The sequence below is a fragment of the Sesamum indicum genome, linkage group LG2 (genome assembly GCF_026168435.1).
Source record: "Sesamum indicum cultivar Baizhima isolate 11 linkage group LG2, ASM2616843v1, whole genome shotgun sequence".
Taxonomy (NCBI): domain Eukaryota; kingdom Viridiplantae; phylum Streptophyta; class Magnoliopsida; order Lamiales; family Pedaliaceae; genus Sesamum; species Sesamum indicum.
In genome coordinates this window covers 12496024-12568112 of record NC_142658.1, presented here as the reverse complement: position 1 = coordinate 12568112, position 72089 = coordinate 12496024, and the positions used below count along the sequence as shown (strand labels likewise).

At 34.5% G+C, this 72089-nt stretch overlaps 3 protein-coding genes and 1 long non-coding RNA gene across 8 annotated transcripts; 1 reads left to right on the top strand and 3 right to left on the bottom strand.

The window, feature by feature from the left end:
* Positions 1–12557: 12557 nt before the first annotated feature.
* LOC105155597 (uncharacterized) lies at positions 12558–14388 on the bottom strand. 2 transcript variants are annotated; one of them, XM_088877358.1, is made up of 3 exons: positions 14232–14388; positions 13937–14130; positions 12558–12866 (listed from the first exon to the last, which is right to left on the bottom strand). In XM_088877358.1, exons 1-3 carry the CDS (start codon positions 14259–14261, stop codon positions 12815–12817), a joined length of 276 nt encoding a protein of 91 aa, XP_088733484.1. In that variant the 5' UTR covers positions 14262–14388; the 3' UTR covers positions 12558–12814. The 2 variants fall into 2 exon arrangements, with proteins under 2 accessions (XP_088733484.1, XP_011069793.1); XM_011071491.3 differs by having other exon boundaries at positions 13937–14141; positions 14232–14387.
* A 1827-nt stretch (positions 14389–16215) lies between these two features.
* Positions 16216–18034, bottom strand: LOC148789186 (uncharacterized). Its single transcript, XR_016064111.1, has 3 exons — positions 17955–18034; positions 17375–17438; positions 16216–16501 (listed from the first exon to the last, which is right to left on the bottom strand). It is a non-coding gene; the product is annotated as an uncharacterized LOC148789186 (long non-coding RNA).
* A 14534-nt stretch (positions 18035–32568) lies between these two features.
* LOC105155860 (transcription factor MYB64-like) lies at positions 32569–34930 on the top strand. Its single transcript, XM_011071844.2, has 3 exons — positions 32569–33043; positions 33158–33284; positions 33999–34930. The coding sequence occupies exons 1-3, from the start codon at positions 32604–32606 to the stop codon at positions 34689–34691; spliced, it is 1260 nt and encodes a 419-aa protein (XP_011070146.2). The 5' UTR covers positions 32569–32603; the 3' UTR covers positions 34692–34930.
* Positions 34931–55313: 20383 nt separating this feature from the next.
* On the bottom strand, positions 55314–69648 carry LOC105155596 (nucleic acid binding protein). Of its 4 annotated transcripts, XM_088877444.1 has the most exons (9): positions 69274–69415; positions 68940–69040; positions 66182–66915; positions 64981–65152; positions 63459–64902; positions 62316–63194; positions 62150–62231; positions 60827–60874; positions 55314–55991 (listed from the first exon to the last, which is right to left on the bottom strand). In XM_088877444.1, the coding sequence occupies exons 2-9, from the start codon at positions 69022–69024 to the stop codon at positions 55788–55790; spliced, it is 3648 nt and encodes a 1215-aa protein (XP_088733570.1). In that variant the 5' UTR covers positions 69025–69040; positions 69274–69415; the 3' UTR covers positions 55314–55787. The 4 variants fall into 4 exon arrangements, with proteins under 4 accessions (XP_088733570.1, XP_011069792.2, XP_088733571.1 ...); XM_011071490.3 differs by lacking the exon at positions 68940–69040 and having other exon boundaries at positions 69274–69647; XM_088877445.1 differs by lacking the exons at positions 68940–69040; positions 69274–69415 and adding an exon at positions 68755–68933.
* Positions 69649–72089: the final 2441 nt, after the last annotated feature.

The following is a 72089-nucleotide window of genomic DNA, read 5'->3' as shown; positions in this document are numbered from 1 at the left end:
TTACTATATCCAATATCATAAGATGATAGAAACCCCAAACAAAAGTTGGATGAAGTACATAAATAGGTACAAAATAACACCTTAAATAACAAGGTTAAAAACGAGAGAGATAAGAAAATTAAGAGGCACACAACCCCTAACCCATAGAAAATAAAACCAAGCAAACGGTTTAAAGGCTTTATGATCATCCTATGTTAATCCAGTTAACAACACATAGCATAAAAATATATCCCACATAATTATGCTCATAACCTACGATATCCAATATCATCAGATGTTGGAAGACATTGAAACACGAGTGTTGTCCATGCAATTTTCCATAAAAGGAATTGGATTCCTACATTAAAGGTTAGCCTGTCAGAACTCCATAATTATACACAGATGAGAAATTTTACATAATTGGCATCCCCTACGTCTTTGCCATAGGAAGAATGGATATGTTGTTTGGCTCATTGAACCTGATGTTGTGTATGCTTTGTACATAACAATAAAAATCGATTCTGTACCATGTTAAGAACAGTCATTAATACTTGAATAATGGTTAAAGAAGTGCTCTTGATGGACAATTTGTGGAGAGTTGATTTTGGAAGGTTAAAGCGTACTAGCTTTAAAATTCATGTGAATAATATTTAGTCTCAATATGTATGTACGTTCGAACATAGTGGTGAATATGGTGGCTTGGAAAGTTTTCAGCTTGATACCATGATGTTTCATCATAAAAGTAGAATGTGGTGACTTTGAAAGATATTTTTGAAAACTGGTTTAGATAAAAAACTGCATCCATTGGATGGATGTGGTGCCTAGTAGGGTCGAGCCAGTAGTTGCCTTGGAAGCCAACAACTAGGCTATGGCCAAAGCTTTTAGGCTCGAGTTGTCATCACAAATCAATGGAAAATTCTTAAACAACCACAATCTATAGGTACCGATGGTAAGAAGAGGTGACAAACAAGTGAACTGTGTTGCTTCAATAGAAAAATATCGTAGACGAGAAGACCGAGCTAGTATCACAAATTGCTCATATTCAAAAAGGTTCTAGTGATATGGGATTGACTTTAAGGTTAGGTGGGAGATTGTTATAATATGTGACCAGAAAGCCAATTAGATTGGCTGCTATACACTGATCTTTATAAATGTAATATTGTCCAAACGAATAGAGTAAGTATACATCACTAGCTCATGTATGTGTTGTGCTTACTACTTACATTGACCAGAGTTTCAATATCACAACAAATGCCCAAAGATCGAAAGGTTAAACCCATTGAGTTGGTCTGCGCATAGGTTGGCAGCTATCAGACAAACTTTTAAAGGTCGATCTGAAATGTTTCAAGTTGCGGATTTTGAGACAAGGCGTCGAGAGTCTTATAGAGACTTGCAATAAGTATTGCAGTGTCGTGTTTCATCGATGGGCTATGTACGTTATCAATGTAATTTTAGTAGGTTAGTTGACAAGGTAGTCTACTAACTGAATTGATATGCGAGAATCGTCATATGAAAATTCTAGAGACTTGAACTCGAGGAATTCTTAGTTTTGATTGTACAATACTAGTACTTGAACTCGAGGAATCATGGTGATCACGTGCATACGAAGACTGTAACTTGGGTCTGGAAAGCGGTGACAATATCATGAGATATGGTCATTATAAGTCTTTTCTATGGCTATGGAATTGTTGTGACAGTGATGTCTCCTATATGCTTTGAGATGGTTTAGGCGCTGAAAGTCCATAGCCATAGAATTTGGTTCAGTGTGGGAAAGAATTTTCTATGTCAATCAATAGAATAACCAAATCTTGAGCATGAAGCAAAAATGCATGTCAAGGATGGAAACCGACACCCAATTCCATATGTCTATAAGTTATTGTGACTTTTCTTATGATTTGAGAGCTTAACCACATATTGAGTTATTTTAATTATGTTGATGAATTGAGATAACAATTCTACATAATGGATAAGGTAATTCATTGAGTGAATTGAATAACATGTAGAGATACAACATAATTCATCTGACTCAATATGAACTTCATAGATTTTAATGCACTATTATCTCTTGAATTAGGAAAGAGAGATCCGCTAATTCCATTTGGAATAACCTGATATGGTATATCAGATTAACTTGAAATAAAATCTCACCTTATTAAAATAATATTTTGATAGAATAATTTGTTAATATTACATTCATTGAATGAATTAGGGGACCTATACCCTTAACATCTCATTTATTATAGAAGTTTCTCGAACTCGATTTTTTGTAATTTTTATTAACTTCTCCTAGTAGTCGTAATTCATCTCAAATCTCAATGATCAAAATAACTAGGAATTAGTTATAATTTTGGTATTCATTTCAATAAATTCTTGTACGAGAGCTAGTGCACTTGCTAGTAGTCCTGTTGGAAAATAGAAGCTGTGCCATGGAAAATCACTACCTTAAAAGCGAAATTTCGTTACTACCTTGGTGGAAATAGTATAAACTGATGGCTCCCAAAGGTTAACACCGCTATAAATCTCTTACACGTGCACTCGTGGAAGAAAGTTTAGAACAACGAACTAAACAATACTCAGAGGAAAAGGAGAAAAAGAAGGGAGAAGAGAGGCTCTCGAATTTATTGGTGTCTCCAAATGAAAAGAGCTTGAGCCTATTTATAGATGTATAGGTTGGTGGCTGAAAAAACAGGATTCTATACCAGCCACACATTTATCAATATATATATATATATTAAAATTAGGAGCCAAAATAGGCTATTTAGGAGAGTGATTTAGGAGTCCAAAATTAGTCATTCTCAACAATACCCTACAAATGACTAATGTAGATGAAGAATATGATCTATGAGTGAAGGAAGAAATATACTTAAGCATTAATATCTTTTGATTAAATTAATGAGTAGTGAAGTGAGGCAATCAAATTGGCTAACGAGAGTGATATGACTCTTGAACTTTCGATAGCTCAAATTGAGACCCCCACAATCACGTATGAATTCCTTCGTGTTCGTTGTTCCGTGATAAAGTTCCGGACCGCTATTAATGGCCATCCGCTTATACCTTGAGTTCTAATGAGTGCTCTAGAAAGAACTTTTATTTTTCTTTCATAAAAGGCGGTCCATCTCCACACTCATCCAGATAGCTTCATCAAGTCTTATAGAACACTCAACAACTGAGCTATGAGGCTATCTTTCTGAACAAAGTCAGGGTTATCGATCAAGTCCTTATTAGGACCACCCAAATACAGGGCTATGGGTTTATATGGTCATTGCCATATTCCATCAATCAAGGGGTTTTAGTCCCATTGATCTCGAAGACTCAAAAATAATTCTCCTGGTAAGTCCTTTCATGAGAGGATCTGCCAAGTTCCTCTCGGACCTCACATAATCCAAGGAGATTATCCCATTCTTTAGAAGTTCTTTTATTGCTTCATGTCTTAAACGAAAATGTCTCTTTTTGCCATTGTAAGCATAGTTCTTAGCAATTCCAATAGTAGCTTGGAAGTCATAGTGCAGAGACACTAGCACAGTTGACCTCCACAAGGGCACATCTTCCAATAAGTTTCTCAGCCACTCTGCTTCTTGACCTGCTAATTCAAGAGTTATAAATTCAGACCATAATAGACCAAGCTATACAAGTTTGTTTTGCAGATTTTCAGGAAATAGCTCCCTTACCCAAAGTAAAAACGAATCCACTAGTTGAGCTTACTTCATCATTATCGCTAACCCAATATGCATCACAAAATCTTTCTAACACTGCGGAAAATTTATTAAAGTGCAAACTGAAGTTTATAATTCCCTTTAGATATCTCAACAAGCGACGTAATGCATTCCAATGTTCATTATTGGGATTATGGGTATACCGACTTAGTCTACTCACAACGTAAGCTATGTCAGGTTTAGTGTAATTCTTGAGAAACATGACACTCCCTATGATTTTTGCATATTCAGCTTGTGACACACTATCACCTTTATTCTTTTTTAGACATACACTCGGGTCATAGGGTGTTTTGACTGGTATCTCATCTTGACCACCGAACTTGTCCAAGTTTTTCTTTATGTAGTGTGACTAACAAAGAGAGAACCTATTTTCAGTTTTTCTGATTTTATTGCCTAGGATTACATCAGCTTCCATTAATAGTTGCCATAGATAAGACACTTATATACCGGTTTTGAGCTATAATTTTGGTAATGTTCAAAACAAATCATTAGAGATATCTCATTTTAGAGGAACTGCGAAAGATTCTTTAATTGCTACTTCCTGGTGATTAGCTACAAGAATTGCTACAGAGCAGCCAGTATCAACAAGTCATGTTACTCCATAACCACTGATTATAACTAGCGGCAAATGTGCTACTATGATCTTAATTATTTTATCCTTTGTCTCCTCGATATAATTTCAATCCCTCTTCGGAGTGTATTGTGATAATGCCCCTTCCCACATTTTAGATGAAACAAATGTACATATTCTTTGTTGTTGTTTCGCCGCTGATCCAGATGAGGAACTCTTCAAATTACTTCTTTTATCCTAGCATAGCATCTCAGGAGGAAATCCAATTTCATGGTCCATTTGATAATTCGCATTCAGTACACTCAAAGAAAAATTGCCTAAAAATAAGTCTAAATGTGATGCTTAGGTTTATTTCAATAATATGCATAGAAGTATTTAGGAGAAATTGGTGAAATAAATGCAGCAACACCCTATAATGGAAGTAAAGCACTAAGCTTACCAAATAGCCTTTTCACTCTCGGGCTAGTAATCATATGTATATGATTGCAACAATTATGAGCACTTTCTACTATTTCAACCTTCACAGAGCATGTACCTCACATTACTAATGAAATACTAATGATTTAACTAATTAAAATTGGATAAAAAAGAAAAACCATTATTTCAGACAAACTTTACGAAGGATATAATTATGATGAGCTATCGGAATTTAAGATAGTCTTTTATCAGTCCTTGTCTATGGTACTGAAAAAACCTTGGGACAGGCAAAATATATCCGTCCGAAATAAGCAGAGATTCAGAGACGGGTATATCAGGTCCTTGCAAAGTTGTCTAATGGACAAATATTACTTGAAATTACATTTGCAACGAGTTTGTAAACGATCTTTGGAAAGGTGTATGCTTATAAAACAAAACAAGCTTGCAACGGCTTTGATACGGACACCCGTCTCAAAATCATCCCAAATTTTGAGACAGTTATCCACCCCAAACATCCATAAGATGGGAAAAAATTAAGATGCATTTTGCATTGGACCCGTATGAAATTTTGGGACGTGACTATTTGAGATGGATTTTCCGACATCATTTGTGTTGCATTTTGGGGCGGGTTGTGCATCAATTTTTTAATTTTTCAGGAAATTTTTATTTTTTTTGTAAATATTTGCAGCGACATCGATTGAAAAATTCACTGTAAAATTCAAATTTGTTTAAAAATTATCATAATTTATTTAATTTTTTATTATTTTAAGTTTGAAGTAACATATTTTAATTTGATAAGTTAATTTTTTGAACTATTTTATTTTCAAATTAATTTCAATTATTTAAATTAATTTGTTTTAATTTTAATATATAAATTCAATTATTTTAATTTCTATAAAATGAATTATTAAATAAATTGAACTACAATTAAATTAAAAACATATTTAATACCATAAAATATAAAATTAATAATTTTTCAAAAATTAAAAATTAAAAATAAAAAAATTCCATAATCTAAAGCGACCTCTTCGTCATCACCATGCTCGTTAGCTGTAGCCAGGTCTGTAGAATGGCAAACTCAAGATCCTAATCAACTATTACAATAATTTAGAGTACAAAACTCCTTAAAATACAAATCGAATATAAATGCAGAAAATATAAACAGATTATATTTAAGAAATGAAGCACTAGGCTCAGATCAAACCAGATCCAAAGTGGCCAATAAATGCCTGTAGATCGTCACAGAGACTTTAAACCACACAAGATCGAGCCCACGGTTACCCCACTATCAGCCGACTCAACATATCACAACGACCTCGTTTCCTTCGGTCATAGAGACCCAGTAGTAATGTCACAAAGATTTCGGTTTTCTTTGGTCACAGAGACCCAGTAATAGTGTTTATTCAAAAGCTTTTGGAAGTGAATAGATGTTGTGTTCTTAAACTGAAAAGAGACGAAGGTATATATAGGGGTCAAGAAGAGACAGTGTATGGAAGGTGACGAAGCTTTCCTAAAAGCCATTGGATTGGCTTTGGAAAGCTTCCTTCCAAAAGACGGTAGAAGAAGAAAGTAGAGACAAGGAAATCCATGGAGGATTTTAGTTACAAAGAGAGAGAGGAGAGAAAGTCATTTCAGCGGCGCACGAGATATGAGGGAGAAGCAACTAAATGATTAGGGTTAGGGACATACAATATATATATATATAGGAAGTTGGGTCAGGTTACCAGGTCATGCCTAGTAGGCCGACATTGTGGGCTTTTGCTTAGTGGATCAATGGGGCATAAAAAACCCAACATGCTCCACCTTAGACCAATGATCCATACGGAAACATTGTCCGGAGCTTGCTTTTAGGATCCAGAACTTTCGTCATAGCCCGGGGGCCTTCCTACTTGTACCTGCAAAAGATGTTAGTAACAGGATATCTAAAGCACAGAGCAAATAGCTCGATTAGCACTAAGCACTTTTAACAATTTGCATACAACAATTAACACTAAGTTAATTCTCAAACAAAACGCTATAGCATATCGCCACCCAGACTCATTCACAAAGAATCATCTAGCAACAAAAGGCTCAACAAACTCTTAGGTTCAACTGGTCATATTTCACGAAGACTCAATTAACCACTTAGGCAAATTCACGCCATCAAGGCATAAAAAGAACTCAACGGGCCACTAAAGCACAATCACATAGCCACATAGGCAAAATTGAACATTCACATAGGCTCAATTAAAACACTTAACCACTTAGGCTCAAGATAAAAGTCTTACGGTATTCACAAGGGAACATAGCACTTAGCACAAAGCAATCACAAGAATTATGAATTGATACAAAATCAATAAACTGTTAATCCTTCTTCTTCAGTCACTAAGTTTGTTTCTTTCTTTTTATTAAACCGTTTTAGTCTTTTACAATCTTTTATAAAATGACCCTTTTTGCCACAATTGTAGCATCTCCTATCTTTATCCTTAGCTACTTCTCCGTTATCACTGGACTCGGAACTATTGTGTTTTTTATTCCTCTCTTTGCTATGCCTTTTATGAAAGAAATTTCTATATCTTGATTTTCCTCTAACAGAATTAACCTCATATTGGTTGCTGCTAGGTCTATTCATTTTTAGGTCAATCTCTTTGCTTTTTAATCAATTCACAACAGTATCAAGGTTCACGCTATCTCTACCGTATTTAATAGCAGCTTTCACATCAGAATGAGTATCAGGTATAGCATTCAAAAGTAGAATAGGAGAGTAGTCATCAATATTTTTATCACCAGTCAACTTAATATCTTGAACCAATTTAGTGAAGTCATCCAAATTCTTATCAATGTCTTTAGATAAATCAAGCTTGTATCTAAAAAGTTTCTCAAGCAAAAACAGTTACTCGGGAGGGAAGTCTCATTGTAAAGTTCTTCTAATTTTTTTCATAAATTTCTTGCAGAATTTTGTTTACCAACTTTTCTAAGCACAGAATCAGACAGATTCAATATAATCGAAGAATACGCATACTCATCATTTTCCAATATTTTTTCTTCAGAAATGTTATCAGAATATTTTCCATCTATGGCCTTGAAAACTTTTTGTTGGATCAAAATCCCTTTCATTTTCTGTTGCCAAATTGAAAAATCACTTTTTCCATCGAAAAGTTGGAGATTATAACCAGCCATTGAAGAAGGATTTTAGAAAATGATTTTTAACAGAAAATGTGAATTTTCAAAAAAGGAAATTTAACACACTGAACTTTTTGGCACAATTCTTTAGAAACAAAATTCACGACTATGAAGAAACAAAAGATAGGAAATGTCTTTAGAAAAGTTTTCAAGAATTATCACAAAGAATGGCCCAAATTCGCAGAATGATTCACAGTAATAATAATGCTTGGGTTTATATCTCAATAATTACAATTATCTCAATAAACACAATAATCACAATTATGGCAATAATAATCTCAACAATCACAAATTTCAACAAATGACAGAGACATAGATTTGAGGCGAACAAATAGCAGAAAATTTTGCAGCGGATTAATAAAATATAACTTGAATTCCGAAGGGGAACAAATTGCAGAGATAGATATCACAAAGATATAATGATCGAACAAATCGCAGAAATATATATCACAAAGATATAGTAGCAAGAAGTATCAATACAACTGAGGCTTCCAGCCAAAGTCCCGACTAGATACCCGACGTCCTTAGGGGACCGGCCAAGTGGGAATTGATTTACCGCGGCTAATAATAACAGTAATATCGACTGAGAGAAAATTGCGAAAATAAAATAGAAGGGATTTGAGAAGCGTCACCACCACCAAGAGCCGGAGTTTAGAGACGAGGCTCTGATACCACTGTAGAGTGGCAACCTCAAGATGCTAATCAACTATTACAATAATATGGAGTACAAATCTCTTTAAAATACAAAGGGGATATAAATGTAGAAAATATAAACAGATTATATTTAAGAAATGAAGCAGTAGGCTCAGATAGAACCAGATCCAAAGCGGCCAACAAATGCCAGTAGATCGTCATAGAGACTTTAAACCACACAAGATCGAGCCTACGATCACCCCACTATCAACCGACTCAACAGATCACAACGACCTCCTTTCCTTCGGTCACAGAGACCCAGTAGTAATGTCAAGAAGATTTCGATTTCCTTTGGTCATAGAGACCCAGTAATAGTGTTTATTCAAAAGCTTTTGGAAGTGAATATAGCTGTTGTGTTCTTAAACCGAAAAGAGACGAAGGTATATATAGGGGTCAAGAAGAGACAGTGTATGGAAGGTGAGGAAGCTTTCCTAAAACCCATTGCATTGGCTTAGGAAAGCTTCCTTCCAAAAAACGGTTGAAGAAGGAAGTAGAGACAAGGAAATCCATGGAGGATTTTAGTTACAGAGAGAGAGGAGAGAAAGTCATTTTAGCGGCGCAAGAGATATGAGGGAGAAGCAACTAAATGATTAGGGTTAGGGACATACAATATATATATATATATAGGAAGTTGGGTCGGGTTACTGGGTTAGGATCAGATTGTGGGTCATGCCTAGTGGGCCGACATTGTGGGCTTTTGCTTAGTGGATCAATGGGCCATAAAAAACCCAACAAGGTCTTTGAAATGAGGTTGGGAAGGCTCGGGCATCTGAGGGATGTCTAAGTGTGTCATTATCTGCATTCTCATTCCCTCCATCCTCTTCATACGTTGCTTTAGACCAACAGTCTCTGAATCTGGGGTCAATGCGGCCGTTGTGATGTTTTGGCTAAAAACATGTGGACCTTTGAGCCTAAACAAAATATGAGGCCCTTGCTCGAGCGTTCGACTGTCGTGATCCACAGCTGCTGCTCCATCTAAGCAACAAAGCTTGTTGAAGAACCAGCATCCTAGTCATTGGTCTAGAAGATCTCGTGAAATAAGAAATTTTTAATTTGTAAAAACACAAAGAATTAATTGAATTATTTTTATTTTGATGCACTTACTGTCACCTGCTCCGTCCTCTGTTCAGTCTAGCTATCGTCGGCCTTCTTCTTGTGGCATTTGGAGAAGAACCTTAATTTCGTGCTGCAGATAGAATGTCGTATGTCATCCATACAAACAGGGCACCCCATAATACCCTTGGCACTCCATCCTGCGTAGATCGTTCACGGTCCACATCAGAGTCGCACGCATCATAAATGTCTGGTTTGTGGCGTTGTCGTGCGTCCGTACACCCCACATGACATACTTGCAGCAACTCCTCGAGCAACGGCTTTAGGCGAACATCAATTAGACGCTTTGAAATAGACGGGCCATGGATCACCATTGTAAGAAACATATACTCAAACTCCATGCACATCCCCAGTAGAAGATTGTATGGTGTAAGTATAGCCGACCAACATGTGTGGTATGGCCTTAGTGCCCGTGCAGCGTAAAATCATTTGTCCACAACCCCAGTCTAATATTACGAGGCTCCAATACAAAATCGGGATGTTTCGATCGTGCCTCGACATTAAAAGGATGGCCAATGGAACCCCACCTACGTCTGATGGCTGCATGCCACATCATGTGCTCGGACATTGTTGGTAAAGCATACAACCCCTGCAATTGGAGAGTAAGTAGCAAGTGCCTGAGAACGGCATATGTAGACTTCTTACGAAATGGGTTTCGGTCCTTGGTCAGTTTGCACCTGAGCAAAGGAGGGCATACGACCCCTCGATGCAAGAGTGCACAACAAGCGCTCTTTTTAGTATATTTTTATTTTTAATTTCAAAAGTATATATCTACCCCAACTTAAGAGCCGTTAGATCTAAATATTATATAATTAATGGCTCAAATTTTATCAACAAATCTTCAGTTCATATTTGTGAGACATAAAAAATATTTTAATATAATATAAAATATATAAATTTTTGAAGAAGACATAACTTCATATACATTTGTATTTAGATATAAGATATATATCTTTAAATAATATATTTTATATCTCTATATAAAGAGAGAGAAAGAGAAAGGGGTGAGGGAGACGGGAGGGAATGCAATAATAGAGGGGAGGAGGCAATCAGGGCAGATATGGGAGAAGGAGGGAAAGCGACAGCTTGAAGGGTGAGAGACGATACAACCGGTGGGTGGAGGAAGAAGGTTAGTGTGCAACCAGAGGGCGAGTGTGGTTCCAGTGGAAAAAGGGAGGAAAGGGAAGGGATCGGACGGTAGGAGGTGGTGTCGCAACGGGCGGGCTGGGGCAGGGGCTGGACCTATTATATGACGTTTAAAGTAACTTATTTATTTTGGAACACAAATAAATATTTAAATAAAAATAATTAATATTATTGATATATGTTTATAATAAGAAATAACTTTTATATATGTATAGTTATTGGTATTGTACTAATGTTATTGTGATCCTACATTGTTATACTGCAACGTCCAATTGGACTATCGATTTTGTATTGAACCGTTAGATATGATTCATTTTGCACAATCTTACATACATTAAAATTTTGGATCTACCCATTTAATGGTTGTGAAGATATCGCATCTGACATGTTTCTTTGACTAGAGCATCATTCAATCATATAAGTTGATTTTTAAATTGAACCATTGAATATATTGAAACACACAAAATTTTGTATACATCGAATTTTTATATAAATTCAATCCTCGGATGTTAAGAGATCGTCCCCAAACCATAAAATTGATAAGTCTTTCAAATTCCATAACAGGCTTTCTAATTGTCCAAGCTAAATTTCGCATAGGTACTAATTCTGAATGATTTTCAGATCATCATCTTTAAAAAAAAAAAACTATGGAGAAAGTTTTGCCCGGCATGAAACTGCTATACTATTAAAAAGTGCTCTTACGTCATTTAGACACATCCTTTCTAAAATTGTTACAAAAACCGTTCCTATTTAGAACAAAAAATGCTCGTTCCCAAAAAATCATTGCAATTTAATACAAAAAATGCTCGTCTCAAAAGTCGTTCCAAATCCAAAAATTATTTGTACCATTTAAAAAAAATTAATATATTAATATTTATTATGACATAATTATAATGACGCTTATCCGACCACAATTCATCCAACGATCCGACCAGCGACCCTTGATAATTTTTTGATTCAACCAACTATCCGAAGTTTAAAGCATTGAACACTGTCCGAGTTTTAAAACATTGCAAACGTGACTTAAGGAAGCTCCGCAGATTGGGTGAGAAACTATAAATTGGGACAATCAATATATTCAAGTACCATCTACTACCTTCTTTTATTATGCTTTTTCTAACTTTTTAACCTTTCGTAATTTTATTGTATCACTCCAACATCTTCAATGTGTTCTTGGCGAATTAAAACTTATTTCCTATAATTGATCGAGGACCAACGACCAGATTTCAATCGGACAAAATGCAATTTACTCTTAAAATATGTGAAATAAGTAATAAAAAAAGAAAAAAATTAGCAAATTACGTTATGTATTTCAAAAAATGAGCAAAATACCTCCTACCAATGGTTTAAATCAGGAATGTATTATTTCTTTTTTCAGAACACAAGAATAATTTGCTATTTTTAGTTTCATATATTTTTTTTGAAAAAAGTATTATTTTAGTCTGCTAAGTATGTCTAATTTTAATTTTACTCTGATAACTATGCTCATTTCTGTTTAGGTCCAGTAACTTACGAAATTGCTTACTTTTAATTCTCTGGCAGATTTTCGGACAATTTTACCCATATGAGTGCATATGGACTAAAACTGTCTTTCAAAAGTTGTATAAAGGTAAAATTGACCGAAAATCTGCCAAATGACTAAAAGTAAACAATTTCGAACTAAAATAATACATTTCCCATTTTTTTTCCTCATTTCTCATATTTCCGAATTTCAGTATAATATCTATAATACTTCCCTCCTACAGTAATTCTTTCATGCCAAATAGCTCTAATATTCCAGTCATACATTAATTCAAATATCACCAAACCCCAACGTAGTGCAGAAGGCTTTAATTCCTCCTACAGACAAAGAAAGAGTTGGGCACAAAGCTAAGCTCGCATACTGTAAAAGGTCGATAGACAGTAGGCCTAATTAAGCATGAAAATTTTCTGAACAAAGTAGCACTTTGTTTGGTATCGTTTTTGGCCCATCTCCGAGACAGGAGAAACACGGAGAAGCTCCATAGCCATAGCCGTTCGGCTAAAAGCAGCAGCACTCTTCCAACATGCAACAGCAACAAAGTGCAGCAAAACTGCGCCATACAAACGTATATACATGATAGAATTAGTAAACTCACCAAAATGCTCTAATCTGTTTAATCTTTATAAAAAAAAATGCAATTTTTTGATCCCATAATTATAGAGAACCAAAATTTTAGTCCTGCTGTAATTTAATTTGATAATTACACATTCAATTCAATAAAATAGTAAATAGCATAGATTAAAACCGGGAGAAACCTTTAGGAAAAATAATAAAATTTCAAAAAAAATTTAGAAACAAATCTACGTTTAAATGCAATTTATTTTCTTACAATATTACAAATGAGCAAATTATCCCCTGTAAAAAAATAATAGCGATTTTACTCCTATGCTCCTTAAAACAAAGCAATTTATCTCTGTGTGTAAGGAGGTAATTGTTTTATTTTAAAAAATATAGGGAATAAATTATCGCTATTTTAAAAATATAAAAAGTTGAATTATTATTTTTTTAAAATAAAATTATAATTTATTCATTTACTATATCGCAAGAAATTGTTTGCACTTTTCCTACATTTAAAAAGGATTCGTACCTCATTTTCTTCATATATCTTTATAGCTCCAAATATTGCAATTCCGTAGACAACTCGAAATCATGATTTAGATATTGACCCAACTCATTTAGAAACCAAACCATTAGATTCCGTGAAAATCGAATCTATCAATATTCACAAAAATATAGGTAAAATAATAGTCAAATGAAAATTCTTTATGAATATAATTAACAAAATCAAAATATTAACATAAGATTCAATGCATGCTCAATAATATTATCTGCATATATATGAACTACTATTTTCTTTTTTTTTCTAAATAAAAAGCTATTTTATTCTACAAACTAATAAAGTAACAAATACAAAAAAATCAAAATCGGATTGAAAGAATCAGCGTGACACAAAATATACATTTATCGTATGATTAACTTAGAATTTAAAAACAATAACCAACTAGGCCATGTGTTCCAGATTTGGTTCCACCCTACCTGATTTTAATGAAAAAAATTCAAAGAGCACTTGAAAAAAAATACATGTATAGAGCTAAAAGAGAGAGACATGGCATTCCATACCAGCCTTTCAAGAGTGAAGTACAGTTAGAATCCTCATACTGCTGGTGGTAGATGTGTTGTGGCGGCGGCGGCGGAGGGAATTCCTCATTAAAGTAGCCCTGATAACCAAATGGAGGTTGCGGCGGAGGATGGCCCTCCCAGGTATATCCCGGCGGCGGCGGTGGCTCCACCGTAGGGTATCCTCCCGGCAGTTGCTGCGCAGAACCTATCAAATTAAGTGTCATGTAATTATATTCATATATATATATATATGAAAATTGAGGGTGCCTGGAGTATTAATTAATTAACTGCTTGCCTGGTGGAGGGTAGGGACCCTGATGAACATGCTGGTAATTATAACTCATCGGCGTTTAGGTTGTTGGTGGTTTTGAAGTAGTATATGCTTATTTCATTTTACACATATATGTATAGTGTTTTATCATGGGTTTTGATGCAGGAATTCTGGACGTTTCCTGACATAGCCCAAAATCTTATCTGAGCAAGTAGTTGATGAGTCACTTTCTTTGCTGGCAATCGTTAAGCAACGTGGTTTTAAACCAGAGAACCCTCTTGTTTACGCAGGTTTTTAATTTATTGCAGTCTCGGTGCCGTGTTTGGCGTCTTGATCCGAAAAGTGAAGGTGTGAAACCGGTTTCGGACGGTCTCAAGGTGCACGGTGGGTGGGATTAATTTAGGACCAGCATAGATCAGCTTAAAAAATTCTGACATTCGTTATTGTTTTATTTCGAATTTTGGGTTGATTATGCGTCTTTAAATAGATTTTAACTGTTTTTATTTTTAAATTTGGTCACAGTCTATGGTTTGGTTCAGTTGAGGCTTGATCAGGTCGGAACGTGTCTGTTTTAATTTTTGTTATAAAATTTAAATAATTATTTAAATTTATAATTTTATTTAAAAGTAAATAAAACAATAAATTAACTCACACAAAAATTTATAATGTAAAGAGTAATAATTAAGACTATATATAATGAGATTAAATAATAATTTGATTAACAAATTTACAACACTAAACTTAGAGCATGCTTAATTGTTTACAGACATTCTTTGAGGGCCGCCCGGTACTAGGTTGTATTAGGACTCGATTAGAATGTTGGGCCAGGTGCTCTTGGGATTGACTTTTCCTTCTTCTTTTGTTTCCATTATTCCGTAAAGCCCTTGTTTATCTCATAAATTTCAATGATACCTGATACTGCAATTACCTCAAAAATATCTTTCTAAAATGTTTATAAAATTTTATACATAATTCAAACTAGTTAGTAATTACTAAAAAATTAAATTTTATTGCAATTAAATTGTTTGAATATACTAAAATTTGAACAATTGGTTGCCAACCCAATTGCGTCCCCTATTAATTATACATGCACAGAAACAGAATTATGCAAACTTATACAAACATTCACACACTTGGAGGTGCAGATAAATAGGTATGGAAGTTTCTGGTTTAATTATTATTAATTCATATAATTATATTTTTTTATTAGTGCATTTATTAAAATAATATAATATTATTCGATATAATATTTAATCAGAGAATTTTATGACTTTAACTATTTATTTATTAGTGACCAATTAAACATTCCATTTGCTTTAAAAATATTATAGTGGAACAATTAAATTACTTAATTTGTTAGATTTAATCATTACAATAATTAATTTACTTTATTTCATCGGGTCTATTAAATAAATACTTAATTATATGTACTGGTGTTTAATTAAATTCTATAGTACGAAGCGAGAAATTTATAAAAATATTAGAAAATTTTATTTAAGAAATATTATGTGTAAAATTAAAGGATGCATTTTGGAATGGTACGCATGTGCCATTGACGGGACGTCCCAATGGTTATACTACCGTTCCAAAATGTATTACAATATTTTATCTTTTCGATTTTGGTACGGCTATAGGAACACAACTTGTAACACAAAAATTGAAACGGTTTGAGTAATGATCTCTCCATTCCAAAAATAAACGATAGAATATAAGAGAATTATGACATCAACGGCCTAATTCTATTTCCTAATAGTTCTAGCGATCTTTCCAATTAGGAATAGTCGTTTTATCCGCACCAAATTCTCCATTTTTTTGTAGTGTCAGGGGTTGGCAATTTTGGTACTATATATTCAAATTAAATTCGCATTTTGGTCCTGTAATTTTAAAACTTATAGTAATTTTAATCCTTTACGAATGATTTGGCTGGAGAATTGTAGCGCCCCCTACTCGCTACATCTAATTATTACTATTTCATCCTTTCTTTAATCAGAACTCATTCTATAAGTAATTCTCTTTGAACTCGTAAAATAAATTCTAATTTATCAGCATAATATATATACCACAAAAGGTATTAGATCTCACCAAAAGTTCAAATTTACCCCCACTAGATGTCCTCATGTACATAACCTCAAGAAAAATCATACCACAACTTTAAACACAAATCCCGACAAAAGACCAGAATATTTACAACCCAACAATCAAAAACTTTGGCTTCAGAAGTCACGGCTGACCCACCTAGTAAAGACGATGGCACCGCTCAAAGTCCAATGTGGCTAATCAGTGTGACCTATCTCCTGAAAAGTATGTGGCAAGGAATGAGCTGCCTACTCAATAAATATAGCTGATCTCTCTATATATATACACAGACAAAGATTCACGTACATACAGTCATACCGACAACAGTCATTCGTCATACAGCAACATCAAGTATAAGCAACAATACATACTCACAACTGTAAATCAATCCATGACATAATATTCATCCGTTATCATTTATTAGTTAAGGGCCCCACTTACTCTAACTGGAGTACATCAGTCAATGGTCTCGCCGGCCATCATCATATCATATACAGCACAGGATACCCGTTGTGTGATATCCCCACACTCTTTTACTTCAGCTGTGTAGCAATATAGCACAGGACATCACAACAAACATGGTACCCCCACACCACCCCAGTGTGTAGCTAACAAGCACAGGATATTCCCTGCTGCCCCGGAATACCCCGGTACCCTACGCGCCATGGTACCTAGCTTAATTCACATTTTTCATATCTCAATATCAATCACATTTTCATAAACCATTGACTGTGTTTCCAACTAGGTAAGCATCATCTTTTATTTTCATTCACAATCGTCATTCTATTCCTTATAATAATCACTTTCTCAATAACAACTCCCAATTAGATTTCATCAACAATCAATTATATGATTATCACATAATCATATTCCGCATATCTCTACATTACCATCACATACCACATAGTAACAATTTCACCAATATTCAAATAATCCACAACTAATTATGTAAACAATCAATATACGAAAGCCACGTATAATAATATAAAGCAAGTCCATGATCGCATCCAAGAAACCAATATATATAATATATACAATACTACACATATAGATATATATATATATATATAAATCCAATTAGCTATACTTACCTTATATCCCAAAATACTTCTATTTTACGAGGGACTGCTCAACCATCTACCTTGTCGTCACGTCCTATAATAAATTATAATACGTATAATCAATATATTTAATTTACCAAATAATTCATAAGAATTCACTTAATCAAACCCCTTACATATTTATAACTATCATTTTTAATAACATTCGTAAATTATATTACCATTGAAACCTCATTTTCCTCTTTAATAACATAATATTCCTAAAATATAACTTCCGAAGTATTTCTATGAATTTCCTGTCAATTTACCGTTGCTATACAATTTAATTAAGCAACAATACATAGAATTACATATTTGGTTAATCATTCCGATGGAATTGTATAAATTAACTATAAGGATAATTAAATCTAACAAATCAAATAATTTAATTGCCCAACTATATCATTTTTATAGCAATTGTGATATTTAATACGACACTAATTTAAATAGTCAAAATCATAAAATACTTCGATTAAATAGTTCACCGCTCAATATAATCAACATTTAGTAAATGAACTAATTGAATAATATAATTATATGAATTAATAAAAATTAAAATGCAATTTCTTACCTCTGTTTTTCTTCCTGTTGTCCGAGAGAAAATTGCAATTTCTATAAAGGTGTGTGTGTGTGCATTGTGTGTGTGTTTTGTGAGTGTGTGTGTGTTTTAAAATGAGATGGAGTAAAGAAGAGGACCCACCGCCTCACTTCAAACTCTCTCTCTCCTCATTCATTATATATATATATATATATATATTAATTATTTATGTACATAAAACATTATTATTATTTTATATTTAATTAAACTTTTCTTAAAATACTAATTATATCCTTTTCATTTTCTTGATTACTATAATTTGCCCCAAATATTATAACGAACTCCAATTTAATCCGTTCAAGTGTTATTATATTCCAAATTCAATCTATAATTTATTTAATAATTAAATTTAAGTTTCTAATAATTACCAATTAGTCTCCCAATTACGTGAAAAATTCTACGGACGTTACAAGGAGTCAATGTCATGAGCCATGTTAGCAACTAAGTTGAGGCTCTCGGTGAATTTGATGATGTGGTAGTCCAAGTTGTAATTTTTAATCTTAATTTTGGTCCTGTATCTTTAAGGAGTTGGCAATTTTGATCCTCTAACTTTCGGTATAGCAATTTTAGTCATCTATCTTTCAATATAATAGCGATTTTGGTTCTTAATTCCAACTTAGTGTCCATTTTGCCGTTTTATGATAAAACCTCAATCGTCATAGCACATGTTTTTAGTCAGACTCAATATGATTTCAAAATAATATTAAATCTCGATAAACTTCATACATTGGTTTAACTACCTGACCACTAAGTATTTCAAGCCATTGAGTTTATGAACTTTTTCCAACACCTCACCGCAATATATGGTTTACAAATACTTGGCTCATTGAGTAACAAACAAAAACAAATGCTATAAGACGTCTATAATCCATCGAGATTTGAGTAGAACACCAGCAAGGAGAATCTCGTCTATCTTTTGGTTCAAGAGTTCTATTTTCTTAAGTATATGGATTAACCTGTGTCCATAATTTTGAAATGTCTTTTGGATCTTTTTTAGATCTTGAGAGAACAATGACATAGCCAAATCGAGTTCTTTCCAATCAATTCATTTTATCAGATATTAAGGAATGTAGCATTTCAGAAATTTACCCTATCAATCTCTTCTCACTGGTATTCTATATTGGATCTTGTTTTGTCTAACTGCATTTGTTGCTTAAGGGGCCCAGAACCCGCTAACCATCTATTGTAGCAGTGTGACTGAAAGAAGTCCATAAACTCGAGGGCTTGGAACCGGTGTCAAGACGATCAAACCAAAGTATGATATTTATGGACGCTTATTTTATTTCAAAAGCATGTTAGGCCTAATAAAGAGTATGCGATAAGACTATTGATCTTTTATCAGAAAATGTCAAATGGTCACATATTGGGTTTAAGGGCCAAATCACTACTATTTTGAATCATAAGGGACTAGAAACACTTACATCCAAAATTAGAGAACCAAAATTATCATGCGACTAAAAAGAAATACGGGATTTGGGGCGGACTAGACGACTGTTCCAAATCCCATTCCATATAAGAACAATCCTTGGCACTCTTAAGGAACAGAAATTGCTTGCTAATGTCATGATTAGGAGTGGGCGTCGGGTCGGGTTGTTCGGGTTTGAGTAATTTGGGTCGGGTACCCGACATGTCGGGTTGGGAAAAAATGAACCCGAACCCGACTAATCGGGTAGCCGTCGATTTCAGGTTTTGTCAACTTCAAAAAATGTAGAGGGGTCAATTTTTCAAAATGAAAGTCATTCACTAAAGTAAATCCATATAATTCTAAAATGTAACTTATGGACACAAATACTTAAAGCTTTACATAAATATCCAAAAGAAAAGAGTTCAATCACATCCATAAATTATCAGAGGTTTTTGTAAATCATTTCAGTAACAACAATAAATCTAAAGCCTCCTAAATCCTAATGCCTACAAACTGAAAAAACAATCAGCTCATATTACATTTTCATCCTCGAGTCCTCGACCTGTCAAGCATTAAACCTACAAAGTGGAAGAACTATTAGAGAAAGTCAAACAACTTAAAAATGTAACATTACACAATGAGGTTCTACCATTCTATTACCTTGTCAAAAATTTACAAGAAGCAGTTACACCATTAAATGTCAATAATTGTTGAATCAACCTCCAACTTAGTCAACTCTACAATAAAATAGAAAATAGTTAGAGAAGTAAAACATATAAGTAGAATACATAGAATTGAACAATAATCAAAATATAAGAAAAAAATAAATAAGTACCTTTCTCAACTACTTCAAGTTCACTCAAATCATCCTCAATGCTAATTGGTTTGGAGTCTTTCCGTATCCAATCTTGAGTACAAATAAGTGCTTGCACTATTTAGGAGACAAACAGCTCTTACAAGTGTCAAGAACACGACCACCAGTACTAAATGCAGATTTTGAGGCAACAGTTGAGATTGAAACTGCCAATACATCCCGAGCCATTTTGGAAAGAATTGGAAACCTTTGGGTGTTTACTATCCACCAATTTAGTATGTCAAATTTGTCTCTATGCATTTCAACATCCTCACCAAAATATTTCTCTAATTCTGATTTCACGCCATCCCCTTTTCAACCTGATTTATACATATTGAACTCTTGTTCTATGGTGAATGTACGAATCGCCTCATAATCAGTATATTGCATAGATGTCCCTACTGAAGAGGAAGATGATGAAGAAACACGACTAAATGATGATCCCTGGCTTCCTGGCGTTCCTTGAAGAGTATGATCGTATCTCAACTTATAATCGTTAAACAACTCATAAAGTCCATCTCTCACTTGTTTTTTCATCACATTGCTTTTTTCGATACCACCATGCATTTTATCAAAGCTAAATTCTGAACTCCAACTTATGACGCGGACCAAGGATCACGGCATAATATAAAATCATATTCATCTTTTCAATTGATCCCCAATATTTGTCATGCTTTTCTTTCATCTTTCTTGCCATCTCATTTATTCAACGTCATTACTACTTAACCAATATCTGAGAAGCAAGTCAACTTACATATTTCACAAAAAATTAGATTAGATGTGATATACAAGGCACCAGAAATGTGCAAAGTAAGACTGTAAAAATGCCTTAAAAATTTCACAAGTACCTTTGCCCTGTCCCAATCATAATCAGTCAGTATCCCATCAAATAGTTGCCTCGAAAGATCAGTCTTATAGACAAGATCTACATCTTCATAAGCATCAAATGCGATCTTAAGGCTTATAGCCGTCTCCAACATCAAATAGGTGGAGTTCCATCTAGTATATACATCAAGAGATAACAATTTTTTCGATTCCAATTTTTCAATTTTCTAATATAGTTGATGGCCCCTCTAATACAAGAGATAGTTTCATGGGCAAAATTGCAAAATTGATCCCGTAAGTATAGGGGGGTGGCAAAATTGGGACCATAACTACAGGACTGGCAATTTTAGTCCTGTAAGTATTGATTTTTTAGCAATTTTGGTCCTTCCGACCAAAATTGCCAAAAAACGTGGCGGAGAGATTTGGGGCTTAGGGTTTCGACGTACACGTGCGCAACTTAAACACCTGGGAGCTTGCGTGGCTAATGACATGGCTAATGATGTGGCTTAGGCGGGAAAGAGACTGGCTATGGAAGTGTCGGCTTTCACATTTTCATCTGGGCTTGGGCAAGAAATGGAGGGCCCGGCTGAGTCTCCGATGTCGGATTTCATTCACATGAAGTCTATGTCTTCCAGCTCAAGCGAACTGCACCGGGAGCTATGTGCACTGCGGATCCTCAAGAAATCTCCTTGGGCGACGAATTTGAGTTCCGCCATTCTGAATGGGGCAAAAGGGGGAGGTGGGGGCAGTGGGATCAGCGGCGATGGAGGGGCAATGATCACGTTCTCGTGGCACTGTGGCCTCGATTTTGTGGGTTTTGGTGGCTTGCCGGTGTGGAGATGGCGGAGCCGGGGAGGAGTTGTTGGGGGAGGAGGTGGTGCAGGGGGTGGGTGGTGGTAACGTTTTTGAAGCGCTGGCTTTTGCTTCCATTTTTGAATAAAGAATTGAGTATTGATGAAGGCGGCGGTGGAGGTGGCGAGGGCGGTGGAGGTGGCAGGGGCGGCGGAGCTGTGGTGGACTGTTGGAATCGCTTGCTTTCGCTGCTTGTTTTTTAATAGATTATTGAAGGTGGAGAAGAATTCTGAGTGGCACGGTTGTAAATATCTCTACTTTACACTCTCTTCTTTCTCTACCTTTAACCTTTGTACAACGAAGCTATCCCTATCGCGATTTCTTTTGTTGTACCACTCTTCTTCCAGTGAATCGTTGAACATATTTCCACCAAAAACTGAAACTTTGCTGCTGGAGGCGGTGGCAGTGGCTTCAACGGCGGGGGTGGAAGAGGAGGTGCCAGAGGAGGCACTGATTGTTGGTTTTCTCTAATTTCAATTTCATCCACATCATTAGCCATGTCATTAGCCACGTAAACTCCTATGTGTTTAAATTGCGCACGTGGACGTCGGAACCCTAAGCCCCAAATATCTCCGCCGCGTTTTTTGGCAATTTTGGCCGGAAGGACCAAAATTGCCAAAAAATCAATACTTACAGGACTAAAATTGCCAGTCTTGTAGTTACTGTCCCAATTTTGCCACCCCTCTATACTTACGGGACCAATGTTGCAATTTTGCCTAGTTTCATGCTCACCCTTTAAACCATCCTGCACAACAAGATTAACTATATTAGCCATACACCTTATGTGCACATATCTCCACCTAAGATGTTTTGCCTCAAATTTTCAAACTTCTTTTTCAAGTAAACTATAGCCCTATAATTGGAAGACGCATTATCAACAGTCATACAGAAAACTCTGTCAACACCCCAATCAAGCAAGCATTTTCTACATACCTATTTCTTCACTTTTATGCTCGATAATTGAACAAAAGTTCAAAATTCTTTTGTGCAAGTTTCAATCATCATCGATAAAGTGAGCAGTGAAACACATATAATTGACTTTTTGAATAGATGTCCAAGTGTTTGTAGTGATACAAACCCGTTCAGCATAATCTTTAATAAACGACTTCAATCTAGCTCTTTCATGCACATATATATTGAAAATATCTTTCGTTATTGTTCTTTTTAATGGAATAGCAAATAGCGGGCATGCAACAGTTAAGAAATGCCTAAATGTAGGATGTTCGACTAACTTAAATGGAAGTTCATCCACAACCAACATGTGACACAAAGCTTCTCTAGTTTTGTCTTGCTCAAATCTTCAATTAACAAGAGGGGCGTCTCTATCACCCATGCGAGTTGGTTGGAAAGACAATCTATTTTGATTTCTGGTGATTTGTTGGGGTTTCTTTTGCAAGATTCATAATGATTTTTCAAAGGTCTAGTTCCATGTGCTTTTAGATCGGCCTTGATCTCTCAAGTACAATATTTGTACCTAGCCTTTTGGACATTATCCTTTTTCACAATGAAATTTAATGAAATGATCCCACCACGGTGATCTAGAAGTCACTACCCTCTTTTTTTTTTTTTTAGAATCATCTAAAAAATCTTCCTCCTCATCCTCTCCCTCCAACTGCTTATCAATATTATCATCAACATAATGCTCAACATTCTCAAGATGATCAATACTAACCTGATTTTCCAATCCATCCATATTTGTAGTTTGGGCAATCTGACGAGTTAGACTGATACTGAAAGTGACTTCTAATTCTGTCATAGTTTGACATTTGAAACTGAAATGAAAGATATATTCTAATTAAAGAACAAAAAAAACCCAGAATATTACTAATCTTGTTTAAATATTTAATCATTACAATAAGAAAATAATTGGGTTAGTATTTGAACTAGTAATATTGATCACATAATATTTTTAATAATTACAACTAATCTTATTTAAATAGTTACTAATTACATTAATCACATAATTAGGGTAATTTTCCAAGCAATGTTCCGACCACTCCCACCACTTGACATAGCTGGACCTTCAGCCGCCGCGCAGACTCCAAATGATACTGGACCATCTGCTGCGGCACCGACAACTAAGGAGGCCGGACAACCGTCTACCACACTAGTGGTTGATCCTGTCAGTCTGTGGACTATTCCACCACTAGTAGTTCCCCCACCATTAGCAAGCTAGTATATCAGCCTCGATGACGTGAGGTAAATTTATTTATGGATATATTTTAGTATTATTTTATTACGAAAATTCATCCGAAAAGAGTTCGCCGTCGCCCGAGAGGAGCTAATCAAGCCACTTTGGCTAGCCAACGAGGTATGATTCCAACTCCAGTCATACTAGGCTAGTGCGAACTTCTACGACGAGTTTACCAAGATTAAGGCGAACTGGACTGCGAACCCCGCGGCATCCTCTATTGTGTATCGTGGAGGATCTTCCTCTATCAGCATGCGGAAGAGGAAAATGGTAAGTAATTTATATAAATCTTTTAAGGCTTATCATTATTTTATAAATATTATGCTAACTATTTTATTCTTTCACAAGAGGCAAAGCTCGATCAACCACCCAAGCAGATGGAATTATTTGCCAGATGATAATCATTTTATTTTTAATAAATAATTTTTAGGGTAAAATTTTAATAATTTTGTTTGTTTTGCAGGAGACGTTCCAAAAGTTGATGGAGGATCATTAGCCTCAACCCACGGGGGAGGACCATGATATCCTGGCCAAATTGGAGGCTGGCTACAGTCAGGGGCAAGAACAAGGACCGTGTATTCGGCTTTGGTTTTGAGGTCCACATCTCCAGCTGAACCTACATGTCACCATCGCCACTGCTACCGCTACAACCAAACCCGAACATGGAGGATCGCATGGTCCGATGGAGATAATGATGGTTGACATGATGGCCATTATGAGGTCCATGCAGGCCAACTCCTCGACTGGGGGATCGTACAGTGGACCGCCTCCACTAGCGTCCCAACACAGCCTCGGATAGATCCCCCTACTCCAAACAAGGACGATATGGACGTTGGTAACGAGGCGGTTTAGATTTGATTTGATTTTTTAAAATTTTATAATTGGATAATATTTTATATTAATATAATATTTTTTACCTAGTTATTCATTTTTCATAATGTTTATATATTTTATTATTTAATATTTATTCAATTAATTAAACTCAACATATAATTAAATTTAATAATTAATTATATAAATTAAGTTATTATTAAAATTTTTATAAATAATAAAATTAGGAATGATTTTAGTAATTGTAAATAAAATGTTACAAATTTCGAAAACAACATCATTCGAAACACTATTGCTAAAACAGTTTTAAAAATGTATTTGTATAAAGGATTGACCATTCTGACATGCATCTGAACTCAAACAAATGTATACACCACAATGTGTTTTTAAAAAATAATCCTAAAACAGTTACAAAAGACTGTTTCAAATAAAAAGTATATTGTTCCAATACTATTTAAAAAATTGAGCACAATACAATTCCAACGACCGTTCCTAAATATATCACCATCATAAATAACTACAGTTCCAAAATTCAGCCAAGAGTATTACAACAACCGTTCCAAAATTATCTCGAGTTAATTTACATAATCGTTCCAAAACTTATCCAATGTATTCCAATCAAACAAATCAAATTTTCATATACAAATACACTATATGAAAAGATCAATAATAATGTGGTACAATAACTGTTAACATTGATAATGATCTTCCATCAACTGTTCTTAATTTTTAGGAACGTCGTCTATAACGACAAAATGTAAACTGTTCCAAACACCGATTCAAATTAATTTCTTCAAATCATTCCAAAAGGCAAAAAATTTCAAAAACTTATGCAAATCCCACTTCTTTTTTTTGCAGTGTGCTCTTGAACTACCACATCATCAAATTCACATAAAGTCTCAATTTAAGTGCTAACGTGACTGGTGATGTAGATTTTTTGGGCCAAATTAGTCGAAAAAGACTAAAATACTATAATTTTTAAATATACAAAATCAAATTATAAATTTTAATTTGAATAGGACCAAAATTATCACCCTCGATTAACTTACCTTACTAAAATTACATTTTCCCCTCAAACGAATGCCTAAATGAAAAGGAAAATCATGTCAATCATTCCTAGTCTAATAGAAAATTCTGCACTTCAATTCATTAAATTATCACTTTGAAACATTTGGACGAACACAAAGAAAATTAATTGAAATTCTGCTTGCTAAGCAAAATATTTACAAGATTTACAAATCCAATTGTGGTTTTAATAGCACAAATTGTAATTTACATTCCAAACTTGATTCATATGTAATTTTGGTCCCATTATTTTAAAATTCAACAGATTTAATCTGACAAGTCAAAAAATTTGCAATTACATTCCATTACCAATTTCATTAAATTATTAACTGAAGGAGCACATACACGTACAATACGAAATAACATCTACAGCATTGCTGAATAATTTATATTAGTAAACATATAGAAAATCACAAAAAAAAAAATCCATATAATATGTTGAGCAATAAATTTGAAAGAATTTGCAATTATTCCCTAGCAATAATTACATAGCAATATTTTGGACAACTATAATCATGCTTTCTAGTGTGAAACGATATTTACTAGGTTTGAATAGCTTACACTGCAAAATTACAGTAATCTCGTAATACTTTAATGGATTTAGACAATCTTTGTAAACTATTCCATATATTACAATAATATTGTAACACTTAAAGGACTTTAAGACAATGTAGCTCACGTAAAGTCCTATTTCATTATGTCACTCGCGTAAAGTCTGGGAATGGCTTTTTTGTATATTCTGAAGTTTTTCTTTCTTACTTCATCTTTTGGTAGAAAAGTGAAATGAATAAATAAAAAGATAATATTTCAAATATCGAATGCTACGTATATTACGTAGCGTTGTCTTTGAAAAGTTGATCGGCATTATGAACAGAGTCAAATTCACCGAAAATCTTCCCAACTGAATCTTATACCTTCAAAAAATATTTTTTAAAAAGTCATGTCAAGGGAATTTTTCAATATAAATGCATTTTGGAATTTCTGCTACGTAACTAATCATCGAGGACGGCACTTTTAACACACATAGATTATTTTTGTATTAAATGATAATAATTTAGAAAAACATTGCACATTAAGGATATTTGTTGTCAAAATTGCTTATTCGATTTGAAAATATCACGTGAGTGTCATGTGGCGGCTGCAAATTGCGGACATTTTTCAATAACGAATGTTCTTAATGTGACATTTCTTTTCTTGTTTTTTAATTATTATCATTCATTGCCGAAATGAATTTTAAGTGGACCAAAAGTTGCAACCCCATCATACTTACAAGAGAAAAATTACAATTTTCCGTCTTTACTTTACCTTCCATTATTAACTACTCCTTGATAAAAATTTTATTTCGATGAAGTGATTGAAATGACAATTATCCTGACAGCTTGCTACAATATCATGCACTACATATTTTTGTCTCCTACAAATTTTGTGACAAATGCAATAGAAATAAAATACAAATCAATGTGGGTAAATTTTGTCATGTACCTTACAATTATTTGTGTAAATACTTATACCGTCACTTAGGTTAGACGACCATTAATATCATATCGTGGTAATATTTTTACTCTTTCACATTTAACAATAATGACCATCCTCCTGGAAAGGAACATTCTTTCAATGGAGTGTATTGGAGTATCATCTCATCTATAAACGTAAACGATATATTGTCTTGCATTTATTACAAGAAAATTGCTTAATAGCTATGAAAAAATTTGATGTTAAAAGCAACGTCAAACTAATTAGTAAGTAAAATTTTCATTGCTAATCTACATTATTTAATATATATTTAAAACAATTCATTGCTAAATTCGTTGGCAAGTATTTTCCATTGCTAAATTCAGTAAAAAGTAAATTTCTTGAATTAAATAATGTAGAATAGCAATGACAATTTCACTTGCTAATTAGAGCGATGCTAATCTGTTTTCGTAGCTATTGAGCTATTTTCTTATAGTGATTGTTTATTCTTGATTTTGTTTGCTTGTTTGTTTGATCTAATCATATGAATTTATGATATCCTTTGTTAACGACATTTTCATGCATTTGCGCATAGATAATATTTATTTATTTTTTCTAGGTATTAATTTCGTAAAGAGATTGTAGCAAAAGTCATACACATGATATTAGAAAATTTGAATCATTTTGAAAAAAATAATTAACAATCATAATTATTCTTAGTTACTAATATATAATAATTATATGGATTAATTAACAATACTTTTAACTATATAAATATTTTTTTATTAATCTCCTACACTAATTGTAACATTGCCACGTTTGGGTGAATTTAATTTGTTTTAATATATTTCAGTTTGTTTACCTTAACTTGTTTCAATTTGTATGTAATTAAGTTGATCATTTTTGTACAATTATTAAGAATATAGTTCTACATACGTCGCTTTCTACGAAAAGTTTGAGGAGAGGTGCATTTTCTTAAGAATGTCTAGGTTCTAGCAAATTTAATTTTTGCAGTTTGCCATTAAGTTTATTACAAATTCTTCTTTGGTACATGTTATGCTTGGCACTTGCTTTTTTCTTACTAGTATAATGTGATTTATATATTGAACCAATTTAATAATTTAGTAACCCAAGCTCAAAATATTCAATTTTTCTTATTAATTTCAATGATCTATTCAAACAATCACCATATAGAAAATTAAAATACAATAAATTTGATATGACTTCAATATATATATATATTGGGTGAATTAATAATAATTTACCCTCCTGTGATATTGAAAATGAGCATATTACCCCCCTATGAAAAAAAATATAGCAATTTACCCTCCTATATTTTTTAAAAAGAAGCAATTTACCTCCTTATACAGGGAGGTAAATTGCTATTTGTTTTTCCATAAGGGGGTAATTTGCTCATTTGCGATATCACAAGGGGGTTGCTTGCATTTTTTTCAATATATATTGGTAGATATATGGCTTCTATATAACACAATCTTGCTTAAACTGGATTTAAGCAAACTTATTCATGTAGTCTTTAACAAATAAATTGAACTATTGTTTAAAGCTCAACATTAATCAATCAACAATTACTTTTCCATTATTTCTCGGATCATCTTAAGATTCAAACTTATTCAGAAGATCTTGAGATTCAAAACAAGAAATGTTTATAGTAAACTTCTTTCGTTTTAACTAGAAAACAACTAAGTAATCAATTATGTGACTATAAGAAGAGATATAAGTATATAAATTAATAAATCTGAACTCTAAGTAGAAGTATCTTATTATATATATATATATATATATATATAAAGCACAACAATTTTTCTTTTATTTCAATAATTCTTGAATAAGTATGTTAGAATTTTGCTTATTCAAAAAAATTGTTCTCTTTTATCATTTCAAGTTGTGTTCGCCGTCTTGGTTTTGCTTCAAATACGTTCAACTTTACTTTTACAGCTATATATATATCTAGCAATGGGACATCTTCAAATGTGTAGTTTCTAGCCATGATTTTATATATAAAGTACGTTTTACCTAAGTTTTTATAGATTTTTCTTTAACAAATTAATAAAAGAACTCAAACTAAATTTAGAAACGTAGAGCAAATCTTAAGTGAAAGGAGTTTAAATTGATACGTGTTAAGAAATATTTCCATGAGAGCATATATATATATATATATATATATTTGCTACATGGCGTGTGTCCTTCTTCTCATTAAACCTCTTGATTTAAAGCATTTCACGGTTTGTTGGATATTTTTTTAGTGAAACAAATATGTGAAAATAAAAACCATTTGCTACCTTGGTAGTATGTAAGTAAAAGAAAATTAGTATTTAAATGAGATCTCATTCAAAGACAAATTAATTAATTGATACAACATTAATAAAACGATCGATGGATAGCGTTGCTATATACTCGGGATCTCATACCTTATGCTAGCATTTGTTCTCCTCCACCAAGGCCTGTACTCCGTTTACACTATTTTACAGTGAATAAATTATAGAGAAACAAAACCAAGATACTCATACACAATCAATTGGATACGAAAAGTTTGCTAAATTCTTAAACCACACATGGGATAAATCACTATGAATCACCCATTGGAACCATACGTGATTCAGAACGAATGAGGAGGTAAACATTAGGTGTAAAACAATTATGAGAAAACATAATAGTGCGATTCATTTGGTTTACCTCCATTTTTGGAATGGGTCTGGCTTAGTTTTTAGTTACAGTTTTGAGCATTTAAACAAAATAAGATTCAACTGTTTCTAATTTTTCGTTTTTGATACCCTTTTTTCTTGTAGTGATCGGTCTTGTGCCTTTGCGTACGTATATGTGTTTAACATGCAAAAATGTATTATTTTACCCTACCTAGTCATTACCACTTTCATTAATTAGGCACCATATATACGTACATACGTCCTCTTATATATTGAGAATCCAATATAGGGTGAAAACTCAATGTTGGCGGTTTTTGTGGAAAATAACTCGCATAGCATGCACGTACATAAATAGTAATTGCGCAAAATTTGGTGGGAAAATTTTTTTGTTCATCGCCCCAAATATTACCAAAATTATATATATGCCATTAAAATCATGTCTTTGAACTATAAATTTTACGTTAATTTTATTACAATTTTTCGATATCATATCATCATATTCCATTACTATCAAGAAATTCATATAACATTACATACAATATTGGTAAGTAACAATTTAACAAATAGAATCGTATCACAAGTCGTCTTCATTTACTATGTCTCAATCACACAACATATTGTAATAATTAGAATAGAACTGCTAAGTAGGCCTTAATGTTTAATAGGGCAAATCGCCAAGAAACAGTAAGTATTTGATAAAATCATTACAACCTTATTCAAAAGACCAAAAGTGAAGATAAGCCAAGTTAAAGAACAAAAGATAATTTTTTCCGACACTCTTTTATAATTAGCTATTAATTTGACATCCCTGTATAAATTATACCAAAAATAAATTTGATTCATCAATGAGTTGAACAAGTATGAAGAAAGGAAGAAGCTGAAGAAAAGTTATACAAACCTTCGAACCATTATTACACTATTTACTGTATATGCATAAAATTTATAGCTTATGGCCTAATTGTTCTTCACAGCAACGTTCTTTCAAACAGTTGATGAAAGGAAAGTTTCTCACTAAGGTGTACTTAGTTGTGTTTATGTATTAATTAAGTATTTCGAGTATTACGATTTTAGGCAGTAAACTCAACAGTTAAGTCTCAAATTAAGTAGACTACATCAAACTAGTACGACTTCCACGTTACGATTTACATCAAAACAACTGATTCTTTTTAAGAATTTTCATAGTCACTTCAACTCAATTTTGGATTCCATTCATGCCACTTGGGATCTAACGCATGTAGATATTAATCTTTCGATCTGGATGGGGAGTTCCATCGTCATCTCCCCTAATCCTTCATAAATTACACATGGAACACTATATATAATGAAATACATTTCAACATACGTAAAACATTTTCGTAAGTTTTCTTGACAATGCATATTCTATTACCATAAATACATATATATGTATATATTTCATTCTAGTAAAGAATCAACAGCCATTACATTTCGTACCTTTTAGATACTACGGAATTCCAATCAAATGACAAACGTCATACACCATCTACATTCATATTCCGTCCTGCATATGATCACAAGTACTCAAAGGCAAGCTATCTTGTTGCAGTAATTAATTAACATGAATCTCCGGTGAAGCCGCCTTTTGGATTATCCACTGATTATTTACAAGTTGACATTTCCGAATCTACTTCTAACAATGTATATTAACTAGTTATACATATTTATCATCTGAAATTTTGGGCCATAAGGATTTTAAAATGTCCTCTCAAGATTTAACAATTGGCATGCTACTGATATAGTGCACATGAATGTGTATATTTGTCCTTAATTAGATAGAATTAAGAAGTAAAACCCTTATTTAACAGAAGATAGCAATTAATAGCAGGTCATAAATTAAAATTGGTTGGATTTCTGTCTTTATGTATATGTTTGCTTATATATATATATGCGTGTGTAATTACGAAATTTTATCAATATCTTCCTTGTTAGATGAGTCCACCTAATTACCTCCATCAAAGAAAGCATTCCACCTCTAAAATGGCTGGTTTTAGTAGTCAACCAGAAGAAGTTAACATTTTTTATACACGCCGCATATATATGTCTCTACATAATGTATGACTTGTACATTTACACACTGTAATTAGAGATATATACGATTTTTTTCCCAAGAATGTTTAGAAAAGTGAAGCAAAAAACCAGAAGAGAAGAGAAAAAGAATTGTGAAAGTGGTTGGAAAATGAATTTGCTTTAGGAATACATACAAAAGTTCATACATATGTATTACATTGGAGCAAAGAAATTTATTACTGTGAATTTAATGAGAGCCCTTAATCCCTCTCACCTGCTTTTACTCTTTTGTCCGAGAGGGAGGTCACAGTTTCGTGCCCGATGTTCCAAATTCTCAGCCCTTGGATTGTTTTCGCATCAACGGTTGTCGTTACATGCATCTTGCTACAAATGTAGGTGCAAGCTCAGTTGTTTTTTCATTGTGAGTTCTTCCAGAGAGGAACACAGAGTTTTCTCTAAGATGAGATCCATTCTGGTTGCCCCTTTCCAACCCTCTCTTCTCATGGAAGTTGGAGGAGAAAATTCCCTCTATGGGAGCTTTCAAAGCCATTCCAATTCTTGGCTTGAACCAATTAGCCCTCCATTCACTGCCATGGACAGTGTCTTGTGGGCTCAAAACAACCTCTCTCACCAGCAATTGCTCAACACCGTGGTAAATCATCCACCACCCTTCTTTTATCCCAATGCCTACTCTTATTTTCCGACCGGTGGAGGGTTTCCTGACTTCACTACACAAGTTGACACAGGTTTAGTGAGAGGAATACTTCTCCTTGATCTTAACTCAAACTCTTATGTTGTGAATTCAACTCTTGATGAGAGTTTGAATGGAGTTGACAACACAGAGACTGATGGCTCTACTGACAATAGGGTCAAGGGTCAGTGGACAGATAATGAAGACAGGTGAAAAGATAAACTACAATATTTATGTTTTTTGCTGATTCTTAATTGTTTGAAGAAATGGAACTAATTATGGCCATTTTTTTGCCTTTTAATGCGGTTTTCGGCTCCATGCAGCAAACTGGTTAAGTTGGTGACAAAATATGGATGCAGAAAATGGGCTGTGGTAGCTAAACAGATGGTGGGGAGGATCGGAAAACAATGTCGCGAGCGCTGGCATAATCATTTGCGTCCAAATATCAAGGTTCTTGATCCACTTCAATTCTGGTTATTGTTTTGTTAGGGTGATTTTGTTTATCATCTGATCTTCAATTTCTCGATTTAATTTTAATTTAAGCCTTTCTTGTTTCTGTACAGGTATCAAAGATTTCAGCCTGTGGAGATGGATATTTTGGGACAAGAAATCTGCAAGAGATTTCTTTCTTTTTCACAGTTCTTCTTTCATCTTTTCATATGTTAAGATCTAGGAGTTTAAGATGATCTTTTAAATGAAAATTTTCCTAAAAGTATAATCTATTTTTCTTTTCCATGAAATCTTATAAAACTTTAGTTATTATTCATTCAGACAAGATTTTAATTAGTGGTTTTTTGTTGGAAAATTTCAGTGTTAATTAATTTCCTGTCATTTTGTTGCTATTGAACAATATCTTTTCATTCAAAAATGTTTCTGTTCCTCACAAGACTAATTTCTTTCAAGACAAAATTTTTAATTTTCTAGGGTTTGTTCCCTCTTTTCTATTTTGTCTGAGGGTTAACATTCATGTGATTGCAAAACTTTCCACCAACAAAGCACCATAATTTGTTAGAGGCACTGAATTTTATGCTTCCATGTAAGAGTTGTTGTTGGAGTTTTGCATGCCATTCCCCCACCCCACCCCACCCCCACCCCTCATTTTATTATTTTAGAGGCACTGAATTTTATAATCTTTTTCTTGTTTTGGATCGAATAATGTTGCAGAAAGATCAACTTTGGACTGAAGAAGAAGAGAAGCTGATAATCGAAGCCCACGAGTTGGTCGGAAATAAATGGGCAGAAATAGCCAAATTTGTTCCAGGGAGAACCGAGAACTCAATCAAGAATCACTGGAATGCCACCAAAAGAAAGCAGACATCAAAGAGAAGGCTCAAGAAACCGGAAAAGCTAAACGGGATAACTCTGTCCACTGTCTTGGAGGACTACATCAAGAAGAAGTACTTCAACAATGGATCAACCTCCACCAACCCCAACCCCGGACCTACTGTTGCTGCGCCTAACAATCCGGCATCAACCACTGCTGTTGTCGTCCCAGGGAATCAATCAGTGCAGGATAATAGCAGTCCTCCCCTCATTTCTACCCCTGATGATCATGATGACGAGTCGTTGGCTTATATGACATTCGATCAGGAGGCAATCAATGAGGAGATGGACTTCATGAAAAATCTATTTGGGAACAACAACTATTCCAATTTGAACAATTCTCAAAATGGCAATTTCTCGGTCCCCACTCAGACGTTCGAGGCTCAGCTGCCTGTGGAGAATATGGGAAATATCGGCTTGTTGGCTTCTTCCGAAGAATTTAACATGGATCAGACTGGTGGTAACTGGGATATCCCAATGCAGCAGGTTCAAGATGCATTTTTTCCTCCAGGGATTTACTTTGGTTATGCTTGATCAGGGATCGTTTAGCACCGTGGGCTCAAACATGGAATGAATCAAGATACATGCTTCTGCTTGGAGAGTGAAGGTGGATTTGATGGAAATGGTTTTAGACTGTCATGACTGCTATCTAACTATAGGACTAAAATTAATATTAATATTCTGTAATTGTAAGGTCAGTGTAAAATTAACTGGCTCTAATTGTCTTGTTCAAGACAATTTAATTATTATCGTTATTACTATTATTATTATCATCATCATCGTAATATGTAAGAAAGACCGTCATGTCCCTAACGTAAGACGGGTTATATATGAAATAAAATTTATTAGTATAGTACTTGACCAGTGTCGCGAATTTTCTCCAGGTGTTTGTTTATCGTTTTGCAGTTGCATGCAGTGTTGTTGTTCTTTAATGGCGACGTTTCTTCTCCTCTCTTCCTATTCTCCTCTTGTTTGTATCTTCGCTGGTCAAAATTTTTTGATGTTCTTTTCAAACCTCTTTGATGAAAATTTTGTTTTTCATGAGCAGGTGACAGAAAAAGCCAGCCAGTTTAACCTCCAAATGTCTAACTTCCCATGTATTATGCATTCTTGTTTCCTGTATGCGGGGTGACAAAAGCAAAAATACATAAATACTGTATTTTTGTGCTTTAACATCAATCTTAATTTCCCTACATGTTTATGAAGACACCTAAAATTTAGATGTACTTGCGTGATTAAACATACTTTCTTGATAAAATTGATCATGATTTTATCTGTTATAATGTTTTTTTACTTATATATATATATATACGTATTTTAGTTACGAATACGATCGTTTGTAATTATGAAGTTATTAACGATTTTTGTCCTTATCGCTTTACCTATTAATTGTTATATAGGTTGACCGTTATATCAATGATGACGATTAGATGTGCTAATTAAGATTACGACAAAATACTATTACGTACTCTATCGGATTTTCATCTACTGCGCAAAATTCAAAAAATTCATTTTTCTAGTGCTTTAATTTCTTACGTATTCATATATTTTATTCATTAAAATGTATTCGTTAATATTTTTTATTCAAATTATAAGAGCAATGTAGTAATCTTAGGGGGCAGCGCGGCAACGGTGTTACTAATCCTCTATTTTTTTTTTTAAATAAAATTCAATTCGTCCTTTGTTATATTTAAACTCAAATACTAATTTAATATCTAATCCTCTAAGTAGAACACACAGTTACCATTTCTTATATTTTGCTCTATCTGCAAAAACTTATAAGCTAACTAACTCAAATTTGGCACATCTCATTGCCAAGAAATGCAAGTACAAAATTGAAACTAAGCACTCAACTAAAATTCAAATTTCTACTATACATATATTTTGAATGGTTATTACTCTTAGTTTATCTAAGTTATGTGGAACATGCATGTATTCATTTCTATAAATATATGCATGGGTTGAAAATATTTTTAGTCGTATAATTTTGGTATTCTGACATTTTTTTCTTTTATCTTTTCGGTGTTGTAAACAAATATTTTATTTTTTTTGACATTACGCGATTTAATTTGGTCCTTTCAATGTCAAATTTTATAAAATTTGCTGGAATAAATCATGTGCCCCTAGTGATTTTGGCATTTTTATTCTTTACTTTTTAGGAGTTGCAAAAGAGTCGTATAACTTTTTGGCATTTCGCAATTTTTGTCCTTCCGGTGTCGGAGTTTGCAAACATTGCCGGAATATATCATGAGCCATGTATTTTTTTTTTTTTAATTTTTTGTCCATATTGGAAAAAGTGAATTGATTAGAACAAAAGCCAAATTTAAATGAACCACTTGGCATACATGATTTATTCCGACAATTATTGCAAAATACTGCATCAATACAACCAAAATTGTGAAATATCAAAAGTTACATAACTTTTTTACAATTCTTGAAAAATAAGGGATAAAAATGCCAAAGTGCCAAAATTACATGACAAAAAAAGTATTTAAAACTAAATATACTATGGTCAAAATTTAAATTTTTACATTAATTTTGCTCTTTTGTGATTGATAGTATCGCTTTTCCATGATTTTAAAACTGTAGTGATTCGTAGAGTAAGGAATGAATGAATATTGCACCCCTCATTGCTGATATTACTATTTGAATCCTTTAAATTAATTACCTTTAATTGTCGTCATGAAATTAAATGATTATAAAGCAAATCGTATTATAAGATTTTCAAAATAAAAACTCTAAACTCAATTCGTCAAAAAGTTACATTGGAACAAAGCAACCAACGTACGTAGTTTGTTGGACATAATAAATAGTTTGAAGGATTACAGTAATCTCATTTTGGAACTTTTTGCATGCAATAATTTGGCCAAGTGTTGGTAGTTTTTATATGATAATATAATTTACAAAATCCTCAAATCAATTCAAATTATGTACTCACATATATATTATTATTTACGCCATCAAAATTCTTTTTCCTTTCTGCAGGAAAAAAGCAACAAATGATATATACATGCAATCGTTAGAAGTTGATTCCATTACAAAAATATTATTATTATCTACAATAGTAACAAATATGGATAAAAGTTATGGTATATAAGTAACTATTAATAATCAATTAAAATAAAATCAATGTAAAAAATTAGCTTTTCCACCATGAAACAATTATTTGTTACAGCTAATTAAGAGCCATGATAAAAACATTGTCTTAGCCACCCTCGTAAAAATTGCATGGTCATAGTCAATAACTATTTGCTAAGGCGATTAAACCAAGATTAGATGTTATATTTCTTGTAGTAAAATTCTTTACATGTCATGCACGCCTATTTCACAAAAACCAGCATATATAATCAATCTGGTTGATTAGTTTTCATCTCATGAAACTCATTGATGAAAAATGCAATAAACGTTAATTACAAAATAACTGATCAGAAATTAAACTAAAATATATAAATAAATTATTTTTTAAACAACTGAAAATAGTTTATTTTATTTTAAGAGATAGGTACTATTTTCTGATATGAGAATATATATTTTTTTACAACTTAAATGAAAGATCTATTGTAATTTGTTGAGTACTATAAAGCTTTTCTAGGAAAATAAACCACAGTCAAGATTTATATATGCTAACAACAAAAATTAGTCATAACCATCCAATTTTTCGAGTATCATTTGTTTCTAAATTATAACAATATACATTAATAAAATTATATTGTCTAGCAGGCTAGCTAATTTGGTTCCTATTACAAATCATATTGGAATCTTCTTCTATTACTTTTAGCAAATGTGTTATATGATTTGTTATATAATTCATTGGGGGAGAAAAATTAGTCAATTAACTTGGTTTCCGTTCGATTATAGTTCACTAATTATGATAATTATCACATTTTATACACTATATTGAAAAATTGCTTCAATTAGATACTTCGGTGGCTCATTTTTTCAATTTTCGCTGGAATTGCTTCAATTTGGGAATTTTTTATCCCACGTGGTATCAAAGTCTGATGCGGTAGGTGAGGTGGACTTATTTATTTGAGTAATTATATTTATTAGTCCGCTAATTTTGTCCACTAAAGAATACCTTGGTACTTGAAGTGGATATATTTTTATCGCTTCTCCCCCACACAAACACTTTAATAATAAAAAAAAAGGTTAAATTGTATAACAACAAGCATTGATTTATATTTTATACTAGCTTCAGTGACACATCGTCTATGCATGCATATAAAAAATAATTTTATATACTATAAAATGTATTATAAATTAGAATAAAATATATAACCCAATATATCAGCTTCAAAAAAACTATATTATGGGATACAAAAAAAATATAAACCAATAAAATTATAAATAATTATTTTATAAATATTTATAGATTATATAGATAAAGGAATACATACAATTATAGATAAATATAAAAAAAATTATTATATATAATTATTTTATTTAATTATAAAATTATAGATAAAAATACGTAAAATTTTAATTTCTTAAAAATTACATAAAATTATAGGTAATTATAAATACTTATAAATTATGAAAAATAAAATTCTTATTTTCTATCATATAAAACATAAAATTATAAAATTAAAACTTATTATTTTATAAATAATTATAGATTATGAAAAAAAATTATTATTTTATATAATATAAATTTAAATAAAATAAATAACCCAACCCCTAGCCCTCGCCCCACCCCCCTCCTTTTCCTCCTCCCCCTCCCCCTCCCACTCGCCTGCATAGAAGGTGGCAACGCTAGCCCCAATAGAGGGGGGCGACGCACCACCATTGGGTCACTCGTTGTCGCCCACAGCACAACTAGGCAACAACCAAAAAGTCGTCAGTGTTGGTCAGGGAGGCTTCGACCTCTAAAGCGAAAGGCAAGGGGGCCAGATGCTAGAAGGGGAAGAAGGGTAAGGCAAATGCCACTACAAGCTCTTTGAGTGCTCCTGTTGCCCCGATGGGGATGGGCAAAGGTAAAAGAAAGGTAGGTTCCAAGTCAATAAGGGCAAATGATGTCTGTATGCATTGTCGGGAAAAGGGCAATTGGAAGAGAGAGTGCCCCAAGCTCCTCTCCAGTGCAGGAACATTTGTTATTGAGGTTAACATGATAACTAACTCTGCTTCTTGGTTATTGAATACCGGCTATGGAGCTCACATCTGCAATGATTTGCAAGTGCTGGAAAGAAGCAGAAAGCTAAATAAAGACAATGTTGTCCTGAAGCTTGGCGATGGCAAGGCTGTTGCTGCTGAAGCTGTAGGGATAGTCCGCTTGGCTGTTAGTGATCAAGTTAGGATAGAATTAAAAGATTGTTATTATTTACCTAGCATGATCAAGAATATAATTTTCATTTCATTGTTGGATAATGTTGGTTTTGAGTTTATGATAAATAAAAATTATTTTTATTTGATGAAGAATGGTTCTTCACATCTGCAAGGAAAACTTCATAATGGTCTTTATATTCTCCAACAGCATGATTTCATCATGACTGCTTAAAACAAATGTAAAATGAAAAATCAAGAAAACGCACAGATCTGGCATGCAAGGCTAGGTCACATCTCTCAAGATATGATTAAAAGGTTGGTAAGCTTAAAAAGTCTAGAGATAGATGATTTGGATCACCTACTAGCCTGCAAGTCTTGTCTGAAAGGGAAGATGACCAAGAAGTCTTTCGTAGGACAAAGTATACTTGCCAGTGATCTGTTGGATTTGATCCATTCAGACATCTGTGGGCCACTAAATACACAAGCCAGAGATGGATTTTCCTACTTCATAACCTTTATCGATGATCACTCACAGTATGGTTATGTTTACCTAATGAGGTACAAGTCTGAGACCTTTAGAAGGTTTAAAGAGTCCAGGTTGAAGTTGAAAACCGAAATGATTGCAAAATTAAAACCCTTCGGTCGGACCGAGGTGGTGAGTATTTAAGTGGGGAATTCTTAGATTACCTAAAAGATAATGGAATTTTCTCTCAGTGGACTCCTCCTGGAATGCCAAAACTTAACGGGATCTCTGAAAGAAGGAACCGAACCTTGTTGGACATGGTTCGGTCCGTGATGAGTGTTACCGAACTGCCATTATCCTTTTGGGGATATGCTCTTGAGACGGCAGCCAAGTTGATGAACATGGCGCCTTCTAAGACCGTGGCCCAGACGCCATATTAGATATGGCATGGCAAGCTTGGGTCCTACAAGTACTTGAGAGTGTGGGGTAGCCCTGCATGTGTCAAGAGACTAATGGGAGACAAACTGGACTCAAAGTCTAGTTTGTGCAAGTTCGTGGGTTATTCTAAGGAAACTGCGGGGTATTATTTCTATGATCCCTCCAAAGAAAAGGTTTTTGTCTCACTAAACGCAGTGTTCTTGGAAAAAGGTTTTCCAGCGGATACCCAACGTGAGGAATTGCTCCTTGAGGAATCCAATGAGGCAACACCTCAAATGGATGTAGTGACATCATCTACACCTATAGTTCCCACTAACGATATTCTTGTCCTCCGAAGGTCAACTAGATTGTCTCAACAGCCTGAGAGGTATGGATTTCTGGGTTTGACTAGTCAATTGGATAATGATCCAAAGACCTAAGAGAAGCAATGTCGGACATCGATTCGAAAAAATGGGTTGAGGCCATGAAATCCGAGATGGACTCTATGAGTTTAAATAAGGTTTCGACGTCAGTTGACCCACCCAAGGGTGTTAAACCTGTTGGGTGTAAATGAGTCTACAAACGGAAGCTTAAAGCTGATGGAAAATACCTTTAAGTCCAGACTTGTAGCGAAAGGTATACTCAACGATCTTGGGTCGATATTTAAGGAAACCTATTCACTTGTAGCCATGGCCAAGTCCATTCGAATTATGCTCGCCGTAGATGCATGGTATGACAATGAAATATGGTAGATGGACGTGAAAACGGCTTTCCTTAATGGGTTCGTTGAGGAAGACATCTATATGGATCAGCCGGAGGGTTTCACATCTGTTGGAGAAGAGCAGAAGGTCTGCCACCTCCAAGTCCATCTATGGTCTCAAACATGCTTCTTGAAGCTGGAATATCCATTTTGATGGGGTCATACGGGTTATGATTTCATCAAGAACGACTTTGACCCTTGTGTATACAAGAAGGTCAGTGGGAGCTCAGTTGTGTTCCTAGTGCTTTACATAGACGACATCTTACTCATTGGTAATGATGTCAAGATGTTAGGTGACACTAAAGCTTAGTTGTCCACACAATTCTCCATGAAAGATTTGGGTGAGGCTTCCTACATCCTAGGCATCAAGATTATCTGAGATAGATCTAAAGGATGTTAGGAATGACTCAAACCTCGTATGTTGAGAAAATCTTGAAGAGATTCAAGATGAAAAACTCCAAATGAGGATTCCTTCCTATGATGCATGGGGTTAAGCTGTCCAAGAAGCAGTCTCCAAAGACTTATGAGGAGATTGGAAAAGTGTATGACATACCCTATACTAAGGCAGCATACAGTATGCTGTGCAGTGCACAAGGCCAGATGTCGCTTTTGTTTTAAGCGTAACGAGCAGATATCAGGTATGTGCCAGTGAGGCTCACTGGACTGCAATCAAGACCATACTTAAGTACTTGAGAATGACTAAAGATATGTTCTTGGTTTACGGTGGTGAAGAGTTAATTCTGAAAGGCTACAGCGACGCTAGCTTCCAGTCTGATGGGGATGATGACAAGTATCAATTAGGGCTTGTATTCAGGTTGAATGGTGTAGAGGCTTGGAAAAATTCCAAGCAGGATACCACAGTGGATTCCACCACTGAAACTGAGTACATAGCGGCTTCGGAAGTGGCCAGGGAAGCAGTTTGGATGAAAAACTATATCCAAGACTTGGGTGTAGTGCCTAGCATTACCGAGCCAGCCGTTATCTTCTGTGATAACAACGGGACTATAGCGCAAGCGAAGGAACCGAGATCTCATCATAGATCCAAACACATTCCTAGATGCTACCATTTGCTTAGAGAGATGGTGGAAAGAGGTGACGTTCGGATGGATCGAGTCACATAAGCAAAAAATATAGCAGATCCATTGACCAAGCCGATGTCGTAGATTGCTCGTGCTCAACATCTTGAAAACATGGGTTTGAGGATAATGAGTGATTGGCTTTAATGTCAAGTGGGAGTTTGTTAGAATAAGTGACCAAAAAGTCAATTGGATTGGCCTTTATGTAATCTGTTCCGACAATTTTGGTGTAATTGTAACATTGTTTATGAATAAAGTGAGGATTCATTATCTGACAATTGGATTTGTTGTGCTCACTGATTATGTTTATAGGCTTAACATCACAACAAAACCCACAAATCAAATTATACAACCTATGTAGTTGGGTTGTGTATTGGATGGTGGCCATGAAACCAACTTCTGAAGGTTAGGTTTGAAATGTTGCAAGTTGAGGACCTCGAGACTGGATACGAGAGTCCTATTGAGACTTGCACTAAAATTGCATTTATTAGATGAGTGTCGTGTTTCATCGACGATGGATGTTGGACATCTATGCAACGTTAGTGGGTGGTTGACAAGCTTGTCAAGCCAACTGAACTGACTCACGGGAAGTCATCATAAAAAAGTCTTGGAGGCTTGGTCAGTATGACTAGATCTTCCTGGCTCCGATAGTACGGGATTAGTCCTTAGACTTGATGAACCATGGCAGTTGCATGCATGTGATGGTTGTATCTTGGATTTGACGAAAGATGACAGTATCTTGGATGTGGTTATTACAAGTCCTGTTTAGTGAATGAAAATATATAGTGAGGACGATGCGTTCCAAGATAGAATCCGTCACCTATCAGTATATGACAGTCGAGTCTCTTATGCGCTTTGAGATGGTTGGTGCTCTTACAGTCTGTGGCCACAAGCGATTGGTTTAGTAGGGAATGGTTTCCTACGTCAATCAATAGAGCAAACGCATCTCGAGTTATCGAACATAGTATGTGGTCCATTGAATTGTACATTAAATCTAGACCTTTGATTCAAATATTAATGAAATATAACCGTTGATTTGTTTTCAACAAATTTCAACCATTAGATGCATACAAAGTAATATCTAACGGCTCATAAGTTAAGATGTAAAATTAATTTATTGTCAAAAATTAAACACGAGTTCCATGAAGGGCGCCCCATCCGAGGGGGTGTTTTGCTATATTTTTTAAATCACCAGGGGTATTTTTTTTGTTTTATTTTTTACAGAGAGTATTTTAAATATTTCTGAAAACACAGGGGGCTAAATTGTATTTTACCCTTTATTTCTAGTATTATTTTATTTTGAAAATGACTAATTAATATGTCCTTTCAGGTTTGACTGCAAATTCCACGAGCGCATCAACACGGTGGTGGACACTTTCCCCACCTTGGCGGATGTTCGAGACAGGTGTCGCCAAAGCACCGATAGTTCTAGTTCCACAGCTAGAAGGTAATGTATTTTTTTACAAAATTTTGTATTATCTTATAATCTAAATTGTTTACTGAATATAACTAATGTTTCTTTATTTGATATTTTGTAGATGACCTACTGGTGGAACTGTGATGATGAGTCTATGTTCTGGGTCTTCCACATGTGGGCGGGGCAAATTCATCCGAAAATGGTTCACCGTTGCTCGAAAAGAGTTGGTCAAACAACTTTGGCTGGCCAAGGAGGTGTAGTTCCAACTCCAGTCATACTGGGTCAGTGCAGACTTTCAGGATGAGTGCGTCAAGAATAAACCGAAGCGGGCGACAAACCCAGCGACGTCCTTTACTATATATCGCCAGGGATGTTCATCTGTCGGCATGCACAAGAGGAAGATCGCAAGTAATTTATATTGTTTTTTAAGGTTTATCATTGTTTTATAAGTATTAAATTATTATTTAAAATTATATAATTAAAATTAGGAATGATTTTAGTAATTGTAAACAAAATGTTACACATTTCAATAAGGACACCGTTCCAAACGCTATTGCTAAAACAGTTCTAAAAAATTATTTCTAAAAAAGATTAACCATTCCTAAATATATTCCAACTTAAACTAATGCATACACCACAATGTGTTCTAAAAAATAATCCTAAAATAGTTACAAGAGAGCGTTCACAATATATAATAAACTGTGCCAAAAAGTATTCCAAAAAATATGCACCATACAACTCCAACGACTGTTCCTAAATATATCACCATCATAAATAACAATAGTTCCAAATTTCATCTAGATGTATTCTAGAAACCATTCCAAAATTATCCAGAATTTATTATATAATCGTTCCAAAACTTATCCAATTTGTTCCAATCAAACAAATCATATTTTCAAAGTCAAGTACACTATTAGGAATGGTCAAGAATAATGTGGTACAATACTCATTCCATGGTGGGAACGGTCCTGCACCAACCGTTCCTAAATTTTAGGAGCACCGTCTATAATGACGGAACATAAATCATTTCAAATTTCAATTCAAATTAATTGCTTCAATTTCGAACAAATCCAAAAGAAAAAATAATCGTTCTAAAATTCGGTACAAATCCCGTATTTGTTTGTAGTGTGTTGTTACCAGCAATGGAATTGGATTGGAATTTGCTCAAATACAGTGCAATTTCCATTTGAGGTGGTAGGGTCTCAACATATTATATGACTTAAACCTTTCAATTATCGTGTACTATCATGCGGGATTTGTATTTTGGAAGACATCCCACTACATTACAAAATGAAAGTGATGGAACTCATAAGACCATGCACTAATAATAATAACCAAGGGACGAATAAATTCATATATCCACCATGAACAAGATGCGGAGAATATCACCTTCCCTTACTTGAAGGCATGATCCACTACATGCGATCTTACAATCCTATCACGTAATAAAAAATGGCTAATACACACACCAACCCATGCATACAATTTTGAAACACCAACAAAACACCACGACTAACCAAAATAAACAGGGGTAAAAGAAAATTTTAGTACATTAACTTTGTTTCCGTTCAATTTTGATACACTAACTTTTGCAATATCAATTTTAGTACATTATCTTTTAGATTCGCGTAAATTTGGTCCATCAGCCAATTTTATTACCATTTTACCCTTTCAAAGAAAATAGCCAGATAATCCATTTTCATACTCTTAAAACGGCCCAACATGCTTCTGAAATAAATAAAGACCCTATAAATTCATACCTTACTTTGAGCGCTCTGTTTCTGGGTATTCCAAGCCCTTGATTTTACGGACTTTCTTCCAACCACACTACCGCAGCAGAGGGTTCGCAGGAACTTGGCTCCTTTAGTAACAAAACAGCTATTTCGTTTCCTACCTTATGGCGTAAAATGGACTCCAATATAGGGAATTAATTGAATTTTAGCCAAATAGGTTGAACAGAAACCTAATTTTTATTGAAGAAATATATAGAGAATATTACATGGATATTATTCCTCCGTTGGAGGAGACAACTGTTTTAGCTTCTCATGGTATAGAGGACTTAACTTGTTGGGGAAACCCCCATAAACTGAAAATTTAAAATACTACAGAGCTTGAAAAATATTCAGAACTCTAATGCTTTGGAGAGTAGGAGAAGTTTTCTGATGATCCCCTTCTGCTTTCTTGCATCTTTATTTATAGGCGTCTGCGGACTTAAAATTCGGATTCCAAACTTATTTTGTGATGACATCATTGCGTTCGTTCATCGCCTTGTGATTTTCAGCTGTATGTCATAATGGTTTGTCGGTCACATGATTTCCAACTGGCTGCTTTGCTGACTGTTGGCTTTTGTTGTTTTCTACCGACAATCTTATCCTCTCAATTTTTTACATCGTTTAACTTTTACTTCTCTTGGTAAAAATTTTTTCTCTTTCCCTTATCTTGGTTCGGTTCGGGTTTATTTTTCTTAACCCGAATCTTTGTCCCAAACAGAGGCTTTTCTTGTTTCTCGTAGTTAAGGGCACAAATGGTTACGCCATTGCCCTACATGCAACATGTTGCACGTCTTCATCCTTGTGGCTTCGCTAGCTGGTAGTTTATTTTCCTAGATTAACATCCTCCTTTTTTCGAATAAGCTTTCAGCAAACTCCGTGCTTTTTCCTGACATGGAATTTAACAGGAATGATCCATTCACTTTGTTTGAGAAAATCTTGAATGGATACTTGACCTTGTCCATCTCTGTGAGACAGACCCATAGTCCCCAAGCTCTCCTGGTAGAGATACTATCTTCACTAATGGCTGATACCAAGGGAGCTTCTCCTGAGGCAGCCTTGATTTTGTTGAAAGCTACCATATCTGGTCATTGCAGCTTCATGAAATGAAATGCTGGATGACACCCCTTTCCTGCAGTTTCTGGAGCTACTGAAACAAATTTTATCTCCAGAACATCGCCTCTCTTCAAGTGGGGGTTGTTTTGCCATGAATCAAAGACCGCCACACTAATCCACTCCGGAAGTTTTGAAATTTCTGAAAAACTTGGTGACATAGTATAAACTGAAGCAAGAGCTCCAAAATCATACCATTCTCTGACATCTTCTGGTTTAGATCCTTCTAACATCCAGACTCTGTTATATTTTCCAGACATTTCGATTATGGTCTTGTCTAGGTTTACTCATTTGCGGGAAATTAATTTTTTCCACATACGCTGATAATCCTGCCAATCAGAAGAAGATATCAACTCGTTAGTATTAGCCTTAGAGGTGTCTGTCATTGGCCTAAGGCTAATCTCTCCCTCTTTTACCCCAAAGGTGTTGGGTTGACTTGAACCTACAGGAGTTTGCACTTCCTGTGATTCAATTTTTGCCGTTTCACTAGAGTTTGATGATTGCCTTGTGCAATCGATACTTGAATCCGACGCTACAGGTGTAGAGCCCTGTACTCTAAAGGCATATTTTGGGTCATGCTCCCTTAACTCGTGAGTCATCCCCAAAGGTGACGCCTTTCGAATTGGTTCTCTTAAGTCGTTCCATAGTGAGGTGGATGCTAATAAGGAACTCCTTATTGTGACCTGGACAGTGTCTAGGTCGGCTCTTTGAATTTGTCCGGCAACTTGGGCGTTCACCGTTAGCTGTCCGAACTTTTTGTCAAGCTTCTCGAGGTTTTCCTGAAGGTGCCTGAGTCTCAACATGATGGAGTTTGCTTCAGATGCCTCCATCTCTCATCAGGAAATCTGCAAGAACGTTTTCATGAGATTTTATAACGATAATATTATAACAATAATATTGGCATTCAGCTTGCCATCTGATAATACGAGCTTTCTCTATTTTTTATTCTAATTTATTTTTTAAGAGAGCTTTGACATTAGTATTATCAACTTTTAAAGTGAATTCTTTTGCAAGTAAAAATAAAGGCCATTTCTTGAAAGCTTTCCAAACTGCAAAGAATTCTTTTTCGTTTATGTGCCAAACTTTGGCTAGTTGTTCTGAGAACCCTCCGGTATATCTACAGGGTTCTTCCCCTGTAGTTGTCTTATTCATGAGCACCGCCGTCCATCTGTAGTCATTGGCGTCTGTGTATACTACCAATTCATCCTCATCTTGCAGTATAGCAAGCTTTGGGAGGTTACTGCAAACTTGTTTTAGCTCACGAACCCTTTTGGTGTGTATTTCTTCCCATTTCCACTTTGAATTCTCCATTTCTTTCAGAATTGGTCGAAAATCCTTTCTGTATCTTGCAAGATCCTTAATGAAGGTTCCTGCAAAATTAACAACTCCCATGAAGCTTTGCAATTGCTTCTTGTCTTTGAGTACATCTGAAAAATTGTGGATTTTCTCCACAATATGATCCTGCAACTCAATCCCTATTTCATCAATAAGGATTCCTAAAAATTCAATCTTATACTCTGCCACTAGTGGCTTTCTTTTCAGAAAGTACTAATCCTTCTCTATAGCATGCATTAAAAAATATTTCAAGATGTTTAATATGTTCTTTCATATTTTTTTGATGCAATTAGTATATCGTCATGAACTCAAAATAATCTTTGAAAAGATTATCCATTTTTCTTTAAAATATCTGGAGTGCATTAGTTAAACTCATTGGAAGCACATTTTAGATATACTGTCCCTGTGGTGTGGAGAATGCAATAAATTTCTTTGATTCATTCTCCATCTTAATCTGATAAAACCGAGATTTGCAATCGAATTTAGAAAATATTTTTGCTCCTTTAATGCAATCAATTAAGTGTTCTCTACTAGGAATGTAATAACCATCAAATTATGCAGAAGAACTTAGTTAATAACCAACCTGGGTTTACCTCTCTTTATTTCACCATGGTTTCTTACCAGAAATCCAAGGCTACTGTAGGTAGAGACTTCGGGTTCAATGAGTCCAAGACTGATATGCTCTTTGATTATCATCTGCATATTCTTCTTATCCTCCATGTTTATCTGGATAGGTTTGTATCGAACATACTCGTATTTGCACTCATCTTTGACCTTCAAAGTAGCTTCGATCTTGTTCCTATCCCACCAAGCCAGAGGATTTTCACTGAAGTTCCTCTGAATAAGCCTCTTGACATTCTCAAGAGAAAGCCTGTTTTTCTCGCGGATGTCTAACGATTTCATTTCCAGTAGTGCTTCTTTAAGGTTCAGAATTTCCTCCTCGGATTCCTTATAGAAGCTATCGCTGTCTATTAGTCCCTATTGCCTGAAAGACAAAAGGACCTTACCAAATTTTCTCTTATCCTGCATTTTTGGATGAGTTAATCTGGCATCAAAATCACCACATTTGCTGCGAAATTTTATTGGTATTATCCTATTAAATGCCTTTTTTCTTCGCAATACTTGTATCTCACTACTATAATTAGTAGTAAAGATAAACAGATTCCTCTGATTATCCTGCATATATCTTGCAAATGTTTGAATGAAATTGTTACCTAGCAAGATATCGGCACCTGTATCATGAAAGTATATAGGAGGTGCTTTTACCCTAAACCAGGGTGATCCAAATGCTCCTCCAATCATGATTTTGGCTTCTCGTATTCCCTTATTGACTATCAGGATTTTTTGCAAAAAATCCCTTCCTGTGATAACGGATAAGGTTTCCCTTGATTCCTTAGGGAAAAATCCAGGTTTTGCTGTGCAAATTCCTGATCCTGAATCAATATAAGCTGCAAAATATTATGTCTTATATTAATCATACAAAATACCAACAGATATGTATATGGAAAAGGGACTCGTCATTCAATCCTTATGGTAACACCATCAAGACTGAATTTCATTCCGTTACCTTTTCTTCCCCATGGTTTATGATCTTCGAGGAAACTTAACCCCAAAGTCATACTCCCATTTTCTCGTCCTGCAACACCTGCAACTAAAATTTCATGGCCTGCTATTTCTAGTATGCCCTCATATTTTCGAACAATAGGTTGCTGCAAATGATATAAGTCATCACAAGGAAAATAATTCTCTTTCTTAGTGATGTCGAATATAACTTGTATTTCTTTCCATCCTTCATGGCATCTAAGTTTTACGTTATCTACCATAATCTCTTGAGGAGTTAAAGCTTTTAATAACTCTTTCTCCTTTCCTTTGTAGCCTATAATCCTATCTTTTGAAAAGGACATCCGACTACTAAACTCAGTCCTAGAGCTAAGTGTCCGATCTAAGACTGGGTGATCTTTCATAATAATATCAACACCACCTATTTTACGTATCTTAATAGGGTCTGGTGTCATTACCTTAGCGAACTCCTTGAAAATTCTAGGAATCTCAATATACTCTTTCCTAAGAAACAAATCTGAATGATGGGTATTGGAAAGGGCATATGCATTCTATAGGTTATAGAATACGGTCTATTTCCTTCTTTCATTAGATCTTTTCTTTGAAAATCTTGATGAAGGGTTAAGACTGCACTGAAATCTTGGTCTGCTAGGTTGTATGCAATCCTAGGATTAATGTCAAACATCAATTTTTCTGCATACAAATTTTCTATCATTGTTCCAAGACAACCATCTTTTAAGTTATTAATTATTCTATCCATTATCGATAAATGTATTTTTGAATCAATTCATTCCTTGAAAGTTGCTTTTATTACTATTTCAATAGTCTCTATATGGATCCATTTCATAGTAATAGTTACTTCTTCTCTAAGCTTACTCAATTCTTCAAGAATTTCTTCTTTAGGAGTTAACTATATTTCCATCACATTACCAGTAAGTTCCATAGGTATAGCAAACTCACCTAAACATACTTTGTAGATTATGTGATGCTTCCTTTGGTTCAGTCCTATCTGGTTCAGGACTTTCCCAATTCCTCCAATCCTAAATCCATCGTATGGGCTGAGGTTGGAATCTTGCCACATGATTCTTCCCATGTTTTTGTTTGACACCGTCATTCTGGAAAAGAATCCTGATAAGCTTTCAGAAGTTTGAAGTCTATCTCCCTCGTTGTAATTATTCTGACTCGGTTGAAGATCCATCCAAATCAGCCTTTATTTCCTCTTCATAGACACTTTCGTCTGAAGAAAGATCTTCGAATTGAAAGATAGGTACCAAATCGCCATAGTAAATTGCATCTAGGATATCATCCATGGCTTCAAATTTTCTCAATTCACCACGTTTTTGCGGGCAATCGGGAGATATATGTCCTTTTGCTCCGCAAGTCCAGCAATTGCAGTCTTTGAAACTTTCATTGGCTCGGGTATGGGTCCGTCTAAAAGTTCTTCTTGTAGGGGTTCTTCCAGTGGATCTTGCATCTGTTCTTCTAGAGTCATGGGATGAAACCCTTGTTGGTCCTGTTATCTGTCCAGATTTGTATGTTCTGGCTTTGGACTTGGACCACCATGATCTCCATCGGGAAAAAGTTCTTCTGGAACTCTTAGTGTAGGAGTCACTATTCTGCTTCCTCCTTTTCCTTGGCTCACTTGATTCTCCTATAATAGTTGGAAAATCATTGTTATCACAACAGAGAGGGGTTCGTTTGATTTTACCTCTCAGTCTTTTCATATTCTTCTAGATGGATGCTTGATAACACAAGTCGTTCAGTTTGTCTTTAAGAAAAGATATTTTTCGTGCCACTGAATCTAGCTGTCCTTCAGGTACTTTGTATGATTGGATCAACATTTCCCTCCATGGACTGCATATCTTTGCGAAGAACATTGGAGCTGCTACTTCCGTTGCTACTCCACTCTGTAAGAAATACTTGCGAAACCAATAGATGTATTCATCTACTGCGCAAATACTTCTAAGTTCAAGGCTGAAGAGAGCATGTACATATTCTCTGCCCTTTTTTGCTCTACTTCCTTCGAAGTATCCATCTCCGATGAAGTGTATCTTGATAAATCTTCCTAGCCGGTCTGCTATCGCACCTTTTGAATCTCCGGCAAGGATGCTGGCTTTGGTATCTTCTGGGGTATTATCCCATCCGATCTTCACAGATCCCTCTAAGCTCAACTCCACAAGCTTTATGAAGTTTTATTTGTCGAGCTCTAGGGTAGTTGCTGCTATCTTGATTGCCGCAACCCACTCGTCTATTAATTTCTCGGTATTTCGAAAATCGATAATATCCAGGTTCAGTATAGCACCATATAGATGTAAGGGTTGGAGCATGGTCCTTGCCCAAGGTGTATTCTCCGACACTCTTTTTGGATTTCTTCCTGAATTTTCCTTTAGCCTGGTTTCCACAAATGTTGGAGTGGCATTAGTGTGGAAATCCCCACTTTCTCTCATCGATTGATCCTGTGGAGGATCATTAGAGCATGTACTTCCCTCCGGCGGTGGTAGTGCTAGAGTGATCTCATTTGTTTGGATATTGACTAAATCCACTATCCCGAGTTGGGAAAAGGATTCCGTCAATTCTTGTAGATCTGATAGATCCGCTCTTGTCACTTCCATTATTTTATAGATCTAATGGAAGCAATAATCAGATCTTCTCTTGACTTCGGCTTTGGAATCTCCGTAGCCTTTCCTTTTTGGTGTAGAAGAGGTAATGTTCCAAGGGTATCCCTGATTCGCTCCTGTCTGGATTTAGATGTCTCAGGGCTCTCTCGTTGGTTTCTCTTCAGATCTGTAATTTCTCCCTTCAGTTCTGTAAGACCCTTGTGTAGATTGGGAAGGATCTTAAGGACCTCGTCCACCTTTTGGGTCAAAGATTCTATTTTTATAGGTATATGTATTGACCTATGTCCATAGTCTTGAACCGTCTTTTGTATCTCCCTCAGATCTTGGGAGATCTTTGATGTATCCGGCTCGAGTTCTTTCCAATCATTCATAATTTTTTGAACTGAAATTATGTAGGAATTTACCCATTCCGTTTCTCCTGGTGAGGATTTTACCATGGACTTCAGTGGAGTATAGACGTCTCACTGCATTTCCTGGTAGTACTTGTCGAACTTCAAAATTTCTCAGCCACTCTTGTTTTTTTTCCGGCGTGAGAAGTTTTGGATCAATCCTCTTGGGACCGTTGTCACATTATTTGTCAAGAATTTCTATGAGAAATTCTCTTCTTTGTATTTCCAAAATCTGAAAAATATTCCCTATTTTCACAGTAACTCGACTCTCGTTCGATTCTATTTTTTTCAAAGAATCTCCTCCATTAGTGGATAAATAATATCAAAATGTAATATAATCATATATTTCTTCAATAAACCTACGCTCTGATACCATTCTGGTTGAGCTTGGGTAAAAAATAAGAATTGTTATGTAAATGGACTAAAACAACTCTTTTAAATCTGCACAGGGGTAAAAGTGTCCTAAAATTGTCCAGAAACCCGTCTGCGGACCTCATTTAAGTATTTCTGCAAGTTATTGTACTAATCTGGAAAATGCGTAAAAATAGTGGACTAAAATTGAACGTGAGGAAACTTATTGGACCAAAGTAATCTTTTTCCCAAATAAACGGCCCTCAAAAACTATGATTATGGGTATAATGCCATTAACATCATAAGCCAAATTAGTTAACCAAATCATGTCATTAATACTAAAACCAAGCAAATATATCATATATTACTATAGGCATCCATACTCATTAAAGAAACTTTTTGACATTTCAAGCATTTGTAGAGACATCCATCTACGACTTCTTTGGTGTGCTCCACGGACTTCCTTCTTGATGGATGGTGAAGGGCCAGCGTCATTACTATCGGGGTCGTTTGAGGCACAAGAACTTGGTGTTGCAGCAGACGTCTCACTACCCATTATGGTGAGGCAGTGGTCTTGGTTAGGGCGGGCAATGTTTAGTAGGGCTTATTAACACTCTTTGTGTCATTGTTCGAACAAATGCCCACCAAGATAGATCTCTGTTGTTGCTGCTATACGAAATCCACAAGTGGTATGATTCGGAGTCTTTGTCATGTGGTGGGATGTCATGCACCTATTTGTCATCCATGCATGTTCCACTTGAGTTGAAGAACTCTACCTCATCTTCCAAATTATCATCACATCAATCATTTCCAAATACAATGCATAATGCATTCAAATGCTGCTCCAGAGCATTCACATATGCTTTGCCAATTTTCCTTGCCTGTACATAAGCATATTAGTTTGCCTGTACCCGCAGTATTGGATTTTCAGCTTTACCAACCGCCTTGGCAATACGAGTAAGATGAAGTACTACCAAGACAACATTGATATCGAACATGGCACATAAGATGGCATGGCAATTGGGGCGATTGCGGTGAAAAAGTGTCATTTTTGTTGTGATCAAGTAGTGAATCGATAAAAGACTTCTCGATATCACGTGTCTAATGCACAAAATAGAAGAGCTCGTTTTGGTAATGAAAATCATCTCCTGCCATGATTGGGTTGTTGATTGCAGCGAAAGATGGTAGTAATTTAGCTTATGAGGAATTTTCAATTACAGCATACACTTGCAAATGTGAAAACGGGGGAAGGGGGTTGTAATAGTGCATGTTTCCTGCAAAGCGAGTGAGATTTCATAGGTAAGATGTTAGTTATAATTAAATATAATTTCCATCCAGTGAGACGGAATGAATTGACAATTCAAGAAAGGAAAAATCTTTAATTGCTAACAATGCAAACTATCAAAATTAGCTCATCTTGCAGAAGTTTGTCGCTACATGAGGGAATGAATGAAAGTAAAATATGGTTGGTCAATGGATAATTTTTTTTATTGCCAACCTTAGTGGATATTATATTACTTGTGGAGTGTACTGTTGCTATTTAATTACATAAGTTTTTGTTTGTATTACAGATCTTCCAATTTGAATAATACTTATATCAAAAGACACAGGAATATTATATATAACTTGTATAAAAGCTTAAATATGAAGTCAATACACGTGAATTACGGTTATATATACATAGACAAAACAATTGTTTACAATTGCAAAATAGTTTAAAAAACATCAGGTTAAAATAATATTTATTTCTTTGGAACAAATAAGTTCGATACAGATAACAAAGAATAGAAATTAGGGAGCCTATTACACGGCTCACTAACTCTGCCTGGGGTGGGGGTACCTATTATTCGTCGGCGGTCCGGCCCCACTATACAGAGCCGCCCCCCAACTCACTTAAAGGATGCTGCAACATTTCGAAGGAAATTTTTTCTTAATCTAGAGTAATCAGCCTAGTAATTTCAATGGTCTTGCTTCAAATTACTTTTAAAACAAGTAGACTATCATTAACCCACCTGTTAGTATAAGTAATTTGGCATATAATGTTACATAACAATAAAATATAGAGGGAAACAAGAATATTAAGCAATAATCATAATTTATTTGTTCTCGCCGAGTAAAATACATTTACACAATCAATTATGTATGGGGTCCTACAACAATTCTAAAATTAGAACACTGCCTTTACCAGGCCAAAATAATAAAAGTAATTCGGATCAAGACATTGCAATATAAATCCTACAAACCAAAAAAGAAAAAGGTTGCATGCAAATACAATGCAAGAGGTATGCTCCCGTTTTGCGTGTCATCCTGCTACTTTAAGCTTTGGACCATAGAATGGTCCTTTCCGGTGCACGAAGTGAATGCCTGGGGATTAGGATATGAAGCTCATATTAGGTACATTATACATGTATACGAATTGCATGACAAGCTCAACTCAGACCAGCTACAGCCTTGCCTCAAAATAAAGATAATAAGGAAAAACATTATTGATCCGAGTCCTGAGACAATGTCTTGATGACAAGCACAACACACCTGCTCGGATCCAAGTTAAAGTTGTATCCACTAAAAGTTAAGCTTTGAAAGCAAATATTCTTTAGTTAGGAAAATTTATCACACATAGAACCACTATCAACAAATCAACAATGCATTATAAATTAACCAATCTATAATAACAAATATATGAAGCTGTAGAAACACTGACAAAAATTTCCTGTACAGGGATTGCAGGGTGATTTGAATTAGATAGTTGGACTATAGCCAGTTAATGATCAATTCTATGCTAGGAACAACTGCTTTAATTGGATAACAAAACGGTATCCCACAATAATTCCCAAATGAAGGAATCTGCAATGGCTGTGGCTTAAATAATGATAAACAGTTGGGTCTGGCAATATGATAAACTATACTACAAATTCTGCCTCCATGTTTCTGTCAAAATCACCAAAAGCAAACCAAGTACCATCTGAAATATAACTAGAAGGAGCTATTGCAAGGAGCAAGATTTCACAGCTTGAGAGTTCCAACACACGACAGATGGGACCAATGTCGTCGACTTGTGTTCTGAAGCGTTTCATAGAGCACAAGTGTTTAAGTGCTCCCATCACGACAACTCCGAGTTTGTTTCTTTAGGAAGAATCAAACCGATCAGGCAAAGAGAGGGATTAGGAGGAATGGATAGCATGGAACACATTTCGGGCGAGTATGGGAGAATAAAAAGTAGTCTTGCCCACATGGACTTTGCAGCTGGGATTTTGATTACTCCTGCACAGTCTCGCTGCTTCAGGTATGATATGAAATCTTGAAACTGCAACATAGAATTAGAAATTTCAATCGCTTTGGTAACGAATGGACATGATAATTCAACAGACTACCATGAGAATGTTCCAAACATGCAAAGGACTTTGACAGTAAATAGAACAAAGTCAGTACTGCAATGACCTATATCAGAGAAAGGCGCATTGCTTTCTATGCAGGACGTCTTCTAATTTGTAATGTTAGGAGTTGTTCTATTACTACCTCACATGAACTGATTATTCGTATTGCTCATTACTGGATCTAAACTGGATGTAGGAAAATTATAGTAGATCCTTGATTATTTCGGGATTTTCCAACTGAACATGGCAGGTGCATTTGTGGGGGCATAATATATTACTCAGGTAGATGCCTCTAGGTAATATTTCAATCAAATATGTGCATAAGTGTAAATCTCATTTGCAGGTAAAATCAAAATAAACTGCATATGTAAAAAATGTAAAGCTTAAACTTCAGTAAATAACATAACATATTATGTATTTATATTTAGGGATAATTACATTTAGACCCCCTCACCTATTGCCCTTTTACACAAGCCACCCCCATAGTAGCCAGTGGCGCACGACGCGGCACGCGCCTTTTCGAAGGATGGCGCAAATATAAGAAATAATCTATATATCTATATAATTAGTATTATTTGACTAGATTAATGTATAAGGAGTTACATAAGACATATAAAACAACAAATTCAACATAACAAGAATTCATATAATTAAAACAACCAATGTTAAACCATTGAATCCACCCCTGCCTTTTCAAAAATTATAGAAACCAGCCCTAGCCGCCTTTAAAATCCCAAAATGTCCCTGTTGACTCAATCAAATTTTAATTTAATTTTTTAATAACAGAAATGCTCCTAAGGGTGTTTTGTAATTACCAGACGGTAGAGGAGGTGTCAACGTAATGTTTATGGAGATAAATAATATAACCCCGTATATTTTTTTTTTTATTTGTACTAATTTTTAATTTTAATTTAATTATTCTATTCATTTTTAATTAAATCTTTACATAAAATTACACTTTTAATAATTATAATATTAAATTATTCAATTAATATATTAACAAAATTAATTACTAGCTTATAAGTTCAAATTAATTATCACACTTTTATAAATTTCTAAAATTATTAAAATTAAAAAATTATTTATCCTCTATTTTTATTTATAATTAAATTTTATTAGAATTAATAAGTTATAATTTAAAATAATTTATGCAGTTTATATAAACTATATTAGAATTAGTAAAATAAATAATTTAATTATTCAAAAAAACATTTTAAATTATTAAATTTTTTTTTTAAAAAAATTATTCCTTCTTTCCAATCCTATCACACCCACAACTCTTGCCTGTGCCCTCGTTCCCACCGCCCTATTAAGGCCTATGGGCTATGTCCTCGCCCCTCTTGTGCCCAATCTTTCACTTTCCTCCGCTATCGTTCGCCATAAAAATATGTATGTCTATATTATATCACATACATACAAATATGTCCAATTATATACATATTTATTATTTATATTGTATAAACATATATACATACATGCATAACTTATTAATTTTAATAAAATTAGTTATAAATAAAAAAAATATATTTATTTTAAGAATTTAAAAAAATAATTTGTACAAGTGTGATAATTTTTTAATTTAAATTTATGAGCTAGTAACTAATTTTTATTAATAATATATTAATTGAATAATTTAATGTTTCAATTATTAAGAAGTGTAACTTTATATACAGATTCAGTAAAAAAAATTAATAAAATAATTTAAATTTAAATTAAAAATTAGTATAAATAATGAAAAACTATACGGGGTAATATTATTCATTCCCATAAACATTACTTGGCACTCCCTCTACCTTTTGGTAATTACAAAACACTCCTGAGGGCATTTGTGTCATTGAGAAAAAATTAAAATTTGACCATTTATAGGGGTAATTTAGGGTTTTAAAGTCTGTTAGGGGTGGTTTCTATAATTTTTGAAAAGGCAGCGGTAGTTTGCGTAAAAGGACAATAAGTGAGGGGGTGTAAATGCAATTATCTCTTATATTTATACTATAATAAAAGTGTGAATTCCCACTGAGGTTTGTTTCTTTTGTGAAAGATAATTTAAGGACTATTTATAACAATAAATAAGGATTAGTTATAAAAGAAAATTCTAATTAAAAAAAAGAAACTATTTAGTAGTTCTAATTTCTCTAAACTACCTAGATATAATTTTACGATTGATGATACTTTCAATTAAATTAAAGGGTAAATAACATTTAGCATCCAAACTATGACTATTTTTATACTTTGGCTCCTAAACTTTTTTTGTGTCAACTTACCATCTCAACTTTATGAAATTTTGCACTTTCCCATTTATAACTATTTTTTCACCAAGTTTTTTGTCTAAAAAAATCACATGCAATTCACTTGTGATATTTAATAGTTATGTGATGTAATATTTTTCACATATCCATAGTATGTGATGTTTCCCGGGCAAAACAATTAGCAAAAAACTCATCATATATGGTAAAGTGCAAATTCACAAAATTGAGATGGCAAATCGACACAAAAAGTTTAGATGTCAAAATGTAAAAACGAATATAATTCGAATGGTAAAATGTAATTTACCCTAAATTAAAACACAATAAAAATGCAAACATTATTTTAGACAACAGTTATTTAAATTTATTATTGAAAAAATACTTTACTGAGGTACATATGATAACCGTTAGCTATAAAGTTTTACATGAGCCGCATATGTAAACTATTAAGCTAAAACTTTTATAAATACTGGAGTGAGTGAAGCGGCCAAATTTATATTGTTAGTATTGAAATAAAATTAATATAATTCTTATGATACTAAATAGAATTATACTGGAAAAGCTCATGTGAGTAGCATTAATTTTTCATCAAAAGTAATTACTAACAACTATTATAAATCAATCAATGTAAAAAAATAAATTGCAAGACAAAATAGATAGTCTTGTACTATTAATATTAGAAAAAGGAGAAAAAGCTTAAAAACATAGTGAAAAACATTAAACAATAACGTGAACAAGTAAGATTCGGATAAAAAAATGCAAACTAAAATATTAGCTGTAGACTAAATTTTAAGTATATGAGATACAAACTTTTACAATTTGAAACCAGAAAAACCATCTAAATACACCCCCACCCCACCCCCGCATAAAAATTGACATAGTAGATAAAAATGAAATTGAAGTGAGAATTTGAGATAGAAAATGCACATATGATGAATGAACAACCTTAAAATTTAAATAGAGTAAACGGTATTAAATTTAAGGGTAAATTTCAACAACCTCCCTTAAGGTTTGGCATAATTACAAATACCCCTCATTATTTGAAAAATTATCAATACCCCCCTGATTTTAACGATCGTCTAACAATTAGCCCAATCCATTAGGTTTTCATCCATTTTTTATGGTGAACTGACCAAAATGCCCTTGTGGATCAAAAATTATAATTTTGTTTATTTTTTATTTTTTTCATGGACTAAGTGAATAATTTTTTTTATAATTGTTAAAAATTTTGTTATCCATCCTGTTTGATTTTTTATAACTTTTTAATTTTAAAAACTAAAAATGAAAAAATACAATAAGGGCAAAATTGACAATTTCATACCTCCATCCAAGGATTACATAATTTCATCAAACATCAAGGAGTATTTGTAATTTTTCAAACAACGAGGGGGTATTCGTAATTATGCCAAACTTCAGGAGAGGTCGATGTAATTTACCTTAAATTTAATTACTACAAATATAGAACATTATGATATAAAATAAAATTATTTTGATACTAAGATTTTAACAAGTTACATTAGCTGCTTCTTAAAAAGAACTAACATAACCCGAATCCATTTGACAAGATCAAGTAACAAAATATTGACAAAGATCAGAAAAAGAGACAATATAATGTTGTATAAAAAATGTTAAAAAAATAGCAAATCAATGTTAAACAAATCGTTTAAAAGTAAGATTTGAAATAACCGCATGCTGAAATGTCAGTTATAGGCTAGATTTCGGTTATATAATTATATTTTCAAATTCAGTAAACGGACTGATTATGCAGAAGAACTTAGTGACCATAAAATAATAAATAGAAAATGAGACAGTTAAGTTAAAACTTAGAACTTAAAAAAATGATAATTTATAGAGGTAATTTCTAAGAATAAGTTAAAATTAAGAAAATAAACCAAATAAATATTAAGAATAAAAATAGATATCAGCAAATAAAATCATCAATCTTATTCAATTAAAATTGCTTATGAAAAATAAGACCAAAACTCTTACGAACAGACTTTAAGAAAGATAATCATTTATATACATAATTACTTTTGTTTCTATGCCAATTGTATTTTTAATATAATACCATAAGTGTATAATAACAACAAATAATGACATGAAAAATTAAGCAGTAAACGCATGCTATCAAAAGACCTACCAATAATGAATAATCAAGTCTTATTAAATCAGCATTACTTATAAAAAAATCCAAATAAAGGACTTCAAGCCTTTAACTAAGTTTTTGTGATAATTTTGTATAGTCTTCTATAGATCACTATTTTTTACTATGTGTTAATTGATTGTAATACAAAACTACATATAATAATTAGTGAACACTAAGGCAGATTTTTACTTTTAAGAATTAACTTTCGATATAGCAGTAACATTTCTACACATGTGATGCATGTAGTAGTTGCTAGTAGACTAGTAGTAGCAAAAAGGAGAAAAGCAGTAAAAATTTACATAGACATTCGCCATGCAACATCAAGTGATATGAAGGGATGGAGAAAAATAGAAACACAATTGCAGATTCGACTTACACCCTTGTGATCGCCACTAGAGGATGGAAGCAGCCAACAAATTTCTCTCTGTCACATAGAGATAAAATCAGTAGGCAATAGATTGCCACAGAATAATATGACACCAGTTATCTAGCATTGATATTGCCACAGAATAACCATGAGCATATATCTCAAGCACACTTCATTCATCAAGACAACACCACTTAGTAGGCCGCGAAAGCTGATAAATTAACTAAAGCTGTGTTATGCAGACTTTAAGACCTTCAAAAACCACAAGATTCTAGTGTGGCCAGGTCAGTCCAAACCCATTAACTGGTCAAAACCCACACTCAAAAAATGTTCTTTATGGTTGCATGTGTCATGTAGCTTAGATTAGGAGCATAGGCAGTGCGATTAGGTTGCTTTCATGAGAATATCAAACCAACAAGACACTAGTGGTCAGGCAGAAATTTTAACTGTAAGAAACCAATTTATCTTCCTGACAAGTGTGATTCGGGTTGGGTAGGATGGATCCTTTTGGTTGGGCTGGTTGGTGGTTTAGTTCTATATCTTAAAACTAAAACTAGCACAATTTACAAAATGAACTATTACAAAATAATCCAACCAAATATTACAAAAACAAGGAATAAACAGCAAACTATTCCTTCAAAAATTTGAAACTCGAAAAGAAAAAGAAATTTTAGGAATTTTCAGAAATACAATACTAATGATGTTTCTGTAAAGTTTCATAAATGTTGTACAGTCATCATTATCAAAGGCCAACCTGAAAACCCGATTTCCTATACATTGTGCCTTCACAAGAGGAACTCTGTGTTACTGTGTATGTAGAGCAGTGGGATCAGATCCAAGGATTCCATGCAAGTTGATTTATGAGACCTTTTGAATAAATAATGGACGAAAAGACAATGGAAAAGCAGAGAATTTTTATTCTGTACAATTGTCACTGAACAGTCTGGATCACATCAGCTCACTTCTGATGATGCCAATTAGCAATATAAAACAAGGTATTGTTAGATGCAATTGCAAGATACTGACATAATCCTTGATCTTTCTCAATGAAGATTATTCTTGTAAGGTGTCTCACACATTTATTAATGATTAGTATTCTATTCTTTTCTGAGAGGTATGGGTGGGGCAGGATTGAAACTGAAGCTAAAATTACAAACTACAAGTAAAATGAATATTCTTTGACAAGCAATCACATAAGAGCATAAAGGGAATCAATGAGAAGTCCAAAGGCACTGCGTTAGGAGCAGAGACTTGCATACAAACACAGACATGAACATGGGCACAGCCACACACACACACACACAGAGCAACCATAACAAGTTCACCACTCACTCTGTGAGGCGGGGTACTAGAAAATGTTGATTTCACATGCCGGAGATCAGTGCGTTTTGTCATATCCAACCTAGCAGGCCATCTGCACATTCATCAGAAAACAATTTAAAGAAACATTTGTTCATCTCATTCTGCATGAAGATCAAAGTAAGACACGAATCCTTACTCTGCAGGCTCAACAATAGCATTTGAGTAGTTGCAAATATCAGAATCCACTCGTTGTGCATGTATTGTACAGTAGTAAACGCCACTTTTACTCAATATCCCTTGCCAGGGATAGTGCTGGGAAGACCTAGTCTCTGTATCAGCAGCTACAGATGGAGGAGGTGGGGGTGGAGAACTAGGGGGAGGAGGAAATGCAGGAGGCTGGGAATGGGGGGGAGGTGGAGGTGGAGGTGGAGGTGGAGGTGTTGGAGGCAGCGGAGGCTGTAACTCAGGCTGAGGAGGCAAAGGAGGACGGAAATCAGACTGAGGTAAGGGAGGAGGCAAATTAGGTGGAGGTGGTGGTAAAGATGATAATGGAGGAGGGACAACAGGCATAGAGAACATCTGATCATATGGTGCCATAGAACTTCCATGGATCTGTGCCAATGGAGTCACAGAAGCAGGTAAAAATGGCGGGCCTTGCAGATTACCGTGAGCATTAGCTGGCATTACAGGAGAAGGAATATGCTTTGGAGGCAGATGATGACCCACCCCACGTGCATCCCACAAACTATTAGGAGGTGCATAGACAGGTCGAGCGAATGTAGAAGCTTGAATCGGCTGCTGTGGTGTAATAGATGGTCCTGGAGTTTTAGATATGGATGCAATGCTTACTCCAGGATGTATTCCACTTTCAGGTTTTCCATACACCCATGATTGTTCAGTTGTACCACTTCTTCCAATTTCCACAATTCCTCCAGCAGTCCAAGTTGACTGGAAAGGGTTCGCACTTTGCATCATAGACCCACAATGTTCCTGACTTATTCTTGGTGATGTAAGTTCCAGAGAACTGCTATCTGGTCTTACTGAGGGAGTTGTGACGTGGGGGTTTGCAGGATTTCTGATGAAAACATTGGTGCAATAGTTCAGCTTGGCATTAAAAGTTAACCAATGACATGAAAGAAATTATGCGAAGATATAAGTACCCCAACTACATATCTCTAAGATAAACTTTATGAAATGTGTGGCAACATTAGGTAAGACCAAGACTGAATAACTACCAGACAGATCAACTGAATCCCGTAGATGCTAACATGGGAAAGATGCACAACAAAATTTCTAAGAGCAAATACAGAAAAAGTAAAAACTTAGCACAATGTCAAACCTGAATTCTATCTGGAAGAAAATCCCAGGACAGTCTCGTAAATTCTTCAATAAAGTATTTGCTGTATCTGTGCTGCTACATTCAATAACCCAATAAGAACCTCTTGGCATACTTGTTCTACTCATCCTGACAACAGATCCAGTTTTATTGATTGCAATGTTGCAAACAGCCAAAAGCTCATCATCAGTGATACACGAGGGGCTTATATTTGGAATATTAATCCAAAGTGTGTTTGTTGGTGCTCGTTCATGTTCCCACATTGGAGCACCATGCGCATGATTCTCAAAAGAACCTTGGGGGTGAGTGAGATTATACTTTGCACGTAACTGTTGAAGCAATGAAGACAATCCCGATGTCCTTGTCAAATAATTCTCAGGAGGCTTCTCTATCAAAGTCTGACCATGAGGTGATCCAATCATGCTATTAGCAGGGAAATTGTTTCTCGTATCAACATGAACTGAAGCAGGAGAAGGCCTTGCACCTTCAGCATGCATCATTACATTAGCTGGACCTAAGTTGGAGGGAGGTGGGAAAAAATTACTATTTTCCTTGCGATGCCACCGTAGATGAGCTATTGAAATGGCAGCTTCTTCAGGTGCATCAAATTCCATCAATAATGCACCTTCACTACTAAGATCAATGACCGTGCGAGGGCCCTTGTGAAGTACTTTCTTAACTTCATGCATCATCTCATCCTTTGCCCATTTGCTTGAAACATTTCCAACATAAACATGGCAACTAGAACCAACAGCAATACCATTTATAGCTCCTCTTGTTCCTAATCCTGTATCCAAAAACTTTATCCGTAGGCAGGCACCCCAAGGGGAACGCCCCCGCATTAGTTCCCTAGCTTTCAAAGCATCCATAATATTTCTATACTCAATAGTAGCAAATCCTTTAAATGGAAAATATCGCAATTGATCTATAGGACCAAACTTCTCAAACTGAAACCTAATAAGCATTTCAGATGCATCAGGACCTAATGACCCCAGCCAGAGTTGTTTTGAAGCTGGAAAGATATCCATTGCAGCAGGGTCTCCATCAGAGTACCATATTGCATGGTGGGTTGATGAATGAGGAGGAGGAATATTTTGCTTTGGAGATTCAAAAGGAGAATTTGCAGCTTCAGTGGAGGATCTTAGAGCAGGTATAGGTTGGTCGATATTCGGAATTGGACTCCTCTCTACCTGGGTAGAATGGCTTCTACCATTAAATGAGTTGCTTCTGAAATCCCGCGGCGCTCTCGTTCTGGGTGAGAAAGACTGTCGGTTCAACAATTCCCTAGGCATGAACGTTTTGGCATTGGAATGATCTCCAGGATCCCCATAATGAGAATCCATCGACTTTGATTCTCCATCAAAAGGATCAACCCCAGCATTGATTTGTGTGCTACCTTTTTTCAAATGGATGCCTGAAAGCTTCTGTGGACAATCTCTCCCTGAAACTACAGAAGGAGATCCTAGCTTATTAGATATTCTAGAAACCAAGTACTGATTCACATATTGAGATGAAAAAGGAGTACCCTCAGCACCATCTACTTGACGGTCTTCTGCCTTAACTTGTAGAATAAAAGATTCAAATACTTCTTCTAGAACAGATGTAATGTCAGAAACGACTTCAGCAGATGCAGAATCGCAAAGCATCCTGTATCTTGAAAAAATCAAACTTTTGAGCGTTGGATCTCTATTAAGAACCTGTAAAACAAAAACCAAGAATAAAGTACAGCAGTCAAAAAAATAATAATAATAATAATAATCCGAAACATTTTTGGACAAGCTCTAACCAGTATTATAATGGTAAAAGCTAAACAGGACAATACCATCAGCATTCCGCTCATTGAAGAGGCTGACTAGTGAACTCTTAGATAGTGTAACATGACAATATTAAAAGTGTAGAATGATATGTTCTACTACTTTCAGCTGTTCAATCATTGAGAGATGCTATATAGGCACCATCAAATATTATCTGATAATATTAACCACAGGGCAGGCAAAATGTCAGTGCTTTTACTTCAGCTACAGGAACAGTTCTACACCATTTGATTTGATAGGTCAGCATTCCAACTAGACTTGAATCACAGTTTCTATTACAACATCATTCTTTTTTATGCAACTCCAACCATCATATCCAGCATATTATAAGGTCATTAACAAAAGGAAATGTCATGTAGTGTAGTGTAGGTTAGAAAGTTCATCTTACTTGCTTCATGAGTTCCTAAGATGAATGGAAGCAAGCTTGATATCAAACCTATAACATGAATGCTTGAGGGTAATATTACATGCATAGAAGCTGATTCTAGAGATATAACAGAATACTAAAAGAATGTCAACAAGGTTATACGATCAAAGCTTGAGTTAAGGTTTCAGCTTCGGCAAATTCCATACATGAAGTTAAATGTCAGCAAGGCGAATGATCCTTTAGAGCATCAACTACGAGTACTTCCATTGTCAAAACTGAAGTCCCGTAGCTAATAATAGTACCAACTATGGAACAAGATTAGCTACCAGAAGAATATATCAACAATACATCAATCCCACAGGTCAACACAAAACCAGTCCGTATTGCCAAGTGCCCACAGTCCTAGAAATTCCCCAAACAGAATTAGCAAGTGCTTTAAATAGAAAACAAATAACAGCTCCTGTAACAGAACCAGGACTAACAGAATGCTTTCATCATAGAATCAATCTGAGAAGTATGACACATTACAATATAGAGTATATTACCAGTCCTAACAAGCAATTCTTTATTACTGCTGGTGTACTATTTGAAAAAGAATTTCCCTTTGATAGAGGACAGCTGTTAGTAGGCTGCTTCTCATCACCTTCTGTTCTGCTAGATTGAATGGATGATTCAGCACATCCCTCATCCACACGATGAGTACCAATATCATTCAGTTCAATTGTCAACTGGCGAAGAAAGTAATTTCCTTTCTGTGCCCCCTCCTTTCCAGTGGAGTTAAAGATTTCAAAGCAAGCAATAAGTGAATCTTTAGGACAACTGAAGAAAATCCTCAAAAAACTTAGTGCATGCAACTTAGACAATTTGAATAACACAGAATTATCTTCCTCCAAAAACTCGCGCTTAAAATCAGAAAACGATTCTGCAACTTCATAAATTCTCAGGACTCTCCAGTCAATAATACCAAAGATATCCTTTCCCTCGAAAGAGGACACGAGAAAAGTAAAAACATGAAGAAAAACTGCAGAACATATCCCTTGAATAACTGCTGAAGTTGAGGCCACAGAAGAAGCAGCCTGGCAGATATCAACTAGACCTAATATGCAGGTCTTAGCAGTCTCAAAAGGAATACCATCAATGTCTTCTCCCCTACTTATCAATGCGAAGCACCGATTATACATACTTGTTACAACATTTGCTGCAGCTTCAAGTGCAGTTGGACAATATGATGCATAGTGCGGTATGTGCTCTGCCACTAGACGTTGTACACATAGTCCACCTGTAATAGCATCATAGCATCATAAATATCACAAAAGTTTACATGGATAATCAAAACTATATGTGCAATATAAAGGAAATATAATATCAAAAGGCAGAAGCCACTCAAATTGTTTAATATAAAACTAAGAATACAATAACTAAATTCCACACTTGTTGCTGATTATCATCAAAAGAGATTGACATTTCCACCTAAAGGCATTACTTAAGTTCAAGAAAGAAATTTAATAGAGATTTACTTCATAAAACCATACATCATTCATCTGATATCTAGTGATGGAAGTTCTCATAATCTTAAATACAAGATGTATCAACTTTAATTGAGAAAAATTAGGGAAGACAACATGTGTAATTTATATAACAGCAGGACTGGTAATATAGTGGACAACTATAGCTTCGGATCTTCCAGCAGCTTGTTGGTGAACCTCTGTTACTTCACACCAGCAACCCATGATTCTATTTGTCCTTGAACATTACATAGGCAGCATAGAAGAGAGTGCTTGACCAAATCAACACGCAGTTGGCATCTCAAGAAGATATCTAGATTGGACATTGTAACATACTGGGAGGGTTATTATCTAAATTATTGGTGCTTTATCTGTGATATGCTGGTGCGATATTAATCACTAATTATCTTTTGAGCTATATGGCAACTTCTCTTCCATATGATCATGATGAACATTAGAGAGCAAAAGTCTAAAGGTAGTTTTTTCATGCTTCTGGTGGCACGAATGTTCAAAATTTCACCAAACATTTTTAGCTTAGTGTGTGCAAAAACAAAGAATCAAATACTTGATCATTTTATGGTAACGATGAAACATGATTGATAATACATGAGAGGATAGAAGCTCTCAAGTTTTTTTTGCTTTTACATACACCATATATGAGTATTATGACATTAATCACTTGTCATTAAAACGAATGCAGATCATTCCAACTTGTAGAATTAAATGGATAACATAAGACATCCTTCTCAACAAGCATCCTCCACTAGGGTTCTGCTTTAAGCCATGTTCTTCTATGGCATGAGTTAGCAATTCTGCTTATTGAAAACTATGATAATTCAACCAATCAGATCCAGAAAAATTACATTAATTTGAGGTGGAATACTTTCTTTACGCACCGTAGGCATACAAAAGTTGATAACTAATATTGTAAAACTTGAGAAAGAAAATTTAATTTCAACTGTGTGGATACTTCGGAAGTTTTACGTTGAGCTCCCCTACAATAAACTCAACAGTAAAGATAATCTACTTCTAACACAGTTATCCATTCAGTGTAGTAACTCAAGATATTCCTTTGAAAGCAAAAAGTAAGCGGTGCTAATCACATTGAACATAGTCCCGTTCACATGAATCTGATCAACGGTTGACATACTGCTGGTTTCTGATTCTTGCCCAAGGACAAAGACCTTAAAGATTAGTTACAGACAGGGTAACAAAGAGAAAGAGCGCTGGTAGGGATGTACCCACCAACTCGGTGGTTGAACAACAACATTAACTAGTGGGTCACAGTCATTTTCTTCTCCATATACTAAGTAATTGGCGGCAGCAATCTAATTTACATGCCATATCAAATCCTTCAGTTTACCACACATATATGTAGAAAGGAATTTTCAATCATATCAGGATCCAATTGAAAAACTGGGGTCAACTATTTAGAAAATCCTGCCTCCATATAAGTGGTCATAAGGACACTCCCAATAGTCTATGTGATTCAAGTACTGCTCCACCGCCACCAAATGTAGCTTGGGATAAATCCGGTGAGATGATGGAAGGAAGCATGCACATCACATTATGATTTGCCAATATGAAGCAAGATTTGGGATAGTGAGCTTAACTTTAATGAAACAGCTAATGACCAAGGTTGGTCGATTTGCTACCAAAACTGCGAAAATATTGTCAAGCCCAAGCAAATGGTGAGATCAAGCAACTTTATTAAAATGCAAATCATTTAGCACTTTATACTCAAAGATCAAAACGACACAAGTTATCATTTCATTTGAGAAAGTTATAGAAACTTAGCATGTCGAAAGCTTGTTTGAATAAATATCCAACCACCCTGCACAGCTCAATTCTATTTGCGGTCCTACTTCAACGGAACACACCATCAAGACAACTGCTTATCTGGTATTATCAAACAACATAAAACCAAAAAATTATAAATAAAAATCGAACCCTAAAATTTATGCTCTAAAGTTCCCCTGAAGTAAAGACAAGAAAACACATCTTTACTGCAATAGTTTAATTTCTTTCGAATTATTAGGACCAAAAAAATAAAAGGACGATCAGTAATTCTCCAAGTAACAGATGAAAAAGACAAAAAAAAAAAAAAGGAAGCACAAAAACGATACCCTAACCTCTAGCGGCCGTGATGAGAGAGAGATAGGCTTCTTCCAGTTCCGGCATAAAACGCTTATCCTTCTGACCGATGCAGAATTTTATTCTCTTATAGCACTCAAAAACATTCCGAATTTCTTCTTGGCTTCTGCGCCTTCGCAAGATTTCTTCCTGAGACAACCGCGGAGGCGTGTGCGGCTGCGAAGGTTGTGTAGGTGGTTCTGTCGGCGGCGGAGGTGGCGGTGGTTGTGGCGGCGGAGATTTCGGAGGTGGCGGTTCTTGTAACTTTCGCTTTTTCAGGGGCTGCTCCGCTGCGGCCATGGCGCACAGAAGAGGGCAAAGACTGAGAGTGACAAGCCCGTCTATCCCTTCTATATTTTGATCATTTGTTTGAGTAGAGCTGTATTTTATTTTAGTTATTAAAAGCTTTATTTTGTGTGAATTTCAATATGAAAATATTCATTTTATCCTCTTCAATAAAGAAAATACAAATTATTCTTTTTTAATTTTTGTCTCTCTTCCAAAAATATAAAATAAAAATATTTAATCCAATACTTCTAAATCAAAAACTAAAACAAAGAATTTAACCAGATCAATTATAAAATTACATAGTCACTTAATCTATAAAATCTATACTTTTATATAATTGAATAGGGTGTTTTTAATTTATTAATATATTAATTTTTTATTTTTAATATTTAATTTTTTTTTCTTTTCTCAACTTAACCTACCACATGCTTTCAAATACGTCCAGCATGCTTTTACGATAAAATTAAGCCTTCATAAATTTATACCTTAGGTAGATTGTATTGTCATCGGGTATTTCAAGTTCTCGATTTTAGAATATAATCTTATTTCGTTTCATACCTTAAGTAAGGGTGCAAGATGAGTCAAGCCGGCACGTGGCTCAACAAGAGCTCGAGGCCAAGTATTTGTGTTCAAAGCACGAGAACTTTTCTCTATTTTTTTTCAATATTTTATTTTTTTGCAATATAAAATATTTTTATATATTTAACTATATAATCGATATTATATCAAATTCATATTGAAATTTCATCATATATTAAATTATATTTAATTAATATCTCATATTTTAATTTTAAATAATAATAAAATCTGTTGTTTTTATTTGTATTATAATCAAATATCTATCTAAAAATAAGCTTAATCAATAATTTAGTTTTGATAATTTTATTTAGTAAATACTTATTTAATATAATGTATATGAATTTAATGTTATATTTGTTATCAATTTGTAAACTTATTTTGAGATTTCGTGATTCCATCAATTATTTTAATGATAATAATAACAATGCTAATTAATCAATTTTACTTACAAAAAAATATTAAGGTCAAGGGAGAACTAATCAACAAAATAGGAATTAGCACTCCAATGTTTAAGTAAATAGAGTTGGGAAACACTTAAAATAACATACGATAATGGTATAATAATTGAGGTGAACTTATGAAATATCAAAGTGTAAGCTAAAGTGAGCTAGTGGAGTGCCAAAAATGAGCATGGAGTGTAAACCCGTATTGTTTGCCAAGGTAAAAAAGGTGTAGAGTGTAGATAGCTTGAGTTTCCATTTTGACTGCACTATGATATTTATTTATAGGAGGATTTGGAGTGAAATAGGGGAGTTGGTGGTGGCAATCTACATATCATAGGAAAGATGTAGGGGTTAGCTAACTAAGAAAAGAATCAAAATAAGATTTCGACTTTCCTTGATGAAGATATGACTATTTGGACGTGTCTTGCCCAGTCAACCCAAAAATTCTGGGAGGTTGTTGTTTGTCAGGGTTGATTCCGCTTATATGAAGAGAATTAGTAGGAGAATTTTTAAAGCGGCGTGGGTGTAGATGTGGAAAGCTTATCCGGTGTCGATTCTCTATTGTTTGTTGCATACTTCTGCATCAGACATATTGTTGGGTACGGCCAGGTTAGTATAAATGTAGAACACATGACGTAGTACATTGGTCATGGGCCTGTTGGTCCGATCAATGGGGGTCCACTCCTTTGCTTCAGGATTTAGGAAATATAAGTTAAGGAGGTATCATCACTCCCCCCAATAGTGCAAGACTTGTGTTGGACTATTCGGGTAGGAGGAAATAATCCTGCTATGCAAGAGCTCCTGTTTCAAGAATTTTTCTATACTCATGATTTTGAGGGGATCTACACAAATTGAAAAAGGTATGTCATAATTACCAAATGCCAAATGATATGACCGACTTCTGCCTACGGACAACACACCATTTGATTGGTTGGATAAGGCATGAAATCAGAGAGAAAGCAGACTCCTGCGCTAGTAAGACTGCTTCATAGTTTTGCTTTTAAAGCAAGTCGGCGCCTCCCAAGTGATTAGTGCCCTATTTGTGATTCTCTTTGTCAATTTTGGTGGGTTTCTTTTGCTTCTTCCCCTACATCTTATTCCTAGTTTATTTCTCATATTTTTCTTTTGCATGTTTTCATCTCCTCTCCATATGGTTTCAAAGTTTTTTTTTAAGGGTGATCACGGTGGGATTTTGATTTTTGCTAAGCAATTTTCAAATCGAAGTGTCAATGACGATTTTACAAAATAATTTGTCAAATTACCACTTTCAAAATCAAAATCGATATGCAATTTTACATGGTTTCGGTGCAGTTTAACACTTAAAACAAAAAAAGAAAAAAAGGATGTGAGACTAACAAAAAAATAAGAATATACATAGTTAAACTCTTTAATTAACAAAAAGTAAATATTATGAAAATGTTGAAGTCAAATACATAATAACTTAAGAACATATATAGTTAAAGGTCTTTAAGTGACAAAGTGAAACAAGGTTTCGAAATAATTAA

Bases quoted from the DNA above. Each gene is read 5' to 3' on its own strand.
- LOC105155597 (XM_011071491.3), bottom strand. From the start codon at position 14,280: ATGAGTTATAATTACCAGCATGTTCATCAGGGTCCCTACCCTCCACCA. The intron at 14,142-14,231 runs GCAAGCAGTTAA...TTAATTTGATAG, and splicing joins GGGTCCCTACCCTCCACCAG to GTTCTGCGCAGCAACTGCCG. The intron at 12,867-13,936 runs GTATGGAATGCC...TGTATGGCGCAG, and splicing joins ACTTCACTCTTGAAAGGCTG to TTTTGCTGCACTTTGTTGCT.
- LOC105155860 (XM_011071844.2), top strand. From the start codon at position 32,604: ATGAGATCCATTCTGGTTGCCCCTTTCCAACCCTCTCTTCTCATGGAA. The intron at 33,044-33,157 runs GTGAAAAGATAA...GGCTCCATGCAG, and splicing joins TGGACAGATAATGAAGACAG to CAAACTGGTTAAGTTGGTGA. The intron at 33,285-33,998 runs GTTCTTGATCCA...ATAATGTTGCAG, and splicing joins ATTTGCGTCCAAATATCAAG to AAAGATCAACTTTGGACTGA.
- LOC105155596 (XM_088877443.1), bottom strand. From the start codon at position 69,574: ATGGCCGCAGCGGAGCAGCCCCTGAAAAAGCGAAAGTTACAAGAACCG. The intron at 66,916-69,273 runs GTTAGGGTATCG...ATGCTATTACAG, and splicing joins TCTCATCACGGCCGCTAGAG to GTGGACTATGTGTACAACGT. The intron at 65,153-66,181 runs GTAATATACTCT...TTTGTTTTACAG, and splicing joins AGAATTGCTTGTTAGGACTG to GTTCTTAATAGAGATCCAAC.